At 51.3% G+C, this 71900-nt stretch overlaps 1 protein-coding gene across 1 annotated transcript; it reads right to left on the bottom strand.

Moving 5' to 3' along the window:
- Positions 1–12978: 12978 nt before the first annotated feature.
- On the bottom strand, positions 12979–67488 carry LOC131212288 (hemicentin-1-like). Its single transcript, XM_058206090.1, has 10 exons — positions 67158–67488; positions 42313–42429; positions 36491–36691; positions 23652–23792; positions 23414–23545; positions 16722–16819; positions 15740–16117; positions 14776–14984; positions 13564–13622; positions 12979–13109 (listed from the first exon to the last, which is right to left on the bottom strand). The coding sequence occupies exons 1-10, from the start codon at positions 67486–67488 to the stop codon at positions 12979–12981; spliced, it is 1797 nt and encodes a 598-aa protein (XP_058062073.1).
- Between the last annotated feature and the right edge of the window lie 4412 nt (positions 67489–71900).

Raw genomic sequence — 71900 nt, 5'->3', positions numbered from 1 at the left:
CATCCATCTCGATCCTCGAGAACCCTCTCCAGGGAACTAGGAACCGTGTGGTCACTCATCCGGATGCCGGACGCAGCATCTCAACGGATCGTCCAGTTTATAGATTGCCGGTCAAGATTGCCCAGCTCGAAAGGTCAGCCGCCCGCCCTTTCGAGCCCGGGCTCCCCGGGACGAAATGCTAAAAGCGTTATTCTTCCGTTGCTGCTGCCAGTCTGCTGCCAGCCGTGGCCGGATGGCCCGTACGGAGCGTATGAATATTTGAAAACCTTTCATCCCGTTCAACGAAACTAGTGCATGATGCTTCGTGTAGCGAAACACTATCTTCAACAAGTTCTCCGCTCTAAAGCGGAGCTAATGCGTATGCGGTATCGGTCGGATTGAGACGTGCCCGGTGCCATCCCGGTGCCAGACGACGAAGACGAAGAAGAGAGGAGTAGAAAAATTGAGCCGTCTCATCGCACGGGATACAATTTTCCGGCTGCAGTTTCCGAAATTAAATCCTTTCGCCCGAAGCACCCATTGTACCTGCCGTACGCCCGGTTGGCCGGCCTTCCGTCGCTCCGGGAAGTAGGTGACGGTGTAATAATCTGCTTATATTTGATCATCGATAATATTTATACATGAGTGCATATGAATATGAATGCGTTCCATTACGTCGTCTCGGCAATCGTCGTCCGTCCGACCCTCGGCTACACACGACTCTGGCTGCCGATATCGATTCCTCGATATCTGCTGTCCAGCGGGCAGCTTTCCGGGAAGGGTTTTCTTTGTGGGCGCCTTTTATGCTCGATATCTCTCGGCACCACGGCACACAGACGAACATCCTGTACATCGTGGTAAAGCTCGAATGAAAGCAACTTTTTGGCCCCCGTAACATGCAGCAAGTGGTTTTAAGCCGTTTTTAGACAAACACTTGGTTTATGCGCCGGGAGTTTGTAAAACATTTTCCATTCCACGTTGTTTCTTTTTCCGAAACCTTTTAATCCACGGGTAGATAGGTGTCTGTATGGGTTTCGAAGTGCTTTCTGTTAGAGCAACATTAGCTATCGATGCACTGGGCATGCACTTCGGCTACACCCTGCAGGATTGGATCACGATATTCCGCATGTCGCAAAAGTGTGTCCCAAACAATCGCTGACGATGACGCTCCATTCAGTCTGTCAATGTTCGTTTAGTTTCGGAGCGTGATTAAAGTTTGATGCGGTTTTATTTATGGATTTAAAAGACTTTGTTCATGAGACCCCTAGAGATTGAAATCGAACTTGTTGTTGGAATTGGAAGAACATATACCAAACTGTTAGATACTAAATGCAGTCAATTTACATTGATTAGCTGCTTCGGCTACAGTAAGCTGGATCATGAAACCATCGAATTTTCATAAAAAACAAAATCCCCGATTAAAACGCTTCAATCTCAGTCTGGATCAGTTGCGGTCTTGGAATCCGCCTTCTTTATTCAATTCCGTGCTTATTTATACTATTATCCCTTTTGTCGGACCCTGTTTCGTCATCGCTGCCTTCCTGGAACCGTTGATGAACTTTTTTCGTTTGTCAGCATCGCTATTTTGTTGCAGATCGGTCAACAATCGACATGGTGCCGCAGCGCAACATAAACCGGATGTCCGAACGCTGTCCAACAGAAATACCCCGGTGGAATTCGTTTTTGACCATTCGTTTGCTCCATAGATAGTAGATGCTCCAATCTGCGGTGCGTGGCAAGTATGAATGAGTTAACTCCAGTTCTATTAGCGTTTGTCTCGGAACGACAACTCATTTTCGGCGATTTTTATTACAAAATATGTACCGTTGTTGAACACGTCAAATTTTTGGAAATTTTCTTAAATCGTTTTACAAGACTTTATATAATGCCAAGAATTGGGTAAGTAAAAGGTCGAGTTTTAAACCAGCATAAGGACCGTTGATGGTGCGTTACGAAACTATTCACCGCTTCCTTTATCAACCTTGGAGCCCCGGGCAACCCTCGAGGGATGGTGCATCCGGTTGCAGAATGCAATTTCGGTGCCCTCACTTATCAGCTAGCGCGGTGAACGCATTACAGAAGTGGCAAGAAAAACTTCCACTCAACGAACACCCTCCAGGCGGGTATTGTTGATGTTTCCGGCGCGTAGAGTGGAGTAGCTCTCGGGCGGATCCTGGCTGCCACCGGCTTTTGGAACCGGATAGATGGCACAAAAAGCGTTCGGGTTTTCCGATCCGGCAGTGACACCGAGAGGGCCGCACGGATCCGGGCGTAAAAGCGCGAAACATTTCATAACATCATCAACCGTGCGTGGTAATATCTGCGATCGCGAAGGCTCACGGGGACCGAAACGCGGCGAAGTGCCAATGCTTGTTATCAAAGCTCAACCTTTCCACGCCCGAAGCCGCGGTCCCGGGGACGCTGTGGGCACCGAAGATAGCATGTTTCTGAAGTCGATAAAAGTCAAAAGGCGGGCCGGGAAAACTCCCGAAAACAATGGCACCATCGGGAGCGGTACTATTTACGAGCCCCGAGCTACTCTCCGACGCGGTTCGGTTCGCAGCCGGCTCGAAGGTCGGAGCTCGCTGCATAAGTTGGTAAAACGCTTCAAATTATGTTAAATTTTATGGCCATATCTTCATCCCCCGTCGATGCTGCTACCGTCGGCTGGAGCGCCGCTACACACCTGGCCTTGGAGCGAAGTTTTTAGTGGTGAACGGGCAAGGACCGAATGATAACTGAATGCTGGGGGCCGCCAACATGGGAAGAACTTGAGGGAAGAAATGCATCATGTGTTTCGTTTCGTCCGTGTTTTTTTACTTCTTCTTATCTTTCCGGCTGAGCGCCTCCGGAGGAGGACGGCCGGAGGCGCGCTCCGAACATGCGTTTGAGGAGAAGTTTTCCCTCGATCCTTCCCCCCCGCCGGGCTGGGAACGATAAAACGATCCCGCTTCGCACAACTTGTGGTCCGGGCTCAAGCGCACACACATAAGCATATGCTAATGTTATAAGATATTCAATTTCTCCCTGCTGAGCAGTAGTAACTCCGGGCCCGGCGTGTGGTGCGGTCCACCGAGCTGCCTTCGCCGCCCCGAAGGCGCGCGCTCTTGGTCTGGGCGGCCGGCTTATGCTTTGTGGCCATGGTTTGTTAAACATCAGCCCGGGCAGCGAGCTTTGTTCTTCGGGCCCCGGACCGGCATAGTTTTTATGGGCCACGGCAAACGGAGGAGGGACCGCTTATCCTTTGCCGAGATGCCCGAAAACGATGCCCACCGGGACGCACCGGGCTGCATCGGCTAGACACGCAAGAAGAAGAAAGTGGCTTCATCGTTGTCCGGTCCGACGGACGGGCACTAGCTCCTCTGCCGGGATTTACTGACTTTTTGGCAGCGCTGCACACTCGGGGCACACCCAGTGTCTTACAAATTTCTTCGTACAAGTCACGGGTGGTGACGGGTTCCGACGGAGAGGCAGGGCGGCTCTGGGATGTAGAGCGATGCAAGCATGTGTACGTGGTGTGGGGACGATGGCCCGCATCGAGCTCTGGTAACTTTACGACAATTAGTCTCACTGAGTCTCGGACCTTAGGTTGGGCCAGCTTGGCCTGAAAGGCTGTCTTTGGAGACAGGTTGTAAGTCCGGTTACGCAATTTTCCGCCTTAATCGGTGCTCGTTTGTGAGAATCGCTTCAAAAACCAGTTCAAACGTGACACACGCTGGACGGCGATGTAAAAAGGCGATCGATTATTTATTCTTGCACCCGGGGCACAGGGCTCAGGGCGTGTCATTTTCAGGCGCAAGGATGAGCTGGAGTGTGTGGAGCTTTATTACCCACCACCGGTGGGTTCACGGTGGCCAGCTGAAGCGTGGAGCGAAGAAAATGGCCCAATATCACTTTCTATTGCACCGGAGAATTTATCGCCACGGCCATAGACTGCAGTCATTCCGGGCGGCTTCCGAACGGACAACCGCATGACGTGCGGCCACCGCAGCCACCGAAGGGGTTCACGTTTTTACGCCCGACGGCCCCCGTTCGGATCGGAACCGGAAGGCGGCGAAGTGGGATCGTCTTCCCGGTTGTGGATTTTGCTCCGCGCTGGACGCTCCGGTGCAACGCTTCTGAGACGCCGCGGTCCGGCAAACTTTTGGCAGTAAGTTTTTACCAAACTCTGGCCCCGGGGAGCTGAAGCGAAAGCAGGAGCAGACGATGAAGCAGAAGAAGGAGAGCCGTGCCGAGAGAGATTTATTACTAATGGGATTTGGGTTATAAATTTAGCGGCCTGCAATGATGCACGCTGCCCCATCCGCACCAGGGCATCGGGGTTTAATTGTGAAAAACTCGCCAGCCAGCCAGCCAGCCAGCCAGCCAGCCAGCCAGCGAGGAAGCGGCACTTTCTTTGCCGTTGCGGGAAAACGGGCCCCAAGAAATCTGGGTAGAGTATTTTCAAACGGAGCGGCAGCTTTTTCGGTTGGAAAATCGCTCGTTTAGGATGGTGCCCACGTTTGCGGACACTTGAGAAAGCGTATTGAACTCGACGAGGCGGGTGACTTTTGGGCCGGAAATTTGTTTGCATAAAAAACGGCAGCCCCCCTTGAACAGTGGGAACTTTAGTCTTAGCAATTTATTATTTCTTGTTTGAGTTCGAACAGAACTAAACACGTGTCGTCCGCGGTGCTGCAATCAATATGATCAATTTTATTATATTACGTTTCAGGATACTATCAAATCACTTGGATGGGAGCTGCTATCGTGGCATTCACCAAACTTGACCCCTTCCGAATATCATTCATTTTCATCGATAGGAAACTTATTGACTGAGCAGCGCTTCGTTTCCTACGAGGAAGTCGAAATTGGACGACTAATTAGTTTAAAAAGTCGAAGAATTCTTTTGTCTGGGAATCCACGATTTAATGGAGAGATGAGAGAAATGTATATCTAGCGATGGCACATACTTTGAATAAAACAGAATTTCTCATTGCAATGTTATAAATATTTGATTTCCCTGAAAAAAATCCGTTTCTAAAGGTCCTGTAAGGTCCCAGCTTATATGTATTGGACCTATAAGTTGGAATGAATTCATTTTCAACCACGTAGTTCATTCTTGAAAATCTATCGTTGATTCATTGCTTTACCCTCGCCTTAGAATTAATTTCAATTAGTCTTAGAATTTGTAAATCTCGTCAGCTGCCAAATAGAGTAGTTCTATATTTGGAACCGTCTCTAGAATCTATCTCTGTGCCCCGTTACCATCGGAACAACTCAAGCTCAAGGTCCATTTGGGAAGCTTCGTTCACTGGACACCCCAAACGCCACCGAACGATTCGTCAGCATTACCGGTTGCAGCAGCCAAAGTTTCGTCAACCGGCCAAAAACCCATTGAGATGAGCCCGGACTGCCTGCATATCGGGCTTGCGGACCCCAAAAGGTCCCATCGAGCGTCCATTTGAAACCCTCTCCTTCGGTCCTTCGTGGTGCACAGTGTAACCACCAGCACGGTGGGCTCCGTGGGTTTATTAGGCCCTCGACCGTATTGGAGCGCAAGCCATGATCGTGCATCCGTCACGCAAGTGCCGTGTGCATCGAACGCTTTTGGCCAGTGAGTCCGGCGTACATAAATTCCGGACCCGGATCCACCGATTCGTCAGCGACGTGCTATTTTCATTTATGATCCGCTTTCACGGCGAGCTTACGTGCCGGCGACCCAGCGTATGCGGTTGGCGCTCGCTTCACCCCGGAAAGTGGATCCTTCGCATCCTTTCGCGGCGATGTGGCGGCGTGGTGCGTGCCGCACAAAGATTCCCAGCCGCAAGAGGTACTGAGGCATCGTCACCGGCCTAACTACGCATCGTAAGAAGGTCTAAGTGCTTCGGGGTCCGTAGCCTTGATGGGTCCCCCCCACAATGGGGCTCATTTTTTCTCCCTACCAGCGGCTTATATCTTCACCGTTCCCCGGTCGGTCGCCTTCGCTCTGTCTTTTATGCTCTCCGGGGCTAATGCTTTAGTCGGTCCCTTGGCGCGACGACACACGGTTGGCTTTCGGTGTTGGCCGTCACAAAAGCCGGAAGTGAATCCCACGGTGAAGAAACACGATCATAAATTCTGAGGACGCGCAACGTGCCGGTGGCCCGGGTGCGTACGTGCCGGACCACCATGTTGTGGCGGGCGGGCGGTCCCCGGGATGAGTTTTGCTTTCTGCCGCCCGCCCGGTTTCGGCTCCCGATGAGCTTAATTTTTCATTTTCCTGCGGAAACAGCGCCCAGGTTTATGGTGCGAACGGTGTGCCCGGTTTCCGGAAGCCACACCTTTCGAGAGGATGTACGCTGGGACGGGTCCCCGTTTCTGAATGCGAGCCGAATCTTCTGTAGCGATTTGAAGATTGTTTAAATACAGGGAACAACAAATGTTGGCCCGAAAGTGGCTTAAGTGTTTAAAGGAATTGAAAAGAGGAGGAAATCAGTCGCAACGACAACGTTAAGCGTTTATTGGGTTCGCTGATTGGACGTTCCTGGTGTGTTGCTTTTAAAAGAAAACGCCATTTTCATTGAACGATCGTTTTAAAGTAAATTCTTTTGCAATGCACTGGCGAATGCGGAGATAATCGCTCGGGTGAAAACTCACGGAGTCGTCCAGATGTGATATCAATTTGCCTGCGAAAGGCTTGAAAGCAACGGAACGGTAAATCGCATTTATCCGCCGGAGGGCTATCCGTGGCCACCGGGGCCTTTGCTGCGAATAATGATAAAACCGCCGGCTTCTGCCATCAATAATATTACGTTAATCTCGGCCGAAAATGAGACTTTAGAGGCTTGGGCCTCGGAAAAGTGCAGCCAGCCGTTGGGCCACCGTTGGGGTTTCGCATAAAGAACCATAATCTCTTAAATAATTTGTTGAAATGCGACACTCTTTAGGGCGGCGCACGCTCTCCAGGCGACGGTAAACCCGATGCCAACCGCAGAACCACGTGCCTGGCGGAGAGTGGATCTCTTCGATCTCTGCGCCTTTGGCCGCCTCCGCAGCGCGAGGCGGATTTGTTTCAACGCGCGCTTTTTTTTGGGCCACTTTCCCGTGCGTTATCATGCACGCGAAAATTCATGTCCCCGGCGGACTCGTGAATTACGAATTTTATCCGGCGAAAAAGGGCGAGAAGCGCAGGAAGAAGAAAAAACACGAGCGGCTTAATATCGGGCCAGGGTGGCAATAAACTACTACTCTTACTTAGCGCTGTCTGCCGGGTGGCCGGGGTGTTGAAGCGAGAGCATCGGTTTTAAGTGAAACATGAGCCACTCGGAATCCTCGACGGTGGGTCCTACGAACCTACGAACCTGTAAGATTGTTGATAGCTGGTGGGTCTCGGGGTCGCTCTTAGTTTGACTCTTCGCTTTGGATTTTTATGGATCTTAGGGTTCCAAAAGGGATCCCGATCGCTGTCGGTGGTACCCACGTGCCCCATTGCAGTGAAAACAAGTGACGTTGGGCTTAAAAATCATACAACCTTCACTATTGCGGAGGCATTTGATGGTGTCATTCGCCAGCCGCCGGACAAACCCTTTTGGGGGACATTTTCCGCCAGCCTAAATGGCGCAATCGCACGCAGGTGCTTCACTTTCCGACTGCGTAAGGGTGACAGCGGTTGGTGACAATGGGCACCACCAAAAGTGAGTGAAATTGAATTGCTAATTCGCAGGATGCGTGGCCGGCGGATGAAGCGAAAAGCGATGCGTGTGTGGCGTGCGTTGGGATTGGCTTTTTCCCCCCCGGCCCGGTAGCCTTCGCTAATTAATCGGGCCGCAATCCTGAGCAGCGACGGGGAATTCTTTCTCTTCGGGCCCGTGGGACTAATTTATGTTGGGCCCCCCCGTGGACCCACGTCGTTCTTAATTAATGGCCAAGATAGATTCGTTTGATAAACTGCACAACAGTAGCGCCAGTAAGAGGGTGCGTTTTCGGTCGTGCCTTTTGGCAGCCGCGTAAAATGAGGCAGTGCGTGGCCATGGATTGTGGTTGAAACTATTTGACGCACGTCATTCAAGTGAAACCACATTTCCGCTGGCACCACACGATAAACGCCTTAGGCACTGACACGCGGTGGTTAGGATCAAATGCCACCGAAGACTGACTGACAAGCACCGGACGTGAAACGAAGGTGTCAATCATTTCGGTGGCTTCCGTCCCATAAATAATATTTTATAAGGTTTTAATTTACGAATTACGGATGTGTCATCAGTGAAATGAAACATGACGAAAGGTGTTGAAATTTTTATTTATTTTTATTGGATTTACGTTATCTCTTCGTCTGGACAAAGTTTGTTTCTCCGGTTTTTGTTTTTACTCGTTACACAGTTAATGTTGCAGGTTTAATGTGCAAGCTTTTTGCATGTTCTGTTCTGTCGATTTGTTCCACACACTTCAACACTTGGGAGACTCGCTCAGTTTCGCATTCTTCTTTTGTTGTCTTTTTTTGTTCTTCCATTTTAAAGTGATCACTTCCCGGTCAATCTGCTCAACCTTCAAAGAGAGAGAGAGAGAGTTTCCAAGGTGTGTGGTTTTTTCCGTTTTGGTTTTATCCCACTAACACGAATCGTTTGGATACAAAAATAAAGGGATTGAAAGAATAAACCATCGGGTTCTTCCAGTTCGATCGGCCTCGTGCGCTGTAGATGAGTGCAAATATCTTGAAGAACGATCCGTTTTTTAAGGGTCTGCTGTTCTTCGCCATTGCGCTTACGGATCTATTCCCCGGCCTCGGGGCCCGGTTTAAAGTGTTACTTATATTCAACGCTTTTTAGGATTCTCTGCTTGAATGGTTGTGTGTATGCGCATGTATGTATGTACGTGGGTGTAGATATATACAAAAGGTGCTTCTTGATCTTCTTGTCTTGTAGTTTACGTTACTCTACCATCTCTTCGCTTCGTTTTAATCATTTGTGTATGTCACTTTATTTTCAATAGATACCATAAAAAGTATAAGTCGTCATACAAAGAGTGTTTTGTGTCGCTTTCATTCCTTGTTTAGCTTTTGTTTTTTTCATGTTTTCCATCACTATACGAACTATTCCGTATGCTGTATCCCATGATCGGTATGAAAAGTGAGTCGCTGTTGAGTTTCGCAGATGAGATGGGGATCGATCGATCGACGAGGATGATGCTGATGGAGTGTGCGTGCGCCAATGATTAAGCTAACCTCACCTCGCCCAGGGTTCCGTTTACCGCCCCCCACATACACACACTAAATACACTTAGGAATACTGGGTTTTTGGAAATAGCTGCTCCCGTCCCGACGTCACCAGAGCGTGACGGGTTGAGGACCGACACTGTTTTCCGCTCGATTTCACCATAAACATTTACAGTAATTTAGACTAACTTTGAGCTGAGCGTGTCGTGTATTCGTGAACTGCCTGGTTTCCTGTTTTTTTTCTCATGTCGGACACCCTCATTCGGGGACTCAAATTGAGTGATGGCACCCAACGTGCTGGGCCGCAATCTGCAGCGTGCAGCGTGTTTGCGTTCCTTCTTTTCGCCTTTCAGATCAGAGCCGTTGTGCTAACACATTTGACTACTCTTACTTAGTTCCAGTGGGTTTTTGCTGTGCTATGTATAAATGCTATGTTTTTTTCTGCTCCTTTCTGTCTAAATAAACTTTCGATAGAGAAACGAACGCCATCGCCTTCCGCCCGGTAACGATGCCTCTCGAAGCCGGGGCGACGGTACGACGACCAAGCCTTACCACGGGACCGGATGCACATCTAAGGCGCTAGCAGAATTTACAGAGTAGAGGACAGAGGGAACGGAGGGCTCAGAGGAATCGCCCGGGGAGCAGCGGGGGAAGGAAGATGTGGGATGTGTACAACAAATTTATTTTTCCTAATATCTTAGATTTTCTTTTACTCTACCGTTTTTTTTTTCGCCTTCCATCTATTCAACTTGCTCTCTCTCTCTCGCCCTCTCTCTCTCTTTCTCTCTGGCCATTCGAGAAGATTATATTTTTTATGCTTTTGCTATATAACTTACTCCGGGGCGCACTCATTCCGTGAACTAGCCACTTTTCTGTCCTTCGGCCTCGGTGTCCGGCAAAGTGCCGGTGATTTCCATTCCGGGCTCACATCTATACATGTACCGGTTTGCGTTTGTTTTCTCGTTCATCCCAACGAACGCCAACTTCCGTGACCATCTGGGCCCCGGTTGCGGTGAAGTTTTCCCGTTGAAAGCCCTCCAATCGAAACGCCGAGAAGATAGTGCCGCCCGCCTTCTCCTACATATTTACATTTATAGTTTGCATTCACAGAGAGTTGGGGAGAGTTTGTTTTTGCCGTAGCTGCATTAACCGAACTCGTCGCACTCGGAATCTGTGGCCAGTTCTCGCTCCGAACTGACGAGACGCGAAAAAGTTCTGCCACGCAACAGAGGATTGCAACCATAGAAACCGGGAGACTGAGTTCTGCCGCGCCCAGGACATCAACAGATGCAGCCCTGCCGGGAATCGAACGGTGCACAAACTGGTTCCGTGTTTGGGGCCGACGAAGTTAGCTCGCGGTACGGTGAACGACGATGATGACGATGAGATCTTGCAAATGCCGTGCTGTTTCGGGTTTCCTTCTGCAGAACCGGCGCGGAAGTTTGACTCCACGCCGAGCCGGGCAGCAAATGAAACGAAGCGGATTAGAGGCGGTTTCGCAAAGTTACCCATTGGGCAGGCCCGCGCGTTGTGCTTTTCTTTTCGAAAGGCTTCGGCTTTCCGGATTCGAGATCGAGTGGGTTTCGGTCCGGTCCGGGAAAAGTTTGCCGAAATCTGGTCCATGGTGCTGCGGATTGCAATCCGTTCCCCGCTAATCAGTGTGGGCGCAAATGTCGGCCACCGAACCCCCGGGTGGGAACTGAAACCGCGACAGGCAAATGCGAACCGAGTCCGAGTTTCTGGCCATGAGAATCCGGATAGATTCGCCGGCCGACCGGGACCAAGGTGTCGGGAAGAACATCGAACAAGTTTCAACGGGGAGTTCCGGGGGGCCCATCTTCGGCCCGGGCGGGTTACGTGGGCAAAGTTTCGCAGCAGAGTTGTGGGTTTCCCGAACCGTGTTGTCTGTGTCGGTGAACAAATAATCGTTGCCACAGTTCCCGAAGGTGAGGACACGTCCGGTGAGCGAGAAGCACGGAAAGGAGTGTTTTCGTGTCCGTGGTTTGGCTCGATAAGTGTTTGATCCGGGGCAGTTATTTGAAAACTTGCGGATAAAATGGGGGCCATCGGGATCGTTAGGACGGAGCTTCTTCCGCAACAGCTGCGATGCTTGGGGGTCCCAAGAAAATGGGTCAAAGTTTCGTTCAAGTGTTGGCCCGACCGACATCTCAACGGACGGTTTCGGTTGATGTGGGGACTGTGATCGTGCAGCTTGTTTCACACCTTCGTGCCTTGTCGCAATTTCACAGACCACGGCGCTTCAATTGTCAATAACCGATCGGGACCGGAAACTGGCCTCCCGAATACGGTGACGGCGGCGATGGAAAAACCACCAAACCGGCCGTTTTGCAGCATAACGCAAATGTCGCACCCGTGCCGTAAAGTTTCCGTTTTCTCATTACGCTGCGGCGCGAACACAGCATCGGGCAGGCGTTATGCTGATTGCTGACATTCCGCACAATAAAAGTGGTGCCGCACCTGACTCATAATTGGAAGCCAGCGCACCGCACCGTTAGCCAGGCCACGGGTACGCCGTTATCATAAGTTCGGTTCAAATTTAATTACAAACCACCACCGGGCCCGGGCCGATTTCGGTACCGCCGCTCCGTTTCCGCACGATTGCGTTTTACGTACCTATAATTGGTGGCCCTAAATATGCGTCTGTTGCATGTACTCCCGGCCATTCCACCGGCCTGGGCAACGGGCAGAGACCTGAGGGCCTGTTTCCATATTCATAAGTTAATAATGGGCCCACCGCTAATGGGCGGTGGAATGCTGCACTTTCTGCGCCCGCCCTGAACATCATCCCGCGGGTCACTCACCGGAAAACGGCATTCCGACATTAGAGGGCGATTTTTGTGCCACGAATTCCACGAAACCTTTCGCAACTATAGTAGCTGGTGTCGTAGCTTCGACATATCAAAGGATGTGCATTCCACGCATCGCTGTCGCAGGATGGGTGGCCAAGAATCATAATCCGCAATTTCATTCGATCGATCAAATTATGGATTGTTTTTTGCGAGTTCACCTTCACCGGTTGTGGAAACGGAAACTTCCGCCCATTTCGGAACACCTTTTACCGGTGCCAAAAACAACACGCCGACCGGGCAACTCGGGGTCCGTTGAAATGGAAAACCATTAACTGATCCCATCCGGGGAAGCGTTGCGCATTTAAGTGCGATCTCAATTAAATTAATTCAATTCATTGTGCCGTGCCGTGCCCCGGGGGACGGTTTGTTATGCTTTTCTTGCCGTTTGCCATGAGTGGGCCTTTCCTGTTTTGGCCGTTGTCGGTTCCGCTTCACTCGCCTGTCGAGGCGGCAGTTTTCGAACCGAACCGGTCGTTCGGTCGGTCGGTAATAAACTCGTGTCACTCGCTACCGTCATCATCGTCATCGTCGTCGTCGCCGTCATCGTAATTATTGAAATTGCCCTCCTTCGCGGTGGATGAGGCGCAGCGGTTAATGTGCTCGACTGTTTTTGTTTGCTGAAGTAAATTAAATTTTATCGCGCCCGAGTTGCGCCGTGGCCGCGGTGGTTCACAGTTTTTGACAGTGTTCTTGTTTGATTTTACGCAAAACTTTGCCGCGTGCCGGGGGAGTCTTTGCGTTCTTTTTCTTGCCAACTTTTGGATCGATAAATGAACCTAACATCGTGCAGTGCAGACGAGACAGAACACTGTTCCGTTCTGCTTCCGAGGCTTGCGTGAATTAGCTGTTTCGCGTGGGTTTTGGGGGCAACGTAACAACAAAAAAGGACATGAAGCAGTGCACACGCCGTTAGCCGTCTTAGCGCTCCGGAGCGGCGAATTAATGGAGAGGTCAACTTCAAAAGCTCACCAAACTGGTAGCCGTCGCAAGAAGGAGGGCCACCAGCAAATGTCGCATTCCGGGGGCGAACGTCGTCGATCCTCGTGAAGAACTGTAGTGAGTCACGCCCAGATCGCGTATCTCGGTATCTGTGAGCGAAATGGAAAGTTTCGATTGTCAATAATTTGTAAAATTATTAATTTGTTAATTGAAGAAGTTCCAGCGTCAGTTAATTGAAGCAAGGTTGTGTGGCAAAAAAATGGCTCATTATCAGCCCCAAGCAGTGAGGAGCTTCAAATGTTCCCTATTTCCAGCAACAAAAAGGCCAACAAGTTTTTGCCACTTCCTTGAAACAATCTGTCAACAAGCTGTTGACAGTTTCGTTTCCACGACGGCCACGGCATGCGCGCAGGGAAGCGGCTAATTGTTTGCAGTGGTTCACTAACTGTAACCGAACTTGCACAACCGGAACGGTAAACACTTGAGCAGTGTTTCCAGCAAAAAGCGGCCCTCGCTCTGACTGATTGCTCGTGGTCCGTAGAATTGGAAGGAGCCGCTCTATCGCTCCGCTCCGCAAGGCAACAAATTACCCGGTCCACTTACCTGTGTTTGACGTGGTAAATAGAAAGCTCTCGGAAAAGTCACTCCAACCGTACCGGTTCCTTTTCGGCGGCGGCGGCACCCGAAACCGCAGCGAAGACGAAGACGGTGTTCCCGGCACGTGTTCCCGATCACACGGTGGTGCATTCGGAAAGAATGGCATAGCATAAGGGGAGAGAAAGAAGAAAACCCGAGCATCAGTTCGGTTGCAGGATCCGTCGGCAGGGTGAAGCGGAGCAGCGAGCTGAGCACATCGGAGGGGGTTGATTAAAATAAATTTAATTTAAATTTCAAATTGAAAACATGTCACCGACCGGGACCGCGGGCGGCTTCCGGCGCTAATCCTCGAGGGCGACAGTTAAGACTACTGCGGGCGTACTGCTTCTATGCATCCGGACGCTGCTCAATCTGTATCAATTCCCAGCCACCGAAGCCTAAGGACTCGGGCCGGGTCCCTAGAGGGTGGTGCCATTATTAAAAATCGATTAGAAGCAATCAATTTTATTCACATGAAGCACATTCAATCTTCGACTCCGGGAAGGCCGGCCGGCTCGACATTGCCGGCGGGCGTAGGAAGATTAGCATCGATGCATTCGATCACATTGCGCCCGTTGCGCCGGAAACCGGATACCGTATGCCAGGACCGGCCTCACGTCTAGCCGTCACACTGAGCCGTAGCCGTCCGTTTGAAGAACGACTACGAAGCTAATAGAACGCCCGGAGGGTGCTCAGTTCCCGAACGGGCCATTGTTCCGGCACCGGACCCGCATGATGCACCCTAATCTGCAATTGACATTTTTCATCTACTTGAGCACGTGAAACAGCATCCAGATGTCAATCCGACGTCGGCACTCGGGTCACCGGGGTCTCGGGTCTATCCCAACGGCCTTTGGTTGGACGGCGGGCTTTCTTTGAAAAATACGACACCCGAATGGCCTGCGGCTTGACGCACGAAGCAGAAACCATTAATTTTCTCAACTTAAAACATGGCCCGGCAGTGCAGTGTAGAGTGACGCTCTGGATGAGAAGCGAATAAGCTGGATCAGACCGAGAACGGAGGGCGCTTCGATCCGTTTGCGGTCATTCCCGGAAGTCGTCTGATACCGAGCCACTTGTCGTGGCTTCGGGCTGGGTGGGGATAAAAGTAATCGGTGGCTCCGGCTTCCGGTGGCATACACAGTGGGAGAGAGGTTGATCAAGCTCATCAATAGTTACCTGGACTGTACCCGTGCCTCGTACTGCTGGTCCGGCTCGAGGCCCCGTATCAGGTAGCTCATGCCCTGGGTGTAGTGGTGCGAGTACGGGAACGCCGGCAGCACGATGTCCCGCCAGTCCGTCTTGGACCACTTGTGGTGCAGGTTGTGGTAGCCATTGTTGTAGGAGTAGCTGTCGTACGAGCTGATTTTGCGATTGTAGTCCAGCATCTGCACGGCAGGTGACGTGGTTTTGATCCGCCCCAAAAAAGCCGGTCGCCGGTCAGGACAGGGCAGGTTTGCGGTGCCGTGCGGTCCGGAAGTTCGGTGTACAAATCACCCGGATCCGGTGGATGAAGCCGACCACCCAATCCAATCCGGCCCGAGAATGATGGATGTGACGGATGATGGTGAACCGGAAAGAGAATGTACGGGGGCAAGAAAACGGCACTCGCACCAGATGAGATCGAAATAATTCGTCCATTCGTCGAAGCCCACCCCACAGGAGACGCGTCACAGTCACCACGAAACAACACACCATGTTACGGCAAGGACATCTTCCACGAAGGCTTAAAATAAATCTTCCAGCAGCCGGCCGGTGACAATGGCGAGACGAATGGAGAAATGATCGACCGAACCGAACCGTGATTGGAGGGGAAATTGAACTGACGTTTATGATGACAAGTCTATTGAGTTTGACAGTTGCGCTCGAAGGCGCTCCGGGACGGTGAGACAGTCAGCCGTTTCCGGCTTCTTCAAGTCTGCTATTTTATTGTTGTTTGTGTTTTTCTGTCTGCGATTCATTTCTAGGAAAAGTTCACCAATTCTCCAAGACGCCTGGTCTACTTTTAAAGGGATTCCGAGAAGCACTTGATGTGAAGGACCTTGTAGGGAGCAATTTACTGCCGGTAGAAATTGTAGTTTAAGCGTAACCACTCGAATCAGCTGTCAACCCAGTCACCTCTCGGGGTGCCCGGCCTACTTACGTTGTCGCCCATGTAGCTCTGGTGCGTTTTCCGGTTGTCAAGGAATATGCCGTCGTGCGTCTGCAGCGTGTCGCCGTCCACCTGCCGGTAGTACAGCTTGTACTCCTCGATCGGTGAGTGCGAGTCGACGATCCAGGAGATGTTGTACTTGTCCTTCCACTGGCTGTTCGGCACCGACCGGAAGACGGCCGTCTTCGGCTTGCCGGTCAGGGTGACCGTTTTGCGCGTCTTGCCCAGCTGGTTGTCGGCGATGCACGAGTAGTTGCCAAAGTCCTGCGGGTGCACCTTGCGGATGATGAGCGTGTGGCGTGCGCCCCGGTTCTCAATCACGTGCCGCTCCGTCTGATCGATCTGCATCGTGTCCTTGTGCCACAGTACCTTCAGCGGGTGGGTACACCGCCATAAAAAGGGTGTTACGCGTGTGTTAAACACAACCGAAAGCACGGATCGTGTATGGGCAATTGGAAACAATCGATTGAAACGAGGACACAAATTCCGAAGATTGAAAAAAAAGTAAGAAAGAGAGAGAGAGAGAATGGATAGGGGAAGAGAAAGAGTGAAAAAAGTAAAAATAGTAAAAACACTAGTCTCACTAGTCTGCACTACCAAGCGACCACGACCGGGGGTCAGAATAAGCTTTACTGGCAAAATGGCTCATTTTCACTGAATCGTTAGCATTGACCCGGCCAGCCTGTTTGTTTAGCGCACATGTTCCGTGTCACAACAAAAAGGACTCCGTTTTAAGCACGAAACCCATTATTTATTTGCATAGATTACGGCGACAAGCATATAAATGCAAATTTATAATAACTAACCATCGTGTCGCGCATGGTTTCTACCGTCTAGCGGGTTGAAGGGTCAAATAAAAATAACTCAAGATAAGCCTCGTTGATGCTTAAGCTTGCGGCAAGCAGGAAAAAACTAAAAAAGTAAAACCAAACAACAAAACGTGTACCGTAATGAACTGACGTAAAGTACTTACTTCCGGCTGAGATTCACCGTGCACGATACACACGAGCATCGCTTCCTGGCCCTCGCCGGAGTAAACGATCGGGTTTTCCACGCTAATCTCGGGCGGATCTGAAAGAACAGGTGCAGCAGTCAGAGAAGGTGGTCAGCCATGTCCGGAGCCGGAGCTAGTTGCTCGGTGTTGCTGGCGAACGTTCCGGGAGCAAGCACGGAAAACGGAAACAAAAACCCCGAACCGAACCGAACCGAACCGAAAACAGAAACTAAAACTCTTCAGCCCCACGTCAAAGGAGTGATTTGTATACGAGAGCAACTCCTGCAACTGTACGCAAATAAACTTTCCATCCCCGCTGAGCGGCTGAGGCGGCACCGCCCAGGTGCTGATCTGGCCGCGGCGCGTTCCGAGCTCAGCGCCAACCGCAAACCGTTGAACAAGAAAATTGAATTTAATGAACGCTCGCAAATGCAAATCGCTCCTCGCCGGCGCTGCTCGCCGCAACCGTACGGGAAGTTAGTTGGACTGTGTGTGTGCTGAGTGTGGGTAATAAATGGAAATTGTTGGCAGAAGAAAAGTGCGGCACAAAACTTGCTCCCGCCGTCGGGAACAATCCGCTTTCACCGGGTCTGCAGCGTAATTAAATTAATTCCAAACTTCAAACGTACTTGCGCTTGCGAATGTTTCGAATGCTCGTGCTCGTGGAAGGGCCAACCCGCTGGTTGGCCAACCCGCTGGCTGGCCATCATCAGGATGTCAAATATCAAATGAAACCGGGACCCTGGCCGGCCGGGCGCATCGCATGAGCCGAATCCTGGGGCGGCTAATTGCTTGAAAGCGACTCGGAACCGCAGCCCCAAACGGTGGTTTAATCGCGGTGGCTACTCACTGTCTCTCTCTCTCTCTCTCTGTGGCTTACCGGTCGACCGAGCGGTCTCTAATGGCCGGAAAAACTTTCGCTCCACTTTCTTCTCGAAGCGCCACGGGTCGGCCGACTCAAGTGCGTCCTTAAAACTCTCGGCCAACCACTCGAGGGGGGAGAGGTCAACTGTTTGAGTCGACGCGCCCGTGAATCACACTCGAGTTTTATGGTGCCGTGTCGGGAAAATGGTAGCGTTTGTTCTACTCTTTGCCGTGTGGTCGTGACTGTTCGGACGGTCGGTGCTGCACTTTCTCCCTGTCAGCCTTCGCCTTCCCGACGTCCTAATGCGGATAGGAAATAGCATAATTTTATGCTCCACCATAAAGGTAATAGACTTGTTCTCCCGAAACCCCACGCATTGGCCATTTTCCCACAGGGGGCGGGGAGTGCCTCCCGGTGGTGTTCTTTTTTTGGTTCTATTTCGCTCCCCTTTTTCCCGGAAAAACGAACCCCAAAATCCGACACCAACTCCCGGGAGCGTCGAGCGGAAGGGGCATGATTGGCATAATTAGAAGTTTGCCGAAGCCCCACCCCCCCGCACGAACCGGAAGTGCGTGGTTATGTGAAATAAAGCGAAAAAAATTGGTCTGCAAATGACACGCCGGTGAAGCCGGGTTAAGGAGGTCCTGACGGGTCGGGGTCGAGTTTAGGGGGTTTCGAAACGGGTTTTGAGCGATAGTTTGTGTGGCGGTAAGAACCGGTAAGCCGACGGTTTGTGTTTGCTTTGTTCACGTAATTATGACCGTTTTGAGGGCATAAATTTTGGGCTGAAGTTGGCGAGAAAATGGTTTATTCGATTACTGCGTGACCGGTGGGTGTCAGTTGCCATTTGCTCAATCCGTTCATGGTTGCGAACTGTTAGAGCCTCGCCGCTAAGCCAAGTCGTTTGTCGCATGCCACTAGAGATCGTTTTGGGGACGAAAACAGTTAAAGTGACTGTGCTAATTATGCGGAAGTAGAAAATTACTCAAGGTGTTTAAACATAGAAAATTCAACGTGTATGTCGATGGGTTTGTGAGTTTCTTTGATGAAAAACTGAACAGTGTCAGCAAATAAAACATCAAACATTAGAACCTTAAATTAGTTCAATTCAGATTCATTTAAGATATGAACTGAATAAACATGTTTTCTCTTTTAGTTACGGTGTTACACTACGGCAAGGGTTATAAGGACATCCACAAACTACCTTATTCCCTGCATTCGAATTAGTTAGTGTGACGAAAGGAATGTTGCTAATCTTATCGTTATAATTCCACCTTTCACAAGAAAATATGTCCCAGGAATCCAAACTAAGTTGAGTGCAGAGCATTCTCGGGACCTCTCATAGTCCATTGGAAACCGGAAAAGTAGTCGGCAATGCACAAAAAAAAACAATCCTTCAAGGCCGAGTGTAATCTCTGGCACTGAGATTAACACAACCACTGAATGCATGAAGCTGAACTGTTGTTCCCCGAACTGAACCACAATTCTCTTGACTCTTGTATAACATTTAATTCACTTTGCACTTTGCATAAGCATCGCTCGTGGCGAGTGTTTGAGGTTATCCCTTCCATAAAGATACAATCATTTTCCCCGAGCAGCTTGCCAGCTCCCGCGCCAAAGTGTTGTTGCGTTCATTACAATTTCTTGAGCGTCCTGCGGAACGCTCATGTTTATTCACCGGCTCCGGCACAGACGCATCGCCATCACCGTCGCCGGGAGTGCGGGAACCACATCAATTCAATTAAACCCAACCACACGCCGCCGGGCCGGGAGACGCGTATGGCTCGCATATGTCTAGCGCGCATCGCTTCACCGTCCCGCAGGAGATTTTATCTTAATTGTTTATCGCTGTGCCACCATTTCGTCACATTACGGCTGGCATGATCCGCTTCGTGCGCCAGGATCATTAGGAGCGGAGTGTTGAACGAAAATCACCACAAAACCCCCCGAGCGATGGGAGACTGTTTTTTTTTTCTATTTTCCCCCATTTTCGGGGCTCGCAGGGAAACGTTGTGGGCAAAGTTCCCCCAATTCCTGGCTCAAACCGATGGAACCCCCGATTTTCGCCGGGCCGCGAAAGGCGGCAGCTGTCATTCGGATTTTGGCGCCCAATTTTACGGTTGCGTTATAATTCAAACCACCGGCAAAATGGGGGCCTTTCGGGACGAAATGCGGATGACGCTGCCGAAAGCTGTCAAAAGGAACGAAAGAGCAGAAGGAAACGCCAAAAATACAGAGCCCCTCAACTTCGTGTCGAAGAAAAGCCAAGCCAAGCAAATCAAATCTGAAGCCCGTGGGGACCGGCAACCGGCACGAGGATAGTTACCGGCAGCCGGGAAACCTATTTTCCACCACCAACCAACAATAGGGTCCCGCTTCGAAGGATCGGTCCTCCCTTAACGAAATTATCGCCCTGGTGCGTTACGCGGTGAAAGACCTGTCCCTCTCTCTCTCTCTCTCTCTGTCTTCTTTCGCGGACAATAAACGACTGCACGGCACGAAAGGGCCATAAAAATTACAATTATTTGTTGTTTCGTCGTCCCGAGAATCGTGGGAACGCGCGCCTTTCCCGAGCCATAAGCCGCACACATCCTGGTTGGGTTTCGGTGTCCTTGAGAGTGCACCTGCAGCCGATGAGGGGCGAGTCGCGAGTGAGTTTTTCGTTCACATACGTTCGAATGCACCCGATCCTTGAAGCACGTCCCCGCCGTGAGGGATCTCGAGTTAAGGAGCAGCCTTCCGAGGGTGATTATCGTCGGAACGACAGTCGGATACGTTACGTGCCCCGTTCGCTCCGCCGTTTCCGCCATCTGTCATCGTGTGGCCTGCCGATGTTCCGTCTTCTTCGCGGAACAATCCCCACGTCCCCCTGCGGGGTGTCCAGCCCACCCCCAAAGTTTGCCGAAGTAGTTCCGGGCTGCCTATGGTTTTTTTCCCCCCGTATGCCGAAGAGAAAATTCCAATTTATTTTCACCTTATTTATCTTTGACGTGGCCACGTAGTTTCGTGGAGCATTTCTACTCTTCGTTTGCACGGATGGGCCGGGGTGGGTGCTGAAAGGGACCACCCCTGTGGGGACACTTCTTGCCGACTCAGCTCAGGTCTGCGTCACGTAGTGGAGGCAAGTTATGTGAGATCGTTTCGTGCGTGAGTCCTTTTGTTTTCCCGTGCTGGTCAGCACCCCACCGGAAAGGGTTACCCGGTAGGCGGTAAACTGGGAGGGGGGGCATAATTCAAGCAACACCGCATTCCGGTGCGGGGCAACCCTATCGTCCGCACCCGTGAAGCCCATCCGCCCGAGGATCGTGTGACCAAAAGCCATTCCCGGGCAGGATTTCGGTCCGGCACCCTTGGGAATGGAATCTCATTTATCACGAATTCCTGCCCAACCTGCCGCCAGGACCCTCGGGCCCCGGCGGCCATCGGCACATTCCATCGTGGGGGTCGGCGCCTGGCGGTCACTCGGGAGTGAAAATAATGAAAGGGTTATATCAACTCGAGACCCTCTGTTTGGCCAGTCTGATTATGTGATAAATGCACGGTTTGTTCCAAACGACCCCGTTGGCGGACCTGCAGCGGGGACCCGGGTGTGGGGCCTATCCGGGCCGATCGAATTTGCATATGCAGATTAATACCCCGGGACCCTGAAGAAGTCAACGAGCCTTACGAGCCCGGCACGCTCGCTCGGTGTGCGCTTCGGGCCGGTATGCACAGGCTGGCCACAATTGGGCTCTCCCTAGTGCATCGCCACTTTTATTCGCCAACCACTTTATAACCACCGGCCCCGGCCTACCCGGGGAAATGATGAATTTGTGCTTCCTGGAACCCGTTTCGCTCGCTCGCGTTGTTGAGGGGCCCGATCCGAACGGCCGATAGTGTCAAGAGCCGGACCGGGGCCCGTGATAATCATGTGACCAGGAGGGTCAGCGCATTAAAGTGCTGCCGACTTCACGCACGCAACCGCCACACGCCCGAATGGCGGTGATGGAGCGTCGTTTGTGAAGCTGACATGTGATCGCCCTATGATTAGACGCCGGCCGGGTTGGTTGGCATGCGGAAAAAATGGTCCGAGTTATTCTTTTGCGCTTTTCAGTCGCGCGAACGGCGAATGGTTTGTAACTTTGGACTCTCATTTGCATCGAAACGGTGGCGAAGCACACGTGCCCGAAGGAGTGTTTTCCGTTAAATTAATCTTATTTGTTTCGCCCGCAGGAGGGTCGCAGTAATTGTGAATTATGGTCAGCCGAAGCGACCAGCCCCAGCCAGCTGGTTCGTACTTTGTACGGCGAGGGCCTTTATTACAATTTTATTTTAATTTTATGGTACTTTAATTGGTATGTAGTGCGGCGAAGATTGTTAAAGGCGCTGTTGAAGGCGATAGATTGTATGTCGTGGAGCGTTTGTTGACGAGACGTCGGATTGAATCAATTGTATAGTGTTTAAACTTAAAAACGTAATTAATTATTCGGATTCTTGGCCGAATTTTCTTTATTCTCGTCGCAAGGGGTTTGTTGATAAACCAGCAAAACTTGAACTATATTAAAAGAAGAGAAAAAATGCATAATTTTTCATCACTACCTAACCGGTAAGAAACCGTTTGTAACCGGTTTGGAGACGATTCATGACGGGTCGAGAACCGATTCACGACGGTATCGGAACCGGTTCTTAACCGATCCCAGCAGTTGCACCGGTCCAATAACCGATTCGACCAGTATTCCACGATAAACGGCAAAATTCGATTCTTCAAACATTAGAAAAACTGCAAAATGCACAAAGTAGAATGAAAATGCCAAATTCTACTTAATTTCGCTAGTAACTTCACTTTTTTATACAAAAATTCCATTCAAGCAACTGACACTACCTAAAAGCGCTTGAAACTCTGTCTACCGATAGTGACGGCGACAATCACGCTGTTCGGAACGCTTCCGCGGGTGACGTTTGCGTAGTGCTTGGCAAACTTTGTCGACCCTAAAACATGGCACAATAATGGTCAATGGAACGACATGGCGACCGCGGCCCGGCCTGCAGATGCAGAACTTTGTGGCATCGTTTCTGTTAATGAGCACGAGACAGAGTTACCGTGGGGTGTCTCCGTGAGGCTGTCAGGGCCAAAGGTCAGGCAAAAAAACCGTGAAGATGAAGCTGCCAGCGTCGCCCGGAGAGGCGTTCCGGGCCGATGGAGGCGCACGGTGCTTGACGTCGTCGGAGCTCTTGCCAGCGTGGCATTGTTGAAGCGTTACTTCAACGCACGAGTTGGTCGGAATTTCGTGTGACCTTTTCAACTTCTCTCTCTCTCTCTCTCTCTCTCTCTCTCTTTTTTTCTCTCTTTCTCTCAAATATTCTTGCCCCGAAGGCCCAGAACGATGCGCTGAAGTGATGATGACATTAAAACTTGACCCCGCGTGAGCGTGTCCTAGCCAACCTTGGGGCTTGGCATGTTGTCTCAAAGCATTATTTGACAGCGTGCAAGTGAGTGAAAAAAAGGGGAAAGTGCATTCGCGAGATGGCGCGAACCCTTGATGCCACATAATGAAAGGGCGCTGCCCGTAGCTCGTGTCTTGCAGAATTCTTAGCCTCACGCCCCGTGTGACATTGTGTGGTTCTTCCAAATCGTCAGTTCGCTCTCCCTCAATGACGCTAGAAAATGGAATATTTTGTCAGTGAAAACAGTGGCCCCCCGCAGATTGTATTCTGCCCATTTTAATCCTTTTAACGGCGTAAACCCAACAGATCGTCCTTGGCCCTTCGTTCGCTTACTTTAGTAGGGGTTTGCTCAACTTCTCAGCATACCATTGGCAGTACTTACAGAGGACGTGCAGGATGATCTGGCTGGTGGCGACCTGGCCGACACCGTTGTTGGCCGTGCAGATGTAGGTGCCACCCTTGTGTCGATCCATGTTCTCGATCACGTAAACCGGATTGGTGAACTGTTCCTCGCCTGCGTACGGAAAGTGGATTGGGACTCGTTTAGCATAAGGCACCAACTCCAGAGAGCGTCTGGATATCGGTAAACACGAAAAATGGCTACCCGCCCGGATGCTTACCGTTGGGTAAAAGATTGTTTTTCCTCGTCCACGTGATGTTCGGCATCGGGTTGCCGGTGGCGGAACACTCGAGCCGCACCGGAGATCCCTTGCGGACCTGCAGGTGGCCACCGGAGGTTACGTGCGTGATTTTGGGTGGAACTGAAAGTAAAAGAAGACGGCAAAACATTTCAAACAAGGTCACAACCGAATCTCAACCGAGGCCGGAAATGGATCGAAAGGAACCAGGAAGTGGAACCATCATAAGCAGTAGAGTCTGAGGGAAATTTGCGGCATCGTTCACCCGACAGCCCGCGGGAGCCTTCAGCCGGGTTGTGCCGAGCGCGAAAGAGTGAAAATCAATTAAAGTGTAATTAAATTAAGAGTTGAATAAATTTGCTTCCATCCTCGGCGCGGTGCCGAGTGCTCCGTTCGGGGCGGTCGTAACGGCACCCACAGCTTGCGATTTGCGAAACCGTCGGCCCCATCGTCCTTGCCGGGAGCGTCGAACGGTTCGACAGTTTGCCGAATCGTCGGCCTCCGGTCTGGCGGCGGAAGCCCGTCACCGGAAGGGCTGCGAAATGGGGCTCAAAGTGGCGCATTGCTGGGCCCGTTTTTCCCACGACGAACGAGTTGCCATCCATTAGGCCCCGGCCCGGCCCCGGCCCCGGCACCGGGAAACGAAGTCAAAAAGCGCGTAATATCCTTCCGCAGCCCATCGCCAAGCCCGGGCCGCACCGGCCAGGGCCAACTTTCAGTTTTCAAGTAATTAATTTCAAATTAAAGAGAATTTCGAGACGCCGTTGTCGATTGCCGGCGAAGGCCGTCTGGGCGGACGTTCCTTTGGCTCGCCGTCCCGGGAGCCAGGGTTTTTGCCAAGTTGTTGTTTCGCCAATTGCGCTCCATCTCGCGCCTTGAAGATGGGCTTCGGAACCATTTTCCGTTTCCAGTTTTCCGTCATCACGGTTCGGCGACTTTCGGCTGAAAAAGTTTCCCGAATGAATCGGGCGTTGTTTAGTCAATCTGCTTAAGCGTTAAGTTTACAATTTGTACACACTAAAGGGCGCTTCTGAGCCCATCCATTTCATCACCGGCGCCCACTCGTGGTGGGCGCAAAGTGTTGTAACCAAATAATGTCTCGCTGTTGAGCCATCGCCGTGGGTCGGGCTTTCGTAAATGAATGCGGTGCCATCGCTTTTTATTTGCCTCCGGTTTCACTCGGCACTCGACTTTCAACGGGCGACCACAGCCGTGGGCAGCATGTGAACAGGTCCGTGGGGATGTGTTATGTGTCCGCGTCCGGCTACCATTCGCGTGCGTTAAGTGCTGCCTTTTTATTTAACACCAGCGCGGTTTCCGGTCCGATCCGTCAAGGAATGCCGTCGTCGTCGTCGCGTCGTGGCCCATTTTCGAATGCGCGAATGCCGTGAAACCGCACCCGTGTGTGGCTGTAAAAGGGCGACGGACGGACTGGCGTGAGGGACGATTTGCGTAACACGTTAGCGACGACACTCGGCGGGCGCCATTTTGCGCCACTCGTTGGAAGGATAATTTCGCAAACGAAAAAACGAGCACCGCGAACCGCAGCATAATGCTTCAGCGGGCGGCCCAGCCCGAAAGGTGATCGGTGTAAGCGAGTGGAGTTTGTTTTTCAGTTTGCTGTATTTATATGCCGGGCGAAACGGGAGCTGGGCCGGGTCGGGCCGGGCCGAGGCGGTGGCGTTGTCATCGTGATGACGCCACAGCACGATTATTTGAACGGCTCGAGAAAAAGGTCACGGCGCCGGAAAGTTATTACGTGATTCGGAGAATGCTGATGGACTTCGAGTGCGTATCTGGAGTACGCTCTCGTAATGTGGGCTTAGAATATGTGGCTTCTCGGGAAATCGGCCCACGACGACGCTGCGGGAAAAAGAATGCCTAAAACGGCTACGAAGCAAACATCGTTTTCCGTGGTTACCGAACGTAAGAAAGGAATGTTCTGCTAAAGACGACCAAACGGCAGTCTATGTTGCTTTAAAACTGGAGGTGAGTTCAAAGGCGGCCGAAAGCTTAGGGATTGCTTCGTATTTTTGCAGTTTATTTTCGTCTTTGCCAGTATCATTTCTACTTTTGAAAGGAGACATTTGCTTGTCAACCAAATGATTGTGTTTGGTATGAGGATATTCATTCATATTTATATTTCATATTTAAATGAAACTGTTGTGTTCTTCGATTAACTTTAAAAACGCCTTTTTTTTTGTTTATACGCTTTTCAGTTTATTGGAAAGCCCAATCAGCATGATAATGTTTCATTTTCTTACTTATCGGCTCATTCAAAATGCTGCACATTGTAAAGTTTCCATGTAAAGTGATTCCTATTTATCAAGTCAAAGCTCATTGCGCTCATTCAAGTTCATCAATACATTATTCAAATAAAGACTTCTACCAATATTCCAATGTCTGCTCTTCTTCTAATCTGTTTAACACATTTTATTCCAATCTGAGACCGTGGCAGTACAGACTAATACCTCCAGCCAGCAAAAGCTAAGATTAGGTAACAAATGTACATGCTTGCCTCTTGAGGACGGACATGAAAAAGGAAGCAAACATCGGAGCGCGGAAAAATCCATAGATCGATAAAAGTATTTTTGAGGATATGAAATGGATCAGCCATCCAACAGACGGAAATGGAAAAATGTCAGCATCGAAACTTGGATCGACCGAGAAAAAGAAGGAAAAGAGCGTCTCTCGTACTAAACAAAAAAGAAATACAATGTCTTGAGGAACACTTGAAACTTAGCGGATGATACAGAAACAGTCCTCTGCATATGCATTTTAGCCAAAAAACCATTAAAAAGGTCGTTCAAATGTATCGTAAATGGTCCGACCCTAAGAAAGCAATGTAATGGCCTTCGCAAGAATCGCATTAGGTGCACCGGAAAATGGTGATCCTTTCCAATGCTGGCAACCATAACAAGTGCAGCTGGATTGGAAAAATGTTGTTTGATCAAACCACGGGATCGACTTCAAATACGAAACGAACGATAAGCTTAAGGCTGATTGTTTAGACGAACGTCGAAATGTCAGGATTGGCCAGCTTCTGTTAACTTGAACAATTGTATTTTTCCCAAAGTTTAAAACATTTAAAACAAACATTAGTTTCTTCCATTTCCGAAGATAGGATCCACATGAATTGCCACTGGCGATGCTCTCATTAGGGATCGGTCCAGTGGCGCATCTGCTACTCCCGCTTTAATATCCCGCAAAGCAAACCGAAGCTCACCCGTTCCGAATAATCGCCCCCAAAACACGTCGTTTCGATTTGTTTGTTATGCGCCCAATTGTTGTAGTTAGAGGCGTGCCTAGCCTGGCCCGCTGGCCATTTATCATCGCCACATCGAACCCCGCGGAGCATATTTTGTTGATTTTTCATTGACTTCATTCAAGCTGCTTCGCCCGGGCTTCAACACGCCGGCACGAGGGGCAAGGAATGGAGCGGCACGGGGATTGGGGCTGACCCGGGGAGAAATTTATGTCCATTACATGACACCGGTGACTTGCCGGTGAGCCGCCGGCGGCCACCAGAGAGATCCGGGAGATAATTTATACCGCCTCCTTCACCGATTCCGACCGGCCGGTGGGAGCGCCCCGAGGGGGGCAAAACTTTTCCCCCGGTCGGCCTCGGGCGGACCCCTTCCGCCTCACTCGTGCCGTGTTGCGCGTTGACCGCAATGCAACAAATATTTCATGCCACGCGCCCGATCCGATCATTATTATCGAATCGCTACGCTCGGAGTGGCCCCGGAGTCCCCGAGGCACGTCCGGCCGGCCGGCCAGCTGGCCGGCTGTTGTTGTTGTTGATGCTGTTGCCATGTGCTCCTTTTTCGTCCCTCTTTTCGGCGTTCGCATTTAATGCGATCCATTCCACCATCCACCGCGCGGCCACCCGAAAGCGGCCCTCCGATAACGAGATAATCAAGGGATCGATTTCATGGTCCCCGGACCCGTGGCACCAGAAAGTAAGTGCCCACTTAAAGCTCCCAACCCAACCCCCGGGGGGGTGAGGTGGGAGGCAACCCGATAAACGGGCGGGTGGCCGAGTCCTGGCCACTCCGGAAGGGCCCGCTGATGGACGGGCTGGTGTGTTCGGTGATGGTCAAAGAATACGCCGTCTACCCGACAGCGCACCTCAGCGGCCGCCCAGATAACACCCCGCTCGGACCCCGCCCCTCGTTAGCACAATGACCGTTCACACCACCGGCGGCAGCCGGCGCCAGTCGGTCGAAATGTTTTATTTATTAGCTCTCCATATGGTGATTTATTGGCGAGGAGCTTGGGATTAGTTTTGCAGTCACATAAATCTCAGACCGCCCGAGGGGTTTCATGATTTCTTTCGGCCGCCCGACGCCCGACGCCCGCCGAGCATGTGTATGTGTGGCCGACAGGTGGACGGCGAGCCTTTGCGGGGCGTGCCGTATTTATGTGCCGTGAGCGGTAGCCGAAGCGTAAAGCAGATAAAGGACCTCCACGAAGCTGCCGAGCGGGCCGAACGGGCGGTGCTGTGCATTATGCTCCGATATGTACATGTTCAATGGATTCAGCCGGGGCCGAGTTTCTTACGATTCGATTCACTTCATCCCGGCCATCCCCGACAGGTGGATGGTATTTTATTGGAAAATTAAGAGTCCGACGGTGCCGAGAGGAAGCCAACGGGAGCCTGGGGGCCCTTGGGGTGGAGCCAAAGCCAAACCCGTCACAGCGGGCCGACCGGCCGGGGGCTTGTTTATTATTGATTAGAATGGGTCCTACCATAAACGCCGGTGGCCACCGGTGATGGAGTAGGTTTATTGGGATGATTGGGTGTCCCTAATGTGGGGAGGGGTGCGATAAAATGGATGCGCACTAAGCTAACCGATTGGCCGCGCACCGGAAGCGGGATGGCAGAAAATACAAATGGCCCAGCATTAATCTTTTACACCTTACGCCCCAAAAACAACTCTCCGGATCCGTGTGGCGCCGGAAACGAATGGCACGGAAATGGATTTGGCGGACACCCCCCACCGAGGGACACCTGGTTGGTGGCGTTTTTTTCCCCGAACCACCGGAGCAAGGTCGTATCGGATGCTCCATCATGCCGTTGCGTTTTTGCCATCCGCCCGCGGGTCGTAAAAGTGGAAAACAGATGTACGCGCAATCGGCCGATGGGAACCAATTTAATCGGCATTATCATCCATTTTTTTCTCCCCCCTCCGTTTTTGGGGGTCGCTTGGCAAATATTTGGCCACCGCTCACTGGCGCGGTTTCACTTTCGGATTAGTGGCCTCGGGTCCTTATGCTTCGGTCTTATGCGGCACCCGGAGCTGGAGCTCGCGAGGCAAACATTTGCATTCCCATAAAGCGGCACAGTGGCAGTGGCTCCAATTAGTTTATCAAAATGTAAATTTTTATGCACCATGACGACGTGCTCGGTGTGTGCACGTTAGAGGTCCCTTTGGGCGCTGGCAGCACCGTCAATGTGTGACGTGCGAAGAGTCGCTCCCGGGGCTCCATTGTGCGCCCAGGGCATTGTGTTGGGTTTGTTTCGAGCTATTAGAGCCCCGGGGTCGCTCCTAGCTCGGGTCCCAACCGAACAGGGGGGGTGAAATCACGGCGAAAGGATTTAAATTTGATTCGCCCTCGGTTTTTGTTCCGGATCCCTTGCCGGGATTGCTTCCTTCTTTTTCGTCCGTTGCTCCAACAGCGGGAAGCTGATTCCTGCCGGTGACAATTATCGTTCGCCAGCGACCGGCGAACGTGCGGCCCGGTTTGCAAGGACCTCACGGCTCTCACGGGAAGGGGGCGATGATGGCGATGCCATTTTTGGCTGACCCCGGCTGACGTTCGGGGGGAAATTTGCCATTGTTTCACCGGGCGGGCTCGCACCCCACACAAGCTCGGATGGCTCCGTGCAATCTCGTTGCGCGTTATCGTTTCCGGCTTGCCGGGCTGTCCGGGGCCGAGGGAAATATGAATAACGCGGAGCGTCGGAACATCGGGTTCCGAGCGGCCCGAAAATGTTGCCCATGTTTTATTTGTCGTGTTTTTTCGCCCTCCACTCGACCGGAGGTCCAACTGTCACCGATCGCAATCGAGCGTGGTTGAAACGAATGATTGGAATGGTGCGCCCCACATTTTTTTTGTTCCCGCTTGTCCTCGCATGCCACGGATTAGTGCAACCTCGGTGCTGCCTCGTCACGGGGTGATTCTTTTTTTCCGAGGTCCGAGGGCCCAATATGCCCTCTGCGCTGGCTGCTGTATAATTTGGAGCCGGTACCTTCTATTGTGTTCCAGGGATGTGTTTCTTTTTTATCATCGTGTCGATTGCACAGGATGCAGATCACGCCCAATCGTGCCCGGTTTGCGACAGATTTCGGTTTATGGTTCGATGTTCGAACAAAATATCGATAACGCTTCGTTGGGACGATTTTTCGATTATTGTTCCGTAACTGAACGCTTTCGTTAAGCTAATCATCGTTGCAACGCTCGCTTTTAATAATCCCGCGCTTTCGAAGCATATTCTTGGCATATGAATCAGACGGTATTAGCTACTCGACATGTTGTAAGGGTGGCCCACAGTCTGACTATGCTTCAGTTTGAGTTTTATTATGACTGTTTGCTTCATCATAATAGATCATATATAGATAATTGGTGATTTAACGTTACAATTAGTACGTTAAGGACAGTCACCAAACCTGCGATCCGTATTGGCAGACGTTGTATCTCAGAAAGCAAAACCGTGAATCGTACCGACTACGGCTTTGACCGACTGATTAGCATATATATTGATCGGTTACCATCGCTCTAGTTCTGGCTGCCCGGTAGGAGGACCTCATGTCTATATTGACATGATTGGCACATTTCCGTCGAACCCAAAATGGTTCGAGTCACAGCCAAGCGAGAGATCACGTGCAGAATTTTAAGACGGCAATATGAGGAAGGTTGCCCAATTTTGGTTGAAGTGATAAATGGTTCGTCATGATGAAGATCTCGTCCACCTCGACAAGGACTCCCTGTCGGAGTTGCGTACACAATGTCGATACCTCTTTAATGCCCTTCTCTGGGCAACTTTAAAGTTGAACTTCTCAAGGGAATTGAATAACCCCGCTCATATGAAGTGCTCATTACACAAATCGCTTAACTAATTGGGAAAAAGGATGTTACAACTTCGGTGTTTCGGTAAAGCTAACAAACTGTTACCACTTACTTACGAATTACTCTCGCTGTCTCTTTCGCTTCGTTAACACATTCTGAACACGTTATCAAATTGTTTTACTGGTTCAGCGATTGTAAGGGCACAGCGGCACTCAAACACGTATAAATCCGACACGTTACGGCAGAGTTTTCGACACCGAATAAATCTCATTGTGGCACATCCGCCAAGTTTGGACCACTTCTGGCTCCTTCCGTTCCGTTCGGCGACAAATTCGGAACACACTCTGTCTCTCTCTCTCTCTCTCTCCCGCTGGCTGGCGTTTGATAAAAGCGTTGCGTTTCTCATTCGTTATCGGGCAAACAGTCACGACACTTGTGCACCGAAAAGTTTATTATTTCCGTCAGCCGCCACGACGCTGGCCGTTCGGCGCTTCCATCATCTTCCGTTTCCGCGTTCGTGTCCGCGTCCGTGTCCTCCTCCAAAGTCGGGAAAGTCGCCACCAGGGGGCGCTTTCCCGCAGTGAAGCGCCCACCGCAGAGAAGTGGGCGAAAAGTGGCGAAACTGTTTGAAATTCCACCGGAACTGCTGTTACGTCGGTGGTGGACGTTCGCATGGGTCGAAAAAAAAGCGAACTCCAAACTGCCAGATTGAACGTCAGAAACGCATAAAGATGGCAGCAAATAGGACGTTCGTCTTGCACGCCACCGGTCCACGCTCTGGCGCGCTCTCGGCGCTCTCGGCGGGAAAGCGCAGAATGTCCCCTATTTTTGGCCGAAGAATTTTTCCCGAAACCCGCGCCCCTCCCCCCCGGGGTACGGCGCTCAAAAACGACCGGACACGGAGTCGGAGTCGTTCCCGGAGTGGCGATGGTGGCGAACTTCTGCAGATGAAGCAACCCTCAAAACTACCCTTAACTGCGGGGAAAACTGTTGCCAACGGAGCCAGCAACCGGGCAAGCGGAATCGGTCCAGACTTTTCATCCCATTTGGGTCCCCTTCCCCAGACTGTCCGCCCGTCCCCCCGGGTTTCGCCCACAGCGGAAATCTACTCTCGTGTGGAAGTTCATTTTCCTGCTGACTTCCGCTTCCGCCGGAGGGGTTCGCAAACACACGGACCGGTGCCAAACCCGAAAGTCGGACTCGGAAAACTCGTACGTGCCGGGGACGCTGGAACGCCCCTTGAGTGGCATACCCGATCGCCCACCCGGATACCACCGACCTTCGAGCACTCTCGAGAGGGACGACCCGAAAATGGACGGGCGGACGGCCCGGGGGCGGATAAAAAGGATGTGACAACGTCAAGGGAGGCCATCAGTGGGGGAGAAAGAAAAACAAAGCATAAAAAAGCAGAACAAATGGCCAGCCCACGGTGGGTGGAGAAAATTTCGGATTGTTTCCCGATTTGGTGACCCGCGCTCGGATGCGTCTCCCGGCCCAGGTCCGGCTGTCCGGTCGGCGGGTCGGAGGTTTTCCGATTTGTTTCGAATTGACACTTGGAAAAACTATATTATCTAGGCGAAGGCCAGAGCCAGATTGCGTAAGCAGTCAATCCGCTGTCCGGTGCTGGGGCACTGCATCCAGCGCACCGCGGCCTTTTTCTGGCAAGTTTTTGTGGTAAAGCTCTCGATATCTGTGTCGCATTTCAAACTTTTACTACATTCCCAATCCCTTCACCCCTTGTTTCTTGACCGTCACGACTTTTAAGCATGTTTCTTCAACGACTTCCGATAATCCGTTCAGAGGTTGCATCACTGAGCTGCCGGTTCCGGCGTAGCAATTCCAATGGCTGCCACCGATTCGGTTAGCTGTCACGTTGCGCTGCCAATATAGCCGTATCCAGCGTATCTTCAAATGCCGCGCCATGCACGTCTGCGGTCAGATCGAAAATGGACCCGTTTGATGTACGTGACACTGATTTGGTTGGAATTTCTTCGCCATTCAGCTGGCTGTCCGAGGCAACCGAAGCGCAGCAACCGACCGCGTGGCTAGTCTTAATTTTCGATTAACAGGTTGTCAGGTCGGACGCGTCTCCGTTGGTATGCGTTCAGGTGGAAATGTGCGCCCTGCTGAACAGTGTCAGTATCCTGCGGGGACTTTTGGCAAGGTACTAAGCTTTACTCTGGGTTTCCTCAACGCAGTACAGCTTTTGACATCAGTACGAAGTGTATCGTTTTTAATCAAATCGTTAAAGTATAAATCAAATTCTTGAGTGAGTTCGAAATGAGGTTTAAAGTTGTTTATAGCTCGAAACGGGAGTTTTTTCTTAACCCATCGCTAGCAACAATTACTTTTTAAAGAAAGAATCATTAACGGACGAACTCTCGCTGTAATGGTACAGGTTTCGTAACGAGCAAGTATGCGGGAAAACGGAAGCCATGGCAACAGGGCGCTGCGTTTGCTGCATTTCGATTCGATGGAAACCGAAGTAGGCATCGCAGAAGCCATGATATTTCAACAGAACTGATCACAGCCTGTAACCAGCGTACGGGGCAAGCAGAAGCGTCCTATCGAACCATTCTGCTCAAACACACCTTTACCTGTGAAAAACGTCCCTCGTATTTTACTCGGAATTAATGGTCAATCGATTCCTGGTACACCATCGCTTTGTGGAAAATCTTTTTATAACACTAATTTCCCGAACCGAAGCCGGTGAACCTTTTTTGGAACACCGTCATGGTACAGCTCTTAATTTCCTTCACCGAATCGGTTCAATTTGTTTGGCACATGCGCTGCGTTCCACGAAGATGATTTATTACGCAATTAATTAACATCGTCTCGGCAATTGGAAAGTTTGTTAAAAATGTAGCCTTCACCGGCGCACTGACTCACTGCCCGTGGAGGGTTGGTGGCAAACAAAAAATTTATGTCGTTTCGCAACCAAACTCAGTTACCACACAATTAGGCCGGGTGGTTCGCGCGGCGCGCAGTAAATTATCCGCGTTATTACTCCGGTCCATAAACCTTTCTTTTCTCCCGATTATAACTCGATCGGTCGGTGGGTGGCTCATTCAATTTTTGGGGTGCTGCTGTTTAAACCGGGCCGAACCGGGCCGCGGCCAAAAGAAAATGGATGGAAAAGGATAAAATCCTTCCGTTTGGAGCTTAGGAATATAAAAAAAACAAGACACCCCATAGGATGGGTACAAACTTTGACGGTCACGAAATTGTAAAGCAAACAACCGTGCAAATATTTCAGGCAAACTCCTGCAATAAATTCTGACGCCCTGACGGTTCGCTACCGTCTGCCGTTTTTTTCTCTCGCTTCCACTGCAACGCCGGGTCCGGAGACTCTTTTTCCGAGTTTTCCCGGGCGACACGTGATGGCGTTCTAAGCGCTGCCGGCCGGCCGGCCGGCCGGCGTCGCTTTGCCAAATGAAATCACTCAAAAAGATTTAATAACCTATGATTGTTACGGAACGTGCGGTGAAAGTTGAAAGGTTGTCACCGTCCTCGGCCCCAGCAGCAACAGCAGCCGGAGCAACCGATCCGCGGGGCGGGACAAGAAAATCCGTTCCATTCCGGTGCCGGCGCAAGCAAAGCGAAACCAACCGACCCCGGCGCACGATAAGGATAAGACATCCGCGCGAGAGCCAGAGGAACAACCCGCCATAAATCAGCATGCGAGACAGCCAAGTTTCCTTGGCCAAGATTTCCACCCGTCCTGCCGCGGGGGGATTGGAAAGAGGGGGGAACATACACATCCTCCGCCCGCCAGGGAATTTCCACGGGCCGCGTGAAGCGATCGATGATTCATCTTGGGCCGCCATGTTGGGCGGCGAAAAGTTTTCGCCCCGCAGACTCGTGTAGCAAGTGTAACCTCGTCGGGGCCCGGGCCCGGGCCAAGTGTAAATGGATGCGGCAGACGCCGAACACCGAACGCAGGGCGGGGAGCAGCGCGAATGAGATCGGATCGGAAGAGCTTATCGACGATTTGTTCAAACAACTTACAAAAGAGTCGAAGTTTCCAACTTTTTCCGCGTGCGCGGCGTGGCGCAGCGGAAGCGGACAGCCAGGCAAGGGTGGTTGTAACGGTTGGTAGAGCCTCCGCAGGGCCGTGCTCATAATCGCACCCCCGCCCCAAGGGTGGGGCGGGAATTTGTTATTGTGGGGCGCACGTTTGCCGAAAGTGGGAACACTTTGTCAACATGAGCCGAACGGAAAAAAAAGGAAAACGCAAACACTGCAAAAGGCTGACACGGCGGCCGGTATCGATTAGACGTCGAATGCTATTATGGATGTGATGAATGTTGGGTAAATTACGGGTACACTTCGTTCCTGTAGCTGATCGACGGATTATGCAAGAATTGTCGGGGGAAGATAGCCAAACTGATGCCAACGTTTGGTCCAAATTGTTTCACTAGGGTTTAGGAACTCTGGCGATTACATTGCTGGGGAGTTGCATCGGAACGCAAAGTATTTGGAATGCACCTAAAAGATTGCACAATTTCGGGATTTCTGACATACGAGGGCCGTTCAAAAAGTATCGCGATGTTTGAATTTCCGCCGGACCATTTTCGAATTTAATTTTTTTATTGGTGTTATGTTGCTACTCATGTCACTCACTAATGCTGGCAAGTTTAGTCATTTTGAGTAATCAGTAAAATATGTTTAGCTTGGAAGTGTTTTGGCTCAGCGGCTAATTTGGTGTACTCCAAAAATAATTGGCCACGAAGCGGTAATTTAAGTTTTGGAAAATTGGAAAGAACAGGAAAAAATTGCATGGAGCCAGATCTGGGGAATACAGTGGCTTTGGCATCATTAGTTTGTTGTTTTGGCCAACAATTCGCGCAGAAACAATTATATGTGAGCAGAGGCGCAAAAACCAATTCTGGGTTTCCCACAAATCTGGCCGTTTGTGGTGGATTGCTTCGGGCAAATTGTATACAACTTTTAGGTTATATTCTTTATGAACCGTTCTATCCTTTGACAACAACTCATGATGCACCACGCCCCTGCAATCGAAGAAAACTGTAAGCAAAATCTTCGCATCCCACCGAACTAGGTTCTTCGTTGCTCGCTTCTTCTCTGCCCTCTGTGAACATTTTGAACCATCGATATACGATGCTTTGGGTCCTAATAGCTTCTAAATAACCCATAGAGGACTCTTTGAATGCGTCCCCGCACCTAATTTTTTCACACAATATTTGATACAGATTCTCTGTCAACCTTTTTTTTGAATAGACAAAAATAGTCATTAAAACAAAACACGTCCAAGCAAAAGAGCTGTTAAAAATTTACTGAGCAATCAAAATAGCCAAACTTTTCAACATTAGCGCGTAACACGAGTAGCAATACAACGCCTCCAAAAAATCGAAAAAACGAATGTACGTACCCCGCGAAAATTCAAACGTCGCGATACTTTTTGAACGGCCTTCGTATAGTTGGCGGGTTCCCATTCTCAGTACTAAAATCGAAACGCCACAACTTCAAACTACTGTTACTTGAAGTTTAGTTCAGTTCAATAGATTCAGATGCTGACTTCAATACACCTTCACCTCGTAAGTAACTTTGAGCTAAATCGGTCCAGAATTCGTTTGCGCTGACTTCCACATAGTTGTTTGGGTCACTGGAGCATAAACATAAAACATAAGCTCTCTACTGATGGGTGGTCTGACTCGTTAATTCCCCGAAACTCTTTGACCAATTTGGTTCAGCGATCCATTATTAGCTGGCTGGTGCGTACTTACCCAAAATTTCCACATGATGCGTTATCTCCCGCGGGTCCAACATTGCGATCTGACAGATGTAGTCACCGGCGTCCTGCGGCACGGCGTCGCGTATCTGCAGGGTGTAGCCGTTGACGAGCCGGACGCGCGGGTCGGGCGTCACTTTCACCGAGCCCGCCGTCAGGATGGCGATGCCCCGCTTCCAGGCCAGCACATAGGTTCCTGCGGAGTACGAGTGATGACAGTTAGTAGACGAACTCAGTCCGGGGGTCTAATTCACGGAATCGCAAGGAACCTCTGCATCGGAAATGGACACTCCCGGATTAGTTGACGCAACGTCGACGCGTCCTTCCGCCGCCTTATCGGCGGTGCGCAGTAAAGAGTGAAGTTTTATGAGTTCTTGTTAGCAATAAAACCGATAGGCCGACGATGTCACCCTTCGTCCTGGTGTCATTCCCTCCCTTCCCAAAGGTGATCAAGCACTGGCATTATCTCAGGCACGCGCCGTCCAGGACGTTTGGCGTAATGGTGACCGGCCAAACCAAACGAAGGGCGACCTCGCTGCCCCGGTCTGGGACTTCTGGGCAGCGCACCACGCGAAAGTCGTAAATCCCTCGGACGCGAAAAGCGAAGCTAATTAAAATTAATGAAGTCTTTCGCTATAAAATTACATGCAAAATTGATCCGCACCAAGTGTCGGACGGCACCGGCGGCCGGGTCGTTAAATGGCCACTTTGGCGATAGCAAGGGTGCCCTCCGAAATGGGCACCGTGCGTACCGAAGAACGCTTGCCAGGAATGGTCGATGAAATTTTATTCGCCCTGCCGTTCGCGGGTGGCCAGCGGGTGGCCAGGCGCCGTTCAGCAGCTGACGGTACTTTGAATAGGTAATTTTGGGCACCACTTCCACGTCACCGGTCGCGAAGTGAGCCACGATAAGGGTAACCGGGCGGGCGCCCACCCGGTCAGTGATAACTGTCAGCGGGCGACCGCCGGTGAGCCGGAAAATCCCCGGCCCAGGACCCGCCAGGCGGCCAGTGGCAAATCACGCTACGGAGTTCTCTGCCCCCGGGGGCGATAATCCCGGAATGTTTATTCAGTTGAGACAAATTACATTTTATTGCCTTTCTTTTTACTGTCCCGCAGGCCGGCCGCAGGTGAACCCGTCGGAGGGTGAATAAATCGAATGGCTGATAGGAGTTACGGTTCGGGATGGGACTCACTGCGGCAGGATCAACGGTTCAGATAATGGGCGCTCTATGCTGTTGTCATTTAGACCGTACCACAGTCGTTGGAGTCCTGCAATTTATCGCTCCTTGATTATACGCAATTCAACGTACAATGTAAGGAAACTGGAGACAAGGTGTGGCCAATCGAGCACCACTCAAATATGTCGAGGAACTGAAGCCCATCGGTCAGTTTAATGCAAACTAACTGCAAAAGGCACCGAAAAGTGGGAGAAAACTCATCAATCGAGTGCTGTCACCCATCGGCTCTACTACTGACGGCCATCTTCTGTCAAATGGACCCATTATTGAATTGCAGCTCACACTCGGGACCTAAGCCAGAGAGCCTGATGGTCTGTTCCAGAGAGCCTGATGGTCTGTTGTTTGGTGGATTGAAGCACTGTATCTGCGGAACAGTAATCTCGTTGTACGCCTGTCATTTGTGCCGATGGCTTCGTGCCGGTCGGCCCCGCCAGGAGACTCCGTGTAGGCCGGTGTAGGGGCTATCATTTTCATGTTTGACCACACGGTCGGCCGGCCCGGACGTCAGGTTTTCCGGGCCGTTACGAACTGCTGACGATCGTTACAGGGTCCCACTAAGACTGCAAGCTCCCGCAGCGTAAGCTCCATCGATGGGATTTCGTTCGCTGTCCCACCGAGTTTCCCTTCACGTCACGCCACCGGAAGGGGTCGTAAAGGATTCACACAGGCACGTTCGGTTAACGAACGGGTAGATTGTAAAAGCGAACGAGAGCAGCCGGCCCATCGGGAAGGTCCTGTGCCGGAATGAATCGAGTTACGGAGCTGATCACCTGCTGGCCGAGGAGTCGATGCCGAAAAAAAGGCGACGGGCAGCGTTTCGGATGGAATAGGCGACGTAAAAAAGGACCGGGCTCGCGCTTTCGGTAGTCCCCTTCATTAGGTGCCGGTTTGGGTTTGCTTCGATGGCACTTCGAACGCAATTCAGCTTCCGGTGGGGGGGCCGCTTCTGCATTTGACACAATTCAAATTGAGTTGGACCCGCTCGGACCCGCGATTGCATTCTGCCGTGGCCTCTGGCCGCCGGTTGTAAGTCGAAATTGTCCTTCAATTGGAGAATCGATAAAATTCTGTGGTGCGTCCCTGGTGTCCCCGGATATGTGAAAAACCGCTCATCGACGGCAATGACGTTATTGGCGCGCCCGCGCCCGGTGCGGTTGCCTGCGCCTGTCGTTGATTGATTGTCATAAATAATTGTACCACCAGCCGTGGCAGCTGCTGAGACCGATTGACAGTGGACAAGGCGCGAGGCGTTTCGACAAGTCGCTGTAGTCCAAAAACGGTTACCAATGCAGCGAATGTGGGTCGAATGAGATTGACGTTGTCTTTTGAATTATGAACGGGCGACCGAAGTGGCCACGGGACACGAGGCAATGACTGGCAGCGGACAAGGGGAAAATTGACAGTCCGTGGGCAGAGCTACTGTCCAGTGCTTTGACTCCGAATCCCCCGTGCATTGGCCCACCGATGACGTGCTCTGTCAGTAGCCTGCCTGCCCTAAATCGAACATTTCCTCAATTGCATTCCATTAATAAATCTGCTCCGAAAGAAAGGGACTTTCTGCGTAATGAATTCTGACACGGAGCCCCATTAAAATGCAACTCCGACGCTATTCCGAAGCGCGCGCGGCATCGGAATCAATTGCCCCGTTCAATAACTGCTCGATAAACGATGAGGCCATCAAATTGAACGGTGTGGTCGCGCAGTCTGTAAATTAGAATTGTAAACTCCAGCGCCACCGGCCGACGATCGGTCCGATTGCGACCGATTATGCGGCGGAGCGGCCGGCCGGGATCCGTAACCGGGCCGGGCAGGATTGATTGAATTTGCAATCAAAACAAACTCGGTCAACGGGCTCGGGCCGGAAACCGTGCCGAACCCGTCCCGAACCGAACCCAGTCCGAAGCCAACTGTCAAAGCAAATCGATTAATGTCGTTAGCAGCGACGGAAGCGATGGCCGGGCGTTCGACCCTCGCCCCTAAAGGTATGCAATCGGATGTGTATCTTTCCTGTCCGGCGCTGGCTTCCGTGGTGGCCGCCACGGCCGCCTGATGAATGGCCTCTGATTATAGAGCGAGCCGGCCGCTTCGGTACGGGGCCACAATCTGCCATTCGATGGACGGTCGAAGGACCTTGCCTGGGGCTGGTGAGCCTGGTACGAGGAGTGTTATCGCACCTCACCTGTGGCGCTGATTTATGTACGTCTTATGCGATACGGAGCCCGGTTCAGCCCGGACTGGATCAACATTATTACTGCTGCAATGTTACTGGTTACAGAATGTGAGCGAATTACTTCTATTACGTCACGAGTATCGACCGTCAGTATCGGGATAGAGGGCAATTCTAAAAGAACAACAGGCGAACATAGAAGCATGTTTTCAATCGGAAGCTCCAAACTCCCCGCAGTGCCACCAATCGTCGGTGTGACAAATAATCGATGCGCCGGATTGTGCCAGACCGAATTGTGTCCTGCCGAGCGTCCTTGTAACATGGCGCTCAGCTCTGTCCCCACGGGCGAATTCTTTCCCCACGGAGGAGTATCGGGCCGCGCCGGTTTTTTGTGGTGGTTGCTGTCTACAACTTTGCAATAACGGGCGTGTTGTGGTTGGTGCGTCAACATCGCCGGCCGCCGGCGGTCCCCCGGCGGGCTGTTGACCGGACCGCGAACGTTGTTGTTCCACATTAGCGACACGGTGAAAATTTATAGCCCCCAGACACCGTAGAGTGGCGCTGAAGCATCGATCGATTCGGCTCGGTAGATTGGCTCGGGTGGCTCGATGACGCGGTCGCTGGTCAATGAATAATTTCACCGTTCGCTACCGTTCCACCGCGGGGGCCGCCAAGGGCCTTTGCGATGCCTCAGCGGTTCGCACGGTAAACAAATTCCCTTCACCTCATCAATGCTGCACGGGACGCGCGGGTTCGATGTCTCCGGCCCGGCACAATGGAGTCTTCCGGTTCCGGCCGCGACGACGACGACGACGACGACGGCAATGAATTCCAAAATATGACAAATTTTTCCATCGACCGCACAGCCACAGGACGTCCCGCGGGAGCGCACAGCGGACGAGGGGGCCCCATCGTGGGCCACACGACCTTGTTTGCAGTGGTTTTGAATTCCGTCGTTATAAATTTGCCATCCATAATGATGGCATGAAACATTGATCGGCCCACGGTCCGGGATTATGGTCGTGTGTTTTTAGGGTGGCAAAATGTCTACCGATGCCGGGACCCGTAGGGTGACGCCTTCCGTCGGTCGGGACGGTCGCCGGGAACACAGGGACCGGCTCGACTGTGCGAGCGACTCGTAATTTATTTCCCATTTAAAGAGCACCGTAAACAGTGTGCATCGGCCGGGATGTGCCGGAGTATGACGTTTGTTTAATGTTTTGATATCCTCGCGCCGAAGCCGCCCCGGGCGATCCCGAATTTCGGTCCCGTATGATTTATGGCTTGTTGATTGGCCGGGTTTAAATGCTTGGCTTTAGCGTGAAAAGTCAACAGTGGCCGGCGAACGTGACACATCGGGCATGTTACGCATTGGGAGCATTATGATTTATGAGTTGGCTTATGATTTTATGCTAATTTTTTATGAATTTTTACACCAAAGTTGCCTGTTCGATGCTATAAAATGTGGCCGTCGTTGAGCAGTCGAAGCGATTTGAAGGTGTTCCACATTCCCAACTACGAAAGGTGTAGTGCTGAGAACCGCCACTTACCGTTGTGGCGAAATCGGACCAGTTGCAGTGCCTTTTCGGTCATTGTTGGCCTGAGTTAAAACGGGTATCCTGAGCCCTCCCCCCGCGCAGGATCCTTGTCGCAAATTTAACTGCCTTCTTGCGGTCGGAAGAAACATAACTTCCATAATGCAATAAAAGTCCCAAAAACCTCGACCCATTTTCGGCCGCCTTTTCCAATCCCATTGTTGTCCGGCGTGTTTGAGATTTTGATTTTTTCCGGATTTTCCCGGGCTCCAGAAGTCCAGCCAATCCCAGTCAGGCCGGGGCCAGACTGGGGAAAAAAAAAATTACCCGGAATCCCTCGGGGAAACGCTTGTAGCACGCTCGGTAAAAGAAAGGACGGCCGGGCCCCACCGGAACCGGGTGTGCGTGGGTAGTGCAGGGTTGGCAAGCAAAAGGGATAAATCAATTTGTGTTTTATTTGCCCCAACCGAACCCCCCACGGTGAGCACCAATTCGTCCGGCCAGGCCGAAGCCCGGCTCGACTCCGCCGGAATGGTTCTGGTACAAATTAGCTTTTTTTTTTATCACCGTCGCTGCCAAGGTAAGGGCCGATGCCGGGCGCACCAGCCTTCCAGGGTTCCTTCCTTTCGCTGGCCTACCGCTGGGTGCCTGGTCAGCGTGAACGTGAATGTTATCCGTGATGCTTGAACGCGGTACGCACGGGAGGACTCCTGTGGATCATTGCCACATAGTTATGGCTCCCCCGGGGGGTCGCCAGTGGTCGTTGCCGGGAAGTGAAACAAGGGAGAGCACAGGAACGGGAATACGTCACGTGGCCTACAAAGGCCTTCGGAAGGATGGAAGAGCTGCGTGTACCGGCTCGAGCGGGACTTACCTGGGGAGGCCACCTCGCAGGGCAGTGTGATGGTGTCGCCCACGGCGAACTTGAACGCTTCCGATCTTGAAATGAAAAGTGGCTCCGCTTTGTTGAGTATTTGACTAGCTGCTTCACCTGCAACGACCAAACGTCGAAAGAAACACATTACCGATCAAGCTGGTTACCATGGTTACCGTGTAAAAGTCAATGGTCTCTAAACTATTCCCGCCGAGAGATGTCGGAATCTGACAGCTGATTTATCACGCTTGTCACGGTGTTAATGTCACAAGAACTTTCCTTGCCATTCATTTAGCTGAGGTTCCAGTTTGTAACTTAACGTAACGAGATCCACCAAGGACCCGGTGCGATCCCGCCGGACTTAGTTAAACTTTCTTCTATATTCTGAATATTTAAGACACACTTTTAATTGGTAATGTAAGATGCGATGAGCAGTTCAGGGCGCTTCGGGACCACTTTCGGGCCGTCGTGAAGCTTTATTTTTGAAATTCCTCTTGTTTTTTGCTCCATAAAACTTTGGCTTTGGATTATTCGCCCAGGTTTTACGAGCTCTCGTCGTTATGCTCTGTGTCCAAGGCGTCACCCTTTGCTAATAGTTTTTCCGATGATGAAGTACGAAGCGATGCGATCCCAGAAAGGGACCGAAGCGAAAGATGCGCAAACCGACGATGAAAAAGAAAACCGCAAGAAAGAGTGAGACGAAAGAAACTTTTTGCGCTGCCCAAGCCAAGGGACTTCCGTTGCCTTCGGTGGCGGTGTTCCTGCGCGAATCAGGACACGCTGAATAATAAATGGCACTTGGTGGAAATTATTCACCGGAGCGCACTAAACGGGGATAAGTTTTGCCTCTCATATTAATTGGGTGGCCTCGCTGGTGCACAGCTGATTGGATCTGACCGTGGCACCGAGTCCACTGGCCACCGCCGTGTGCCAGGGTCGCATCAGGACGCATGCTCGGCTGCATCCATAATATCCTCGGACCATAGTTATGCAGATTGCGGTCGATGGCCATCGAGCATCCTTCGGCATTGTGTAGAACGCGAACGAGGGTCGCTTCAGGTCCGGGTGCATCGGTGAAACGAGAGCCGTCTTGGGTTCATGAACGGATCGAACCAAAGCAGCTAAAGGTGAGTGTTTCTATGGCGTAAAAAAAACTGTTCTATCCAAAGAAATTGTCATTCGAGTATGATTTGCTTCGTGTGCGTCATACGTTTATGTTCGAACAAACAATTCTTCCTTCTTTCCCCGAGTCCCGGCCATGATTCGGAATCCCCCTCAATTCCTGTTGCGTATAATCGATAAACCATAACCTGTCGGGAGCATGGCGGAAAAAAACGCCTTCATCATCGAGCCTCGATTTGGGCTACCTTCGTCCGCCCGCTCGGTGCGGGTGTTTTATGCCGGGTCCCAAAAATGATTTATTTCACCACCGCATCGACCGCTACCGGGGGCGGCCGGTGGCCTTATGCTTCCAGCTACATGCCCCAGTCGGGTCAGTTGGGTGTGATTACCACACATCCTGGCCCCACCGTCCGCCCACGGAGATTCAGGTTTCACGGCAGCTCACGTCACACAAAGCCGCCGGCACACGGACGTTAATGAAGCGAATCAAAGCCGAGCATCGGGGGCCGAGAGGGTGGAAGCGGGGGGAAATTAGGCAGACGCACCCGATACCCGGTGGTGGCCGTGGCACCCCGGTAAGTGAGTGTTAAACGTTTTCGACCCTCGGGCGCATAATCCACCGTTGGATGTGACGACGGAGGGATGCTCTCGACGTCTGCTCACGCACCTCAAGACGTCTAGGAGCGCGTGTCTTGCACTTGTGCTCGTGCGTGCGCGTTCCTGGCAATCCTTTTAGATTAATATTTTGTAAGAAATTGTGTTTATAATGGACACTTTTTGATGCAAAATAACCAAAGCTTTTTGTTAGTTTTGTCAAAACAATTTTATTCACGAAGCCCTCCCATGAAGATGGCAAGTAAAATTTTAAGGTTACGTACCTAGCACCTCTAAATTACGCAGTTCGTTCTTCTTCTTTCAAACAGATCTCTTCTTGCAAATCGGATAACAGATTAAAAAGTTATACCCGTTGATGGGTCAACCACGAATCGCTGGAATGTCGTCTTTAACTGATCCTTTCATTTCAAATTTGAGCTAAGGACAAATAGTTACATGGTGATAGATCAGGAGAACACTAAAGGTTCGTGTCCTGTATGGCGGTTTACATAATGTTTTTCGAATGTTTTATACGAGCATCCTTTTGGTCGTTTGTTAATTCTTGGGAAACAAACCGAACACAAAATGTTCATTCCTTCAAATCATTACCTTAAATTTTCTAAAAGGAGTCTTTAATTGTATTAGATTCTTCAGCCAACATCCTGAAAGTAAACGTTCCGTTCACAGCTCTAGTTTCTCGAACTTTTTCCACCAAATTTGAATGATTTGGATCTTGTGGCCATTCATCGTCTTCCAAGTCCTCACGATTCTCTTGAAATTGTTTATTCCTTATTAAAACTCTCTCTCTACTCATACACTCATCATCGCCATAAACTTGTTTAATTTGTTGTGTAGTATTGGCCGTTTGTTCCATGTTTTTTTTGTTCAGGTACTAACGCTACAGACACATAGACGAGCATATTTTTTTTATTTTGTCTTCCGATTTGCATCAAGTCGGATGCATTGGAAACATCCTTTAAACTATGCTACTAACGCATATGGCTGGCTAAGGCTGCATTTGATATATTTTTTAAATGAATTCTCGTTAGTATCGATCATATGCACAGAGTCTGTTCACCATCTTACCGCCTTTAAGCTACGCTTAACCTCGCTCGCGCCAAGCTGATTGGTACGATTTCCATTAGCCTACCGGGAAGCCATCGCGGAGATGCACGTCGGCTCCAGAAACTTGCGCAGGACTCACGCTCATCAACCGGTACCGGGCCAGCTGCCTCTGGATCCCGTGTGCACTTTCCTGCAGCCACCGACACCGAGCTGGCTGCCGGTGAAGATAAATCTATTTATAAATGGTTTTAGCGAAAGGTTTCGGGTGGAACCGGCGGGCGCCGTCGTTGGGCGGCATCACCAAGGGATCAGTTCGTGTGATGTTTGCGAAGAGGCGCCAGCACCAGGACGAGGGCGATCCGGAGCAGCTGCCACAGCCGGAGGCCGCGTCCTGAGATGGTCCACCCGCGCGCGCCGAAGAAAGACATCCTTCCGAAAGGCGCATGGCTGCGGGAGGATTATAATTGTGTTTGCCGTCCCTGACAGGTGGAGTTTTCCGCTCCGCTTGAGATTGGGTTTGGGCACAACCCAACCGCCGCCGGCGAGGTTTGTCGTCTGCCAGCGGCATGAGCATATGAAACCAGACCGCCCCCCGCCACACACTGGCACACGTGTCGTTGACGTAAACGGTGGTTGGCGTCCCTGCGCCTGGCGCAGTTAACGCCCAAATGACTTTGCGGGATTTTTCGGCGTTTGAGCATTAATGCGAATGCGCCCGTAGCTTCCTTCCGCGACCGGGCACCGTTAAGCTTATCGCACGGAAGAGCAAACATTGCTTAATCACCGGGGCCGGGTTCAGCGGGGCGGCGGAAAACTCATATTAAGACCTCGTCGACAGTTGATTAAACTTAAAGTGTGCTCTCAGTCAAAGTTGTTAAATTAATCAACGTTAAAGGTGGGTTTTCACCGGAGAACCAATCAGCGCAAGGGAAAGCGATACGCAAGGTCACCCTTCCGAAGGCTCCGGTTTTGTGAATCGATTCATCGCCGTTCACCCCCCTTCATGCTGGGTGGTGATAAGCAAAGCAAAATAAAGGCTCATAAAGCGTCGGCCGCCGCCAGCATTGCCTTCATCGCAATTCGGGCCCACCCGATGATTGGGAGGCCACCGGGCCGGGAGCTGACCTTTGCCGGCACCATCAACCATCGGCCGTACGCCGATAGCATGGGAAATGACTGTAATAAATTTGTGCCCAAAAAGGATCCTTTCGGCCTGCCCTTTCGGATGATGCTGGCCGGTCGGAACTGGTCGGGTTGCGACCAAATGAGCCACGCAAAATGTGAAATCGTTCCATCATCGACCGGCCGGCCGGAGCTGGCATTTCCGGTCCAGCCGGTCCTCGCCGTATGGGGGGCGATTTTCTTGGACACTTTCCCAGTTATTGGAGATGCGAACCAAGTGAGTCGTGGTGTCTGTTTTGTGGCTTCTGTTTCGAACACTATCGACCCGAATCGTTCGGGTACTCCACACCACCTCCACTTCTTGCCTTTTCCCGCGAACCTTTCTATAGAACTTGGTTCTACGGCCAACGCAAAAACCAGAAACCAGTCGTTTCGGTGGGCTTATGTTTGACTCCATCCGAGTCGGTTACTCGTTTACTAATTTTCGAACGGAAAAACAAACGGAAAACATCTTGCCAAAAAGGACCGCTGGCCCGTACACGGTCGTTCCGGGGGGGGAGGGCCACCGACACCGTATCACGGCCCGCCGATCAGCGGCAATCGGTTTGTGTGCCAGGCTCTCCCCCCCGCCCTGCCGGTGGCCCCTCGTGGGCTCCCATAATCGTTGAGCCTTAATTGTAATCGTTTAAGGAAAAATCGTTAACAATCTTGTTTGCTTGCCCCCGGAACGGCCGTAGAAATTATGCAAACTCCCTCATCAGCATCGCACACACACACTCACGCACAGACAGGACGCGTGGCATCCACGGTGGGCACACGGTGGAATTCGGAAACTAGCAGAAGCTCGAAATTTTGCCTGGCCCCGAAAGTTGCCCGCCGGTTGTGCGGAATTAAAGTGGCATTACGCTGTGTGTGCTTCGCAATGGCGGGCCGGGCATTGAGTCGGGTCGTTATGTTTCAATCTGTCGCGTGTTGGGGTAGCAAAAGCCCAGCAAGAAAAAGAAATCAAACGAAACGGAAACGAACACGATTCCGAACGACAACATGTTGCTTGAATGGGCTCGGTTTTGCTGGGCGTCGGTCGCACGAGTTCCTTTAGTGGCTTCCGTTTGATGTTAATGACCGAGCTTTATGTGGTGAGGAACTTTATTTCAATCGCTAACGTATGCTGTGAGCACAAGATGCTGGGCTTACCGGTGGCCAAGTACGTGCCCAAGTGCGGAGCGTCAGCCTGTGTATTTGTTTCTGGCCGCTTCTGGCCACTCACATGATTGCCAGCTCTCCCTCTCTCTCTCTCTGTTGATGGAGTAGGCTTCCACTTAAGTGAGCTTTAGTGTTTAAATTAAAATCGCAGTCTCTGGCCATTTGGGGAGGACACGACAAACGATTTGTTCCTCTTCAGGAAGCAAACTATTTATTAAGCCATTCGTCCAGATTTCACCAGGTTTGAGTAGCTCATAGTGGATCGAACCTCTCAGAGCCCACCGATAGTAAGGAGCATAGTCGATAGTGATTTGGTCATGAAGCAATCGATGTTGATGGTTCTCTTAGACTTACCCAAAATACAAGATCATGAAGGACAGAAGAAGCAAAACCTAATATTAGTCAATGTTACGGTACAACTTCTTTTATCGAGCGAAGAAACCAACTTAACACAGCTAAACATTGAACTGGCGTCAAATGTGAAATTATGTTTTCTTTTTCACTTGAGCGAACATTTCCGAACCGTGGCCGTCATCGTTTTGCGTCCATCAAAAGGTCGGGCCCACCAGACGCGTCGACGCGTCACGGATCGGAGACAGACTCACACGGTGGCCAGCACCGTTACCGAGCGTCAAATTGAATCAAGTTGGGGAATTATGAAAATTTGATTAACCGCTTAGACGTCGCAAATGGCACGACACACGGCCGGACCCGAGAGGTGGACCAGGTCGGCTGCCCGCGATGCCGGCTGCAATTAAGATAAAAGCCCTCCGAAGACACCCGACGACCCGGGGATCCTTATGTTGCGCAAATTTTCAGTCACTTTTTACATTCGGTTTCGGGACAGCTCAGTGCGCGATTGCGCCACCGTCGCCGTGAGTGGCATTTTAATTGCATTAATCCGACGGTTTATGCGAGCGATTATCCGCCATTTGGCGCCCGCGTTCGAGTGCGCACCCGCGCTAATGCTGCACGTGGGAGGGCAATATGTTTCGGTGAAGTGCATTTTGTGCTCAACTTTTCGTGGCCTCCGGTCGGTCGGTCGGGATAAGGTAAAAAGTTTTCTTCGAAACAAAAAAAAAAAAAAAAAGAAAACAGAAAAAACGGAGAAGCTGTAAAACCCACGGCTCGCTGGGCCCAAAATGGGGAAACTGTCAGGACGGTGTACATGGCCATGTCTGGCGTGACGGGTCGTGTCAACGATAAATCAGCCCGTAAACGAGGCGCGGGTCGTCGACGGTGGTGGTACCGGCGGCCCGCAAGGACCGCAGGACGTCGTGGTGCTCGGGATGCGCGCCCGGAAGATCCCGCAAAATGTGGTTATCGTTCGCAAAGTTTAATTATCTCATAAATTCTACGTTATAATAATAATAAGCAGCTCGCCGCCCCAGCGAAAAGGCCGCCCGTTGCGGAAGATGGGCCGCGTTTGTCGTTGTCTCCGCCACCGGTAAGCTCCGGGACGGGCAGTTCTTTTCGCTCGCCCTTCCCGTGTGTCCCTTTTGGCCGCCCGTTTTATACGGGGAACATATTTTGTCAGCCACCCGCCAGGAAGCTGCGTATTGTGTGCTGCGTCGCGGCTGCCAGGTGCGGCTTCCTGCCCATCCCGGGAGAGCCTCGGTGGCTCCCGGAAGGAAACAGCCACTGTTCCGCGCACTCCTGTGACCGTAATGATAGGTTACCACCGTCACCATCGCGCGCGTCGCACCGTATCCTTTCCGGTGGGGCCCCGTTTTGCGTAATACACGCTATGAATGGCCCTAACTTCATTATGTTTTAAATCTTCCCATCCCAAGACCATCGCCCCGGGCTGCTGGACCCGGAAATCGCTCTCTGTCTCCCTCTGTCGCGATGGAAAGCGAAAGCCGGAAAATCGGGAGCCGGTTTCGGTGGACTTTGGGCTTTGGCGATTGGCGAGGATTCCGGGGCTTCACGGAAGCCTAATCCGGGTCGTTCCGAGGTTGGATGGAATGAATATTTAAGATGTGGCCTGCTCTCGGACGGCGGTGCGGTGGATTTGGCGACCGTGAATTCGATTCCGAACTTAGAGAATCGCGAAGCTAGGCCTGGCCATTCGTTGCTTTCTTCCATTCACTTATTTGCTCAGTGAATTATTGCGCCAAAGGACAACTGGCTGTGGCTTTTTAATTTCATAAAACACTCCTTAAACTTACGCCGACAGGACATAACTTTGTCTACAACGGAAAGGGAGTGAAATATACAAATGTTTTATGACCCTAATCATACTTTCAACGCAGAGGTAGAAAAGGCCCAACTTATGAGGCTGCTTAAGGTCCCAAAGCATTTCAATTACGAAATGAACCGTAAAAATGATTCCATTTTATTGATGGTAACTGGAAGGAATAGATTGTTTTGGAAAAGGTACACAAATTTGTTCGACTCGTCAGTCGTAGGTCCATCGCCCGGGCGGTTTCTGCCGTTTGTTTCACATTACACTTCGGGGAATTACAATTGAAAGTGATCCGCAACGAGAGTAAGTTAGTCGACTATAACCGAGACGAACGGAGCAACGAATGATTCAGTCGAGCAGCAGAACAAACAGCATTGTTGGCGGGAAGCAAACTCAGGCCACCCAATGATCTGCCCGCTATCTGATGAGGTTGCCGAGAAAGTGTCTCAACATAGTTTTCGGGAAAACAACTTTTCCTATGTCCGTCTGCGCTGCACCGTTGCACTCTGGCCGACCGGGCCGGGCCGCTTACATTTCGGTATGCTCCTGGAACCGGCCGGTTCGGTTGCGTGAAGAATGTTTTCGGGAAAAACAAGCCCCGGCACCGGTGCTTGTTTTCCTCTTTTCTCGATACTCATTTAGTACCGACTTGCCGTGCCCACCCCTCCGAAACCGTAGGGCAACTTAGTTCCATTAACTTCACATTGTGTCTCGCCGAGGATCGTTGGCCGGTCGGTCGGGTGCCCAGCGAACACACAGCGCGTGCCTTATTTACCGACTTCGGTTCGCAGAACCCCGGCCTAGACTGTTTGTTCGTCGAGCAGGTTCGGCCCCGTCTTTGGTGTTGCCCCCGGAAACGGTGCGCTAGTCATTTGGAGGGAAATGTTCGGTTCGATCGGCCGAAAGTTTATCTCCAGGGCCCCCTTCCCCGTGAACGCATTTTAATGCTATCCGGCCCGGGCTCCGGCCGTGCTCCGAGCTTCGAATCATCGATAGTTGGAGATTCAACCGAAACCGTGGTGCGGTGGCATCGTGGCAACGGTCTTGATAACTACTTTTTCTCCGGTCGACTTGTTTTCGGTTCGATCGCAAAGACCCTCGGGCGCTGCCATTATCCTTCAGGATGTCGGAAATGAAGAGTAGCGAAAAATTACCTCGCAGTGCTCGAAGTTTGCATTGGCAGGCGCCGCGCCGCCTGACCGTCGGGGGGATTGGGAAACGGTGCTTTCGGGGCAACGACAGTGGAGAACCCGGCCGGAGGGAGGAGGTCCCTTGGGGACTCTAGCCAGTCCGTCGCTGGCAGGGGATTTCGGGGAGAATCCACCCGCATTGCTGGCGAACGGTTCGAACATGCGTGGGATTTCCGGGGCTGTGCCGCATCGCTCCGTCGGCCAGCTGATCGAGAGAAAAGTCCTGCGAGGAATTGATATTGCTTCTGTCAAATCATTCGTTTTCTCGGTAATCTTCCGCTAGGTTCGTTTGGCTACGACCGGCAGCAGCAGCAGCAGCAGCAGAATCCAATGGCCGTGTGGTTGTGGAAATTGGAAGATGCGAAACGATATTGCGTCGTCGGGGAGCATCGGGGCGACTCGGGACGGCTAAGCTTCCGGGGCTTCCGTGGGCACGGCGCCCTAAGCCATGGTGATGATGACAACGATTGCGGATGAGTTTCCTTTTCTTTGCGTGTGGGCAATGGTGAAGAAAAAAACCGAAGACGCCCAGACTGGATGCCCGGCGACCCACATCCTCCATTGACCGGTTCGGGCGTCGTGCTCATGGACTGTAAAATTGATTATTATAATCCACTGGTGGGAAGCATTCCTTTGACCGGGGGAGCTTAAAAGATAAGACGTGCTTTCCGTGCGGCCGCTGGTGAAAATTGAAACCAGCGCTTTCGAAAGAGACGGCCACAGCGTTTCTAACGATTCCGCAGCGAGATAGCGCGGTCTGTGGATACTGTTTGGACATCGACTCTCAGATCCGGTTGGTGGATTATTTTACCATCGGGCGGTTTATGGATTACTCCCGTCGGTACTGCGACACGCCTGTCAATGCACACGCACGAGGCTAAAAATGATTTACAGAAAGGTCAAAACGAGGGTTCATATTCTTTGCCGTAGTTTGCGGAATTCAAAATCTTATCATCGCACAGTGCATATCGGATTGCCTACATTTAGGCGTCAACGTGCAATACGAAATCGACCATGCAAAATGGAATGCTTTTGTTTTGCAGTTAAATATAAACTTTTGCTTGTTTAGCGTGTTGGTTAGGCTCATAAAACCTCTCCCAAAAAGTGCCCCAATAAGGTTCGTTCGCAAGTGTGAACGTGCTTCGATTTAAGCGTTCGTTTCCATCAACTGCCGAGTACCGGGTCGGAGTGTGCGCGAGCATAATTAGCGACCGTGCCGTAGATTGGTTCATGAATTTCAACAACCCAATTAATTATTCATTATTTATCACTCACAATCACTGCTGGGGTGCCGGTGGCGCCGCCGACACACGATGCAAATGACTTAATTTGGCCGACCACATCTTGAGGGTTGCGAAAAAAATGGCCAGAACAAAAGACAGAAAAAAAACAGAGCCAGAACTCCGCCTAAACGAATCAACCAATTGTGCGGCAGTAGATCCGGGGGCCAGATCCGGTATCCTTACCTTCCCGCAGCGGAGCAAGCGAGTCTGTCATCCTTCCACCAACCCGGTGGGGACTAATTTTAATCACATACCGCAACACCGGGCCGGGTGTGAACTCTTGTTACGCTTAAATTGAATTAAAATATTCAAATGAAGCAACCACTTTTTTAAACACACACAGACACACACGGGCGCGCGGAGGCCTATGCAAATGTGGCCTCGGAATTCGGCACGGCTGCTTCACCCGCACGGGTTGTCGGAACGCATGTTTGTCGCTCGGTGACGGTTCGGCACGGTGAATTTATGCGAAGTTTCTCCAGCAGCAGCCCCTCACGCGGTTATGTTTTGTTTGCGATCGTTTGGTTTTATTTTCGGTTTTCGCATTTTTCGCGAAAGCGGGAGGCACTCGGGGGGAATTTATTTAAAGCATCCCTGCTGCTGGCTGACATCCATTTTTAATCGCAATTTAATCATACGGTCACACGGCTTTCACTTATGGCCGTCAGTGAGCATAAAAAAACGGGCGATCCTTACGAGTCGCCACTTTAACCGGAGTGCCATTTTTCAACCCTTAACTTCCGCGAAGCCACCGGACAAAGCCACCGCAAAATTCAGCCCTTGATTGAACGGTTCCACGAGCGCTCATTATTGCATCGATGCCCATGTTGGCCTGGCACTGAGCTTTGCAACGGCCGAAACCGGGTGCAGCTTCCGCGGTGCAGTTTACGCGTTTACGCCAAACCGTACTGGTCAGGAAGTTGAATGAATTATTTATGTTTTCACGCCATTGTTAAGCAGCAAGGGGAGGCGCACGATCCTGCATGAATGCCCGGTGCAAAGCACAAAAAAGGGAACACAACATGGGCCTCCGAAGAAAGGCGACACGACACCAGGACACGGGCACTGCAATTAAAATTCAGCAGCACACTCAACATACAATTTTGAGAGAACCGGAACGAGAGAGAGAGAGAGAGAAAAGAACCCCCGTGGTTCACATACTGCACAGACCGCCCCCCGGAATTCCTGCGGATCGTCCCTAGTAATGTCAGCAATAAATCATGCATATTCATGGCGTTTAATCAATTTATGATCCGAACAGCCCGAATGTTGACCACGTTGTGATAATTACAGTAATTAATATTGTTTTCATTTGCACTTGCTGGCCTTCCGACCACACACAGGCGACCGACCCCGTGGCGTGGCTGTCCGGGCACAAAAAGAACAGTTCATTTCCGGCTGTCAGCCGGAGAGTTGCGGGTTGCGCACTGCAAAACTGTCACTCCACTCGAACTGCATCCGTCACGATCGGACGACGACGACGCCGGGTTGAACTCGAGGTGACAATTGCTAACTCATTAAAGTAGACAACCCGATGGTCCCCGTTGGCTAGAACGCGATGATGCTGAATTTTGCGGAAGCTTGGAAAGCACTTTAACCTTTTCTATCTGCGCCAGAACCGCGATGACGGTGATGATGGTGGAATGCTGAAGAGTGTAAACAGAGAACGAGCGAGGGAGAGAGAGAGAGAGAGAGAGAGAGAGGGAAACAGAAATTCTATTACCGAGCAAACACCGCACACAATCTACAACAATTCAATTTCCCCGGGAGGATCGTGCCAAAGGACGGGTTGGCCCACCACGGCCAGGCAAAGTCCAACAGCGGCACAAAAAACGAATCGGAGAATCCATTCGCCTGAAAGGTAGGCAAGACGCAGTAATGGCCCCGGGCCTTGAGAGCGCCTGAGAAGCGGCAACCGCCACCGGGTTGCAGATAAGGTGACTATCCGCACTTTCGCCCGTGGGTGGGCAGAAGCAGAAGCAACTTCGAGAATCGAGTCTCCTTTCGATTCCACCCAGCCAGAGTCACTTTCGATTGAAGGACGCCGGTGACGCTCTTCTTCTTCGGTGGGGTTGGGGCCCGCAAAAGTGAAACAAACTGGATAAAATCTTTCGACAAGTCCGTGGCTCCGCGCTCGGCGAAAGGCGTGCCGTCGAGCCGAGAAACCGATCGACATATAAAAACATCAATTTTGATCAACTCTCGGTGCGGCATCTCCACCGTGCCGGGCTCGCCCGGCTTCAATCCGGTGCAGGACCTCTCGGAGGGTACCTCGTTGCCGTCAGAGAGTTTGCCGCAATCATTTTCGCATCTTTGATTTTTCCAATTCAATCCACAATCCGTCCGTTCGGTTGGCGGGCGCCCCGAGTCCACCATCTTGAGGACGAATTGATTGAAAGTTTTTCAGGTCGCCGCTATTTCTTTTGGCCGCCATTGCTCAATCTTGGCACGATTCAACCGCTTCCCGGACCGGCCGGCCCGACCGGTTTTCCATCCTACTACCGGAGGGAACTTGTATTTTAATATTTGTTCCCCAACTCCCCAGGCTGAGGCGCACCTGTCCCATTTAACCGAGAGAGAGAGGGTCAAGAGACCACCGCTAGTTGAGAAGTTAATCGCTCGAACTGGAAACGCGCGGAAGGACGGCGAGAACCCGGTCACGCTGTTCGAGGGAACCATTTTTAATATCGCCTTCCGGCAGGATTGATTAAGTGGCGAGAAGGAAGCGAAAAATACTCACCGACAACCGGGGACACGGCCCACTAGCGTAAGAACTGCGCTGCGATTGCTCTTAGTGGCGCACTCGGCCGAGGTCGGTGAGGTCGGGGCCAAGTTAAGTTCATAAATACTTTCCCATCAGCGACGATTGCGCGTGGGAAAGGGAACACAATCTACACAATCTCTCTCGATGGCTTGTTAAAACTTTTCCAATATAGGAGGATACTGCGACGTCGTCGGTGGCGTAAGGAACCCGTCTGGGAAAAAAGTACCCGATCTTGGCGGGATGGCCCCGAGGAACTCACGGAACTACTGCATGGTTACATGGCCAAGGGGAACGACACAAAACTCGATCGAAACTACACTTAAGCCCCGTCGGCAATCGGTCCGGCACTTCCGGAATCGGCCCCGGAGGCTGCGTCGCCATCCACCGCCATCACCACCGATTGTCGATTCGATTTCCCGTTGATGGGGCCCGAAAGTTTATCATCCGCTGCGGCGCCGGGGGAAAGGGGCCGCTAATTGTGCGATATTTATCGTCCCCGGCGCCATCCGTCATTTCGATGACGCACCATTACGGGCCGAGCCGTTCCATTGAAAAAGATCACGGGACACGTGGCCGGCGGGCGGGGCATTTAGCGATGCGCAAATTGCACCATTTGTCAGCCGCCGCGTCACCGTCAGGCGATTTGGCCATCCCTTGGTCCTGATTTGATTGCGCAATTACGGATGAAAAATTTCGTCCCCAAAAATCTTCGGTTCACTCGGTGCCGCCGACTGTGCCCGTCCCAGCACCCGCCCAGAAAAGCTCGCCCCATTCCCAGTTTCCGGTTGGCTGACCGTGGCGCACCGAAAGTTTATTACATTTTCATATTCATTATTGTCGTTTGGGCAGCGAAGCCGAAAATGGGGCCTGCGCCGCGGCCGAAGGACATTGCAATTCCAGCGAAACCGAGAAGCAATGGGAGTTTGGGGCGTGAAACTTTGGGGTCGGTCCGGGATAGGCCAAAGTGCTTTCAGCGAGCCCTTTCACTCCGCCCGTTGCAGCAACAATCGACGCCCGAGGGGTGTCACTTAATTGTCATGTTTAACTTGCGGAAACTTTCGCACTTTTCGCGACTCCGACCAACTAAAATGGGGCCACCATTTTGGACATCTTGGCAAGCGAAAGGAAAAGAATTCCTCCATTTGCCGTAATTGATAAACTAATTTATTTTCATTTGCTTAATTCCTATGCGGAGGACCTTCTCGGGTCGAGGATCCTTTACCGGAACAAGAATCGTGTTACGATTCCGATGCAACCCCGGGGCACTATTTTTCATTCCCAGGATTGTTATATCTATCCGCATGGCCGCATAAATTGCATCCCGCTTGCATCTCGAGCCAGTTTACAAAGTCGTCGCCCTACACGCGGGACTCTTGAAGGACCTGCACGTGTGGTTGTGTATCCGAAGCTCCGGCAACGAGTTCCGTGTTCGCCACAATGCATCACCCACTGCCCAATGGCTTCCCAAGGGCCTCCCAAGGCAGGACTACGAAGTACGGAAACGTCGGCACGTTCCGGTCGATGCATTTCGGACGACATTCTTTCATTTGTCAAACGAACCCGGACCCCGGGTTCGCTCGTCTTTGGAAGCCCCCCTGGAAGCCGCTCTGGGTTAGAAATTGAATTACAACGGACCTTACCGTTGCTCCGTGTGTGACGGTGACCCGAAAGGCGACAAACAAAAACATATTTACATACTGAATTTGATGCTTTATGCAAATGCACGTGCACGAGCGCACGTTGTCGGATCATCCGGGTCCGGGGCCGTAATCCCTCCACCGGAGTGGAAGTCACTTGGCCCCCCCTTGGAGAGAACAAGAGTGCACTCTGATGTTTTCCGATGCGCTGCATAAACACTGATGATGTCCCCCGGGCGGTTGGGTGGACACATTAGAGCCGGACCCGGTATCGGGCTTAGCCATCTCATTTGCATACGATTGGAATGCTCTTAGTGGCCCGCCGGTGGCCATCGATCGGATAATGTGTCCCGTGCGGGAAAGAATCGACCCGGCCGGAGGTGATGAAGCATTAAGGCTCCGGCCCCGCATTCCACCGCGTTCGACCGCGAAACTTTCGCAACCACCAAGCGCCCGGAATACCAAGTAATGACCAAAAATTCCAGTCAGAGAATGGAGTCCAATCTTCGATTGCCCGATTGCCGCACTTTATCGACTCCGCTGGCTCCCCGGCACTCTCCGGTTCCGGCTCCGGCGCTTCGTCATCGATTTCGAATCGAGCACACGGAATCGTGATGAATTGTCGAAGGCACCCGAACGGACGCGCCGAAGATTGATGTGCTCCGATTCGCGTGGCGAACGGAAAACCCTTCGATGGGCGCTTTTCTTCACTCCACTCTCGGGCACATACACGGGCAAGCATACAATGGGCGCCAGGATTGCAATAAAGGAAACTGACCACCCACCACACTCGTACAGGGAAGGAAGGAAAAATGCTTTATCACTTAATTAAGATCATAACCGGACGAACCGGAGGGGACTGGCCCGGCCCACGGTGGCGGCGTAAAGGGAGAAAATAAAACTCACATTCAACCACGGGGCAGACGACCCCCGGACGAGGACGACGAGCGATGACGGCCAACGACTGACGAGCTCGGAGCCCATTTTAAATTAAATTCCTGTCGCATTTAGCAGATAACACCGCCGGCCGGCATAGGCGAACGAAAAGGATGGCCCAAACGAGCGGGCTCCGGAGCCGATCGCCGTCTTCGAGGGAAGTCGAAACGAAGGCCCACGACGTCCGTCGGTCTTGGCCAGTTCGCGAAACGGGAAACGCCAGGCAGCCAGCCAGCCAGCCAGCTAGCTAGAGCGGCCCCGGAATAGGTCGAAGAATGGGCGTGGAAATGGAGAAACGGTTAAGAAACGTGTTCCGTTGCTACGAATTTCGGGCCACACCATCTCCGGGTTGACCGACTCACGGAGTCTGGCCTTCGTCTTTCGGTAAGAATTTCATTCCCGACACCAGTTATGGTCGCGTTCAGTCGGTTGTGAAGCGGTTATAGCTTAATATTGGATGTTATTGGATTGGAACGCCGAACGCTACTCCGTCGTGAGCTCTTTCGGCACCGTCGTTGGAATAACATCCCGGGGTTCCCCATCGCTGGATGAAGTATCGCCCGAACCGATCGCCGTTGGCCAAAAAAGATGGGTCCGTTTTATAATTTCGTCATACCTTAATCGGTCGTAACGCGCTCCAGTCGCTTCCCCACGTCAACCGCTGGGGCTAATCCGCTTCGATCGGTAATCTTGGGCTCTCGAGCTCTCGGACAGCCTGTCCGGAGGCGGGATGATCACGGAATCATCCCACAAAAACTGGACGATGGTGGTTAAGATTTTTCCCGTTCCTAGCAGCCCGAGTTGGGGCCGAGGATTAAATTCTCGTTATGCCGTTGGCGGTGGCATCAGTGCTCCGATATCTCTCTATCATGGTTGTCGCATGTCGTCAACGATTGTGCGCCAGGATCGGTGCTGTCAGACCCCGTCGGAACGGTCCGTCGGAACGGTCCGTCGGAACATCTGTTGACGTCTTATCGCGCTCCTTCTTTTGTGTCACTTACCTAATCCTCGAGCCACTCGGCGAGGTCGAAGACGAAGACGGAGTGGCCCACACCCAGCAGTAGGATAGACAGTTGTAATTGATCCCGGTAACAGGGACAGCATTGTTACGCGCGTTGCCATCCTTCTGTTGCGTCACCGTTCGACGGGTGTCGCTGTCACAGGACCCGTCACATGAAAATGGCAATGGCGCAGGGACAACTTTCTTATCGTACAATGATCGACGGTCAAAAGTGGCTTCCAACTGGATCCCGTCCACAATTGGCACTGCATTATGCTGGACACCAACAAAATGGCGCCCCTCACTGTCAGGCGTTGTTCCTTAATTTAGAGAATGTTACTGTTACTGTCAAAAAGTCTTAGGGAGGATTGTGGACCTCCAAAATTCCCACCATCGGCGGAATGGGCCGCTTCTTGGAAACACTCGGCTGGCCGTCCCCGTTCCAGTAACGATTAAGTTGAGGCCAATTAAGGCGTAACGGCGATATTTGGGGCAGCTAATCAGTCGCCTGCCGGATGCCGACCGGCAGCCGTTGTTTAAACGCCTGGCCACAAGGTCAGGCAGCCCGGGGCCGATCATGACAAGATTAGCGTTGATAAACTACGTTTTTCTCCGTTCCGGGCGTAGAGGACCGTTTTGCTGGGAAACTATTTCCACCCAGGTATCGCTCGGTTTTTGGTGGTGGACTCGGGGCCCCCCGCTTATCTCACCCAGGCTCATCTTGGCTCCAGGTCCAAGGGCCACGAAAACACGACCGGGGTGGTTGTTGTCATCGTCATTTCTGCTCCGAAGGCAAAGGAACTTTGTTTTGTGCGGCGGATGGAAAGTTCCGGCGTTGCTTGGGTTACTCCGAGCCAGTGCTATCTGCTATCTTTCCGAGTGCCGAGATAAGGGGCACGCTTTTATTGCTTCCAGTGCTCGACGGCCAGATGAGGAAGCCCAAAGGCAAGGCCGAGGTCGTTCTCGTTGTCGGAAGAGGAGCGCAGACGGAAGCGACGGAAGTGACGGAGTGGCTTGCAAATAAATTGAAATAGTTTATTATCGGGCGTCTCCACCGGGAAGGGCGCGGCCACCAGCACCACCGGAATGGGAGAGGTAAATTATTTTGTCAGCTCTACTGTTAGCATTTACACCTATTTTCCTCCTCCAGCCAGGCAGACGCCCGATGGGGACAAAGTGAACTGTTCCCGGCACCGGCAATTGTTTGTTTAATTGAAAGTGTGGCAATCGTTCGGTCTCCGATAAAGTTTGGTCCCCAACGCAAATTCTTCGGCATAAAAGCATCAATTTTTCCCATTAGTTCCAGTTCCAGTTCTTCGCATTAGTTGATCCGAAATCATTACCCGGTTGTGATGGGCGAAAAGAGTTCACCAACTCACTCAGCCGCTCGGACCACGACGACCGCGGCCAAGGATTACCGAAACAATTCTCATGTCACGCTCGTTCGTCATTCTAATGGAAGCAAAGCCTACTTCATCACCTACAATGACCATTGTGCGCGGCCCACACAATTGAATTATGGTCCGGCCCCGTTTGGCCCGCTGGCTGGCCAAAAGGACACCCGAAAAGTGTGATCCCCCCAACCCCCCAGGACCGACCCGAAGATTACCGCTAAATGGTGGATCATTTTTCATCTCACTTAACGGCGGCCACCATTAGCGCCGTGTGCCGTGTTCTCGACCGCTGATCGGGTGTGGCCGCGCCGAGCATCAAATGTGTAAACATCATCATTACGACACTAATCGTATCGAATGACAACGGACCTTGTAGCTGGAACTCATGATGCTCCATTTATTAACTCCATTTTGGCGGCCCGGGCGACAATCGGCGCCCAAGGGCCACACCGAGACCGGACATTCGGACCGGACCGGGCCCGGCGGAATAAAGTTGGCCAGGCCAACGGTTTCATCATCAGCATCATCACCGGCGGTTCGCGCGAAAGAAATTGCTTTAACCGGGCCCAAGGAGTCATTAATGTTGCAGCCGCGCCGTAGCCTCACGTTTTTATGTCTGGCCCTCAAGTGCCCTCCAGGATGGAATGGAGAAAAAACTGGAAAGTAAACATCGCTTTTCCGCGAGGGACACCGAGAGACACGAGGCATCAATTTGTCCACGATTTTGTTCCACGGGACTTGCCGGAATTGCCGTCGTTGCTGGTCGTTTGTTTCACTTCTTGTTTTGCACGTTGCCCGCTTTTATCGCCAACCACTTTCGCCATTTAGATAATTATCGTTCATACATGGGGCGCGAGCCCCCCCCGGTCATGCCATGGCCATGACTTGTTGTTCCTGGGTCGGCAAAAAGGTGAGCCTTTTCTGCGAAGAAACAATCGGAAACGGGGATGCCTGCTGCCGACCGACACGTGCACGGTCGGCTGGGCACGAACATCATTCGTCATCTGCGAACCACGGCCCCCGAGGGGCAGGGTGGGGAAGCTGGCAACATGGCGCATTAATTTATTTTGCCACCCAACGGCAACTTGGTCCCCTCGCGAGAGCCTGAGCAGAGCACACCTGGCTTGCTTCTTCCGCTTTGGCGCATTTCGCAGCAGCACCGTCGCCGGGTGTCACCCGGGGCCCAATCCCAATCGGCCCCGATCCCTTTCCTTCCCCCCGGCGTCCGGTGATTCGACGGATGGTGAACCAACAACAACAGCAAGAGGCGAAGAAAAACGCAAACGGGAAGGAAAGTTTCTGTCCGCCCCGGGGTCCGCCATTTTGCTCGGTTTCCACGTTTTATTTCCTCATAAACTTGCGCCCCAATGAAACATAACCGGTGGGACGTGATTCGGGCACCCCGGGGCCTCTCCGCCACCTGTTTTACTGCTTTATTTTTAATGAGACGAGACAATGGGCGCCTTGGCGCCCGCTGAGCGTTCACCTGCAACATTAAAACATCATTACCGCTTAGCACGTACGCACCGGGCCGTGGGCCGTTAGGCCACCGGCACCGGGAAGCGCCGGTTTCGCCGCAAGGATCGGCCCCGGGCCCGCTCAATGGGGTGGGCAATAAAAAAGAAGGAATGGTGTATGGCAGATACGGTCCAGGGTGAATCCTTCGGGCAGCCTCCGGGGGGCCACCGGGAGGGCGTATGTCACGCGTTAAGTAGATTGCTGAAAATAATAAGCCGTTCGCGTGGCATAAATCGTTTTCGTGCTTCGGGCCTCAAGATACGCTCACCCGCTCCAATCGGGTTTGGCGAGCATTGGGTTACATCATTAAAACTCGCTGTAATCCGTTTAACCGGAACGCGCGACGATCGCCACGCAGGCACTGGTGCCGATGATTTAATATCTCATATCTAATCAATCAACCCAGAGCCAGGAGCATCGATGGCCAACATACTAATGCTATTTAGTATGGCATGTCGCCTTGGAAGCGACGTCTTATCGCAATCGCTTATCGCTCCGGAGTCGAAGCTCCAACCGCAAACTGCATTAGCATTGCAGCCCAACCGTCGATGTTTATCGCCGTGCATCGCGCCACGGTTCGCTGCACCGTCGGGCCCTGCGCCACAGCATAGCAACATAATTGGCCCACGGAACGTCGGCAATATGTTGGATGCTGCGCTCGTCGCATTTACCGGGCGTGTTTACGCGATGGCAGCGATGGTTTAATGAAGTTTCCAGCGCTGCACACGATCCCCGCGCTTGGTCACTAATCCGGGTCCAACCCGGCGAAAGTGTTTCTCAAGATTGGCGAATCGGTGGCTTATGAACCCGTGCATCCTTCACACGAGAGCCGGCAACATCCGACACCGGTAATTACCGTGACCGCGCGGTACAGCGGGTACCGCGCATTCTTCTTCGCACGGCCATAAAATATTCATATGCAATTAAGTAACGGGCAACCCGGACCGGACGAGCGGTGAGTGAGCTGATCTCTGATGGAAAATTCGCTCGGGGAACCGCAGCACCGGATCGGTGAGAATCAATTAAAAGCCCATCAGCACCCGGGTCAAGCGGTTGCCTTAATCCCCGCCGGCATCAATCAGATTCCATCCCGATTCGTGATGTCGTATGGCACCCAAATGTGGGCATCGGGCATGTAACATAAAGCCGTTGGGCATTGAAAATGCTTCGAATACTCTTTTAGACTCTTTTTGAAATATTCTCGTAACATGCACTAGACGCTAGAGCTCCCCAAAAAGTTTCGTCCCATCCCCGAAAAGGGCATCATAGTTCAAGCTTCCGATCCTCGGCCGCACTATGACCGCACACGGCACCGGTGTACGGTGTGCAATTTCTTCCCTCTCGAAACTACTTCCTCTTTCCGAGCGGGACAAGTTTTCCGGTGAGCGGTGAAAACACACACCTTTCGCGCACCGTTGCATCCATCGCAGGAAAAACCTAATAAAGCGGTTCCGGGTTGCAAAGGGCCCCGCGCTACACACGGAGCGAAAATTTGAAGTTTTCCTTCTCGAAGGCAAAGCAGCCGGTCTCCCGGTCCCGGTGGGAAGGAAAGAAAAGACGCACGGGCTCGGGTGAAACTTTGCCGTTTGCGCCGGTTTGATGTGATCCGACCGACGGGTGACGAATAATGGTTCCATTTTTCCCCACCAAAACGGTATCCTTTTCTTCTTCCCCCCGGGGGGTGAAAAGTTCGCGTTTTGAAAAATATCCTTCCGCCGTCGAAACGGAGATCGAATGCAGCTACCAGTTTGCTAGCTGTCCGCCAGCCCCGGGGGAGCAGACTAATGGCCGCCCGCTGAAGGAGTAATGAGATAGAAAATATTACTTCAAAACTCGCTCCGCACAGTTGAAGTGTGCACTAAACTTTTTACGTTCACCGTTTGGAGGCGACGTTCGAGCAGAATTAATGAAATAATTTGTTTTATGTCGCTCGGTATCCCCTTCTAATTCGATGGGGAGGCAACGTGACGCTCGCGGGTCGGATTCTGGAATTAAAAACTCATTAAATCACTTGTGCCATCATATTCATCAATCTTTTAATTGAATGAGCAAATTTTCCACCCCAACAACGCGTGGTGCTTCAATCTGGCGCTCGACAGTCCGCCGACGGTCGCCATTCGCGTGATGGATGGTGTGCTAACCAACTGTCAGCAAGATATCACCACACGATACGAAGATAGATGTCTTACGGGCGCGGGCGCCTCATTACCGGCGATGGGCGGCCATCGTTGGGGGTGGGAAACAAAAGGCAGCCCGGGCCCAACATACGCCAGCATAGATCACGCATCGCGTTTGCAGCGATGGGCGGCTTGCTGGCTGCTGTCGACGGAAGTATTGTCGACGGAATGAGTAATGAGATCGGTTATTACTCAACACGTGGCCCGTTCGCGAATCCGTGACCGCGCGAAGAATTAACCCTGACATCGCCCGAGACGCCCCCCCCTGGTGCCATAAAATATTCACAAATTCATGTCTAGGGACCTCGGGGCAGCGCGGCACCGCCATTCGGGAGAATTACCGGGAGTTGGGTTGGGAAAAGGGGTTATGAAGGCCACAAAACCCGACCCCGCCGGAGCCGAAGATGCGGAACGTTTATGGGCGCCGACCGTTTGTGGTGTCGTCAGCTAGGCGTGTGTCAAAGATGGTTAATTTCATTTAAATGGCACCAGGAGACGCACGTCAACAAACGTTGCTCGGCGCTCGGTGGACACTTAAACGCCAATGGCTGGCTGTAACCCAATTTGGTCTGGCGCTGATTTACGCTCCAAGCTCCAAGCTCCTCTGGGTTTGGTAGATATCACAACGTCCCCGCGCTTTACAGGCTGCGGTTATGATTTGCAGGCGAACGCGGTGTTGGTGAAATAGTTTATTTGGACAATAAATTTGACAATGAAATGATAAACACAACACGAGCGTCTCGCACGCTGCAGCAAACGGTGTCATCAATCCAGTCATTTTGAACAGATTTGCGCGAAACAATAAATTACCGAAACCGATGAAAGGTAGTGGTTTGAGAGTGACAACAATTGAACTGGAAACCGTTTTACCCAAGATGGTACAGGTTTTGATAATTTTGGTTGTTCGTAAGATATGTATAAGCTGTATGAAATTATTCATTATCAGGACAAAGACACTATCGGTTTTGTCGGAAATTAAACACAGTGGGAAGCGAAACACTGAAAAGTTTATCGTCTGCCCATTTCGATAATATGTAAAATTGTACTCATATTTCATTTTGGAATCGCCCTTTTAAGATGTTTAAATGGTATAAATAATAACAACATTGCAAAAATATGTAACGAAATCTGGGCAATAGTCTTATAAATAGTCAAGAGTTGTGAACATCTATACCTCAGACATCCCTAAGATGAAAAAATGCACTCAATACCTCTTCGCGGACGACTTCGCTTTGTCGGCATCAGGCAAACAACCCAGAAGAATAATCACTTCCCTAAACAATGCTCTACGTCAGTACAAAAAGTTTTGTAGTAAATGGAAACTAAGAATTAACGAAACGAAAACAGAAGCAATATACTTCACACGCAATAGATGTAGTAGGAAACTACCATCAACCGGACCAACTATAAATCAAATTACGGTACCATGGAGAACTAGCGTAAAATACCTCGGCCTACACATAGATAAAAACCTAACGTTTAAAAAACATATCGAAAGCACAATTTTCAAGTCAGAGAAGACACTGAAATTTCTTTACACATTCTTACACAGAAAATCTAAACTGAATATTAAAAACAAAATGCTCATTTTCAAAACCTGCTTCAGACCAATCCTAACATACGCAGCACCAATTTGGAGCAAGAACCCATATTAAGAAACTGCGAATCCACCAGAACAAGCTTCTAAAACTAATAATAAACGTACCCCCATGGTATAGGACAACAAAAGTACACGCCAGGACGCGTATAGATTTTCTAATCAATCACGTCGACAACATAGTCGAGAAATGTTCGAAAAACTGCCGAGCGAGCTCACTCGCATCTCTTAGGGCACTACTACCGGCATAAATATTACCATGTAATTAGATCTTAAGGAATTAGCGATTTGATGTAATTTTTTTTTTGTCGTGGGTTTTAAAGTATTTTTTCCCACATTATGGAGCATACAAACAATAATCAGAACGAATTTATAGCGCCCAAAAGGGATGAAAAATAGGAACAACGAGGAGTGCTAAAGCGAACCCGTTATGTCAATGTACCGCACGGCACCCTTGCCACGATCATGTAAATTACATCCAATAAATACTACTACTACTACTACCAGTCAAGAGTTGTGAAAATATCATGTTCATCGTATTAAAGCAGATGGGCGTAGGAAATCAATATTCAAAAAATATTCAGCAAACACTTCAATCAAAAAACGTAGATTGTATAATACAGATTACTGGCCTTGATTTTTTCAAATGTTAGTAATCTAAGGAAATTCATTTGGACAAAATCAATGATATGTTACCGTCGTCATGCCGGGAACTCTCCTTTATTTTGGACCTGGGAATTGTGGCCAGGACTCAACTACAACTACTCAACTCAATACTCAACTACAACTCAAAATGAAGGTGCAAAATCAACCTAAAGAAGCAAATTACCATGGCATTATGGTCTAGGGGTGCATTTGCCTACGGAACTGTCCAGTAAGTGTCCTTTCTTGGAAGTGCTGACTCGAAAGCTTATCAAAAATGGATGAAAGACAACACTATTCATGAAGGAAAACGTCTTATTGCTCAAGTTTTCATTCCACAAGTCTTGCAGTGCCACGGGGATGATGATGTGGCCATTAATAAGCAATGACGTAACTGAGAAGACCCCAAGATGATTAACATAATTAGGTGAAATTGTAAAACCAACCTTGTCAATTGCAATAACTGAGAACTGCAGAAATGATTGCACGACAAAACAACGACTGTGCAGAGACCAAGGCCAGCGCAAGCCACGAATTCTATCCAGTCATGGAAAAGCGGATCCGTTATCGATATGCGACTCAAACCAGAAAGAGGAAACAATGTTTGCATAATGCAAGGTATGTGGCGACAGACCTCCCACCAGGAAACTCGTAATCGGAACGAGCGTAGGACGAGTTGCCTTGTTTACATCTCCCACGAAACGGAACATCGAAGACGCAGTCATAACGCGTCCTAAACAAAGATAAGCGCGAGAGACAGGATCGCGAGCATTAAAATAAGAACGGCTCGCTCTCGAAACATGTTATCAACTAATTGGAACGAGCGCAGGACGAGTCGCGTTGTTTACATCTCCCACGAAACGGAACATCGAAGACGCAGTCAAAACGCGTCCTAAGCAAATATAGATAAAATGCAACGCACTCAATTAATACAGCTGCTGCAATTCAAATGAAACGGCAAAAGAGACCGGAAGGGACCGAATCTCTAATCAGCCTATTAAAGAATGCATGATGCAATGCAACACCCAGCCATACGAGTTGGTTGGGGTTGATAAGGCATTGATTGACCGCAGGCTGGGACATGGACGAGGCATCTCAAAAATTTCGGACCAAATAAGGACATAGAAAACGCGAAGCTTATATCATAGCTGGAATGGAATTTCGTTGGTATGTGTGAGCTGCGGGGTCAGCATTTAACTATAAATAAGGAAGGAGAAATAAAAACGGAGAGCATTTTGATACCACGGATTGAAGCGTGTCAACGTGTTTCATTTTTATAGGAGTTTTATTTAGGTAAAAATAGAATCCCCAAGTTGGGGCTCTTCAACTGAACTGAATTTCGTTAGACTCCCATTTTGAATATTACCGAAAGATATTCGCCAAAATCGAATGCATAAAACGATCGGTACTTACCTATTCTAATATTTACAAACAACTGTATCAGCAGCACGGCGACTCCCAGCAACAGGTGCAGCTGGGAGCGGCGGATGATCCGTCCGCGAGCTCTCCACCGGAACCCGACACTGACTGTCCGGTCCGGTGCCGGGGCAACCTGCAACCTCGCGCATCCTCGTCCCTCGCTACAACTGTCGTCCGCGGTTCGAGTCGAGCTGCATTCGGGGCGGAAGGTGTCCGGTCGGGGCGCGGCAGGCTCACGGGCCGCAGAATTCCGTGCCGGCGTGTCGCATGCCACCGCAATCCGCCGCTGGCTGCCAATTCCCACACTGCCACGCGCCAGTCTCATGGTTTTATTTTCTCTTCACACTCGCTCACACAATTGATTATTTATGCTACAGGCAACAAACACATACACAGTTTGTTGGGTCTTGGAACGGCGCGTTTCCGGATCGCCCTCTCACTCTCTCCCTCCCTCGAGAGAAAGAGAGAGAGTTGAAGTGGGTGCGAAGTGCTCACGCAAAGCGCGAAACACGAAACACCACACCACGTCACTTTAATGGGCTGTGATTTGTTATTTTTACCCACCGACACCGTGATTTGGTTGTTCGAGTCGAGAGTTTTCCGTCGGGTCACAAAATTGGCGAACCGCTCCGAGAATTAGCTTCCCGGTGGAGGGGGGCCCAGCCCGGGAGAAAATCGATGCCAAGTTGCTGGAGTTGCTGTGGCCTCGGTTGCCGGCGGCCCGCCGTTCGCTGACAGCTTACTTGAGGGCCAAATAAAGCACTCGTTCCACTCAGAACCTCGTGGCTCGAAGCTCGAACTCCGCACACTTCACGGGCGAGCCATTTGCACACTTCCAACCGGAGCACCTTCGAAATCCATCATCTAAAGGGGAAACGGTACAATTTGGAACAACGCCATTCAGTTATGCTGTTTATGCTGCAAAAGAAGGGAAAACAGTTCACAGTTGAGACCCCGTTTGTGGTAAAAAGCCCCGATGGGAAAGTGGCGGCTGTAGTTCAACTGATCACGCACGGGCCACTGCAAAGCTAAAATCACGAAACGCACGAACACAACTATTCACCGCGCCTTGGCAAAGCTTTATGATTCCATTCACGAACCAAACAAATCTAATTGCTGCCGCGTTGTTACAGTTCCAATTGAGGCTCGCATTTTTCCGTTGTCGGGCCCAAAGTTCCACGAAACGTGCCATAACTGCTTCGTGGTGCGAATCGAAACGAACGTGCAAATAAGATGGCCGGCCGGACGCAAAAGAATCAAAAATGGAAGGCAAAACAATAGCGAAAAGGGTTTCGGTTGGGTGGATCCTTCTTCCGTTTTGGGCCAAGTTTTGGGTTTTTCGGTACCCAGTTCGATGTTCGTTGCGAGCTTCTCGCGGTCGTTCGCTCGTGGCGCTCGCGGCTAGCGAATGTTCAGATTTTTCTCACATCATAATTGGTTTTCCACGGTCGCCTCTTTCCTTTTTCCAGCGCTGCAGAATCGCGACGGTCACGTTGCCTTTCCGGTGCTGCCGGTGCAGGGGCCCTTCTTTGGCTTCGGCGAGATGAAAAACTGAAAATGGAGACGCCTGGTTGGCGATGGATGCCGCAGGCAGATGGGAGCTTTCACCGAGCCGCGGGCGCAAATGGTCTGGAAATAGAGGAAAAAAAAACCGGAATCGTAAGATGAAACAGGATTGTAGAACGAGCCCGCGAATGGTTTGCCGCGGAGGCGAAATAATTTTACCGCCAGACCGAGGCAGGATAATAGGCTGTGAAAATGTTAAAAATAGACCGCCTAATGCATTCTTCAATCGACAGCGATCGGCCACGCCGAGTGGAACCCCTTCTTCCGTCCACTTTTGGTCATGTTTTTGTCCCAATTGTCGGGGTTGTTGGGGAAGCTTCAGACAGTAAAGGATTCGTCGGGTGGGAAAGGATGGAAATTGAATTTCCATTTTCCGCTCTTATGGATGACGAACGCGAAAGGTGGGAAAACCATCGGTCAAACCATTTACTTCGGTACGTGGTGGATGCTGACAAGGGTCTCTGGTTAATTTGATTAATCTTTTGCATTGGGACGTGGCTCGACCGTATACCAGCTATCTGCGCAATGCATCGATTAATCGATTTCTTTGCGAAAGACGTCAGTTCCATCCCTGGTTGGGTGTCAACTTGAGTACAAATCTTCTGATCGGTTCTTTCCGTTGTAATGCTCCAATCAAACAATGCCCTAAGAAGGATGGTTGCATCATGAAAGGCTGTGTCTTTAAATTCTCATTGAAATATCATCCATCTTCATGTTCATTAAAGTCAATGTTCGCACATTTATTTACTTATTAGCTTACTGCACTCCCAAACCCCAAACAACGAACGAACCGGAAACTGTGGGCAAGATTGTTCCCTGTTTGTTGCCCTCCTTAACATCCATCGGCCATCTCGGTGGGACGGCTGGCTTCTTACAGATACGCCCTGCCGTGTGTGCGCGCTGCGGTGACGAGCCTGCGTTCTGTTGACCAAATACTCACCCTTAATCCCGGCCGTGATGCCCGAACAAACTGCGGCCCTAGGCCCAAGACACCTGCCGTCAGACAAAGAATCGAGCGAAGGTGTGCTCTCTAAACCTGTAAGCCGTTGCTAGCTGCACTTGTGTTGTTGATAAATATTTTGCATCAGCTTTGCCGGGTACCGGGCACTTCCGTTTCCACAGAAACAACACGCTAGGCAACACCCTGGACCCCGTGCAACCGACCTGTTTTGAGAGCTCAGCCAGGGGGTCTCACGTTTCCCGGCACCGGTCTCGGGCAAACGTGTCTACGCCTCATCCCACCGCCTCCGAGTGACACATTGTTTTCCGGGCAGAACCCCAGGGCCGGCCTCACTCGACAATCGTTTTCTAGGTTTCAACAACGCTTTGTGTTCGGGTTTCCGGGTGAACCATAAATACGCGGACCTGGATCTGGAGCCCAAATCCATGTCACCGGCTGGCGGATCTCCGGTTTCACGGTTAACGAATCGTGAAAAGATTCTCGCTAGAACGCGGTCACTTGGTTCCTGGGGGGGGCCCCTCGTCACGTCAAGCCGCGAGACCCTTGGCGGCGAATGTGAAAAACTTGTGATTTATGTACTGGAAGACGGTCGTTATCTCGAGTCGGTGGGGATTAATTTCAGTCAATAAAAAGGAAACGAAGCACCGCAATCGGCCGTCGCGCCCCGGGCACTCCGAGAAGCCGGAAGCCGGTTTGTCCGGACTTTGAATGGTCAGCTTAATTGTATCCATCGGGGAGCAGTTCATATTCGGCAGCATCGAGCGGCCGATCGAAGGACCGCCGACCGACCGGAAGCGCCGGCGGTCCAGTCGGGCGGAAGTGCGAAAGTCCGTGTCGAGAAAGTTGGTTTTCCCAGTTGGTTAATGGATAGGGTCGGCCGTAAAGCGGCAGGTCCGGGCGATTGATGGAACCGTTCGCACCGTTCTGGACCACCACACCGCTTTCCGGAGCTGACATGCGCCGTCCTCGAGGCCTTTCGCAGCTTCAGACACTGTTTCGGGCCCACATCCAACAGGAGCTTTAGATGGTTGTAAAGATTTGCCTGCTCGTTAAGTTCGTTATTTGAGATTTAGAAACACAATCCCCGGTAAATCCTTTCCGATTGTTCTTCAAACATCGTGCGGATCCTCCCTTTGTTCGTATGCGCATTATCTGATGTGCATGAATTCATCGCCGACTTTCGGTTAGTGTCCGACTGGAACTCTTTTTAACCACTCAATTTGCTCATCATCTATTCGCGGGAATTTATTAACGGGAACACTGTATTAACGACTGTGCTGAGGGCAACCCGCTGCACGACTCACGAGTGCTTCATTTTTTGCCCCATCAAACCATGACGGAAGCTTCTTGAGCTCCAGTTTGCAAAATAATTGAAAAGTTTCGCAAAGCCCCGGCCACATTTTCAATTCATTTGCTGAAAAGCCGTTTCCCACCGTCCGCCTGACCCGACCGAAAAACCCATTACGGGCCCCCCGATGTGGGGGTTGCCGGAAAGAAGAAAAAACAAACAAACAACCACTTGATCGGAAGGGAAGCTCCCACATTCCCACAGCGAACCGGCCGGGCGAAACATTTGATGACGGTGCAAATTCATCATTTGTCTCGAAGCTTCGGTTGCCCACTTCCGGTGGCGCCGCTTCCGAGGCGCTGCTCCGGGAAGCGAAATCATTATTTTTCGTTTCGCTTCTCGTTTTTCTTCCCGTTCGGGCGTCCCAAAAACCCCGGGCCCCGACAAGAGCTGCTTGTGGCTTTCGAGTGGTCTGTATGGTGCTCGGCAGCAGGACCCTTTGTTGGGTGTTGGACGAATAAGCTGGCGTCCGGGTTCCTTTTTTTTCCTCCCCCCCTATTGAGACCGAAGGAGCTAGAGCATAATTGCAAACAGCATTAGTAGGTCAAGGATCCGCAGCTCGCGTCGAGAGGGGCCCGGAAAGGGGTTTGGTCTTATCCGAGGGGCTGACTCTAAGGCTTTATGCAAAAAGAAATTAAAAGACCAAGACACGACGGTCGGCGTCGGATCCGTTCCGCTCCGTGTGGCTGCCGGTGGGCGGGATTTTCTCAAGGAAGGGTTACGGAAGAACCCAAGTTCCCATACCCCATAGTCAGCAGGATACGGCGTACGGCGAGATGGGTGCCAGCCGAACACGCCTGGGTTTGCCGGCGAGCCGGACGTCGTTGCAGCTTATAATTAATTGAATTTGTTAAAGCGGAAA

The sequence above is a fragment of the Anopheles bellator genome, chromosome 2 (assembly GCF_943735745.2).
Source record: "Anopheles bellator chromosome 2, idAnoBellAS_SP24_06.2, whole genome shotgun sequence".
Classification (NCBI taxonomy): Eukaryota; Metazoa; Arthropoda; class Insecta; order Diptera; family Culicidae; genus Anopheles; species Anopheles bellator.
This window is presented reverse-complemented; position numbering and strand designations above follow the sequence as displayed.

Excerpts from the sequence above, each read along its gene's own strand:
- LOC131212288 (XM_058206090.1), bottom strand. The coding sequence starts at position 67,488 with ATGAGACTGGCGCGTGGCAGTGTGGGAATTGGCAGCCAGCGGCGGATT. Across the intron at positions 36,692-42,312 it reads CTGCGAGGTGGCCTCCCCAG|GAACCTATGTGCTGGCCTGG; the intron begins GTAAGTCCCGCT and ends CGTACTCCGCAG. Across the intron at positions 16,820-23,413 it reads GATCATCCTGCACGTCCTCT|ATCCGCCCGAGATTAGCGTG; the intron begins GTAAGTACTGCC and ends CTGTTCTTTCAG.